Source organism: Mustela nivalis (genome assembly GCF_964662115.1).
Source record: "Mustela nivalis genome assembly, chromosome: 16".
Lineage (NCBI taxonomy): Eukaryota > Metazoa > Chordata > Mammalia > Carnivora > Mustelidae > Mustela > Mustela nivalis.
In genome coordinates this window covers 53,464,719-53,536,807 of record NC_139035.1, presented here as the reverse complement: position 1 = coordinate 53,536,807, position 72,089 = coordinate 53,464,719, and positions in this window count along the sequence as shown.

The window sequence follows — 72,089 nt, the reverse complement described above, 5'->3', positions numbered from 1 at the left end:
ATTTAGGGATTTCAGTACAAACTTGATGTTTTCAGCTTCTGTGCATTTAAATTCAGAGCGACTTAAAATAGCTCACTTTTGAAACTACTCTTTGTCAAATATTCTTTAGCGTGAATGTGCTTCTGATCATTTCTGGAGAGCAGGGTTTGACAGACAGACTGCACATCCAGAGGGCTCAAGGCTAAAGGGAGAATAAGACCAGGGCAAAGAGAGAGGTTACAGGGCAGTCTGAGGCACTGTGTCTGACATAGTGATTTGTCCTGGGGTCAGTCTTGAATGAAAACCTCTGGACCCCACTGAGAGGCGTCCATAGGAATAAACAAAAGGTTAGACAGACAATCTTGTAGCCAAATACCATATTTTTCTACTTACATCAATGTGATGCTTGAAAGGTCACCTCGATCTATATAAAACTAGAACTTATTGGCTATCATTAAGTTAAATGAGACATTCTCGGCCCAAGTTTAGGCAATCCCAAATCCCAAATTCTAAATTCTTCAGTTCAATCCAAGGCTTCATACTTTTCATCTTTAAAAGTTGTAAGTATGTATTAGTTTATCTTTGAACTTGTATATTTTAGTTAATGTTTTAACATTGGGGTAGAGAGAATTGATGAAGAAATACTAAAAAGTTTTGCGAAATTAAAAGCAAAAAAGGTTATGGTTAATGTAGACAGACTGACCTGGAAGGGTGCATTATCACAATGTCTTATGCGTGGATGGCTCAATCTGGATACGTATGAAGATTTTAATTAATGAGATCATCATTAAAGAACAGTATCTCCACCTACTCCCATTCTCTGCTAACAGATGTTACAACCTGAGCTTTAGTTTGCCATTGTCCCTAATGTTTTAAATGTTGTTTCTAAAAAAAAAGTGGAAGGGAAAACATTTCTTTGAAGATCCATTAGCTTTAAAGTTATTTCCCCATATCCACCTGCTAAAGCCAACATCTCTTATTCTGGAGAGCATCCCTGGAAGGGCTATTTTTTCGCTCATATTTTGGGCCATGGAAATGACTTGCAGGATGTATGGAGACCAAAGTATGTAATTGGGCTATTCTGTGCATTCATTAAGTTCTTTTTGTATAAGGCAGTTTTTGAGTTTATGTTCAGTAATTTTTACTATAGCACAACAACAACAAAAAACTAATATACCAAACCTGAGATCTAGAAAATTATGGTTTTTTTTTCTTTTTTCTTTTTTTTTTTTTTTTAAGGTTGAGAATATTCTTATCTAATATTCTCTCAGAAATGGTTGGTGAATATCAGTAAAGGGAAATGTGGTGATGAGTAACTGCGTACTAAATTTGGTTAAAGTGGTTTCTTTTTTAAATGTTTCAGATAAGACTCTGTCTTTATTTTGTGTGATTGTAAAATTATTCTTTTTTCACACCCCAGTTTTCTGGCTAATTCATATCACTCATCTAACTTCATTTACCATATATGTGGATGACAACCCATGAGAAAAATGTAAAGAAGGAACATGTAGTTTAAAATAGCATCAAGCTAATGGTTCCTAAATTATTGGATTGATTGATTGATTCATTCATTCATTTATTCAGGAGGCAAATATTTATTGAAGACTTACTCTTGGCCAGTTTCTGATTTATGTTTTGGAGATGGTGCTAAAAACAAGACAGAAAAAAAATTTCTCCTCAGTGGATCTTATACTGTAGCAGGAGAGACAGAGAGCAAACAAATTAGTATGTAAGTCCTAAATTTCCATTAAAATATCATGGAACCAGAGAAGAAGAACAATGAAAACTCATAACATAGAATGCTAACACTTCAGGGAAACAAGTTTTGGGAGAAATTTTATTAAGTTGAAAGTAGATAGAAAAATAGAAAACAGATTGTTCTTTTCTGTGTTTCACCTCAAGAAACAGCAAGCTTGAGTGCCTATACTGAGACAGTTAAGACATTTCCTGCTTGTCCCATGCTATTTGTCCCTAAGCCCAAAGACTGACCCCATGATCTCCCAACCAGTGATCTGTGCAGACACCTTCTCACTGGCTCAGTGATGTTTCCACAAAATTCAACTTCCAGTGACTGTGACTCTTCTGGACTAATTTGTTGTGCAGAATCAAGGTACTAAAGGTATTTTTTCAATAACTTGAGGACATGTAAATAAAAAACAAAATTAGCACAAAACTATATATTAACATTATATTGTGTATGTGACAAGAACAAAACAAAAAAATCTGTAAATATTCCAATCCTCCCGCCTTTCCTCCTTTCTAAGGAGGAAGAAGAACCTTTCATCCCCCGGCTGTTAGGAGGCTTTTTTTTGGCGTGTGTTGGTTTGGAAAATGGATGATGATAAAAACCTAGAAAAGATCGGAGTATTTGATTATAGGTTAGTATGTTGCAAGTAAGAGAGAGTAGCTTAAATACTTCCTCTCTCATTTCACAGTTCAGAGGTTAGTGACCCATAGCTTTCCAGGTGCTTGCCAGGTGCCTTCTGACTCAGACTCTCAGGTATCTGCAACTATCCACACCAACTCTCAGCTCATGAGGGAAAAAACAGGACCAGAAGGGTAAGCACAAAATTGTTTTCAGAGGTAGAACCAGGAAGTGGCGTCATCACGTCAGCTCATACCCTCTTGGTTAGAATTTTGTCACATGTCCACACAAAGCTGCAAGGAGTCTAGCACTGGACACTCTTATCTGTGTGGTTATACACCAAGCTAAAACCTGGGAGTTCTATTACTGAAGACAGAATGGATACATGGCAGGGAACAACTAGCAGTCTGTACCTTAATCCAGCCAGGATATAAGGTTACCCTAATACCCATCTGGAGTCTTTTTACCACACACAGAACCCACATCATTACCTCCACAGATAACGATGAAAGCCATATCCAGTTACTACTTTTAAAGCACCAACCTCTCCGTTGGTTCTTTCTATTAAGTCAGTATGTGTTTCCTGGTGTTTTGGTGACCTATAAACCAATAGATACATTGTCTGCTTCTTCTCTAATACACATTAAACAATAATGGAGAAAGACCTAGATAACTTCAGTTAAAAAAAATCTCATTCAGAAAAGCAAATAAAGGGAACACAGAGCAGTCACTTGCCCAGAGCAATAATCAAATCCTGCTGAGCAAGTTTTGGCATTGCAAAATGTGCTTGGTTAGTTCTTGTTCTGGTGTCCAGGGGAACCCCTTTGCCCATTTGCTTCTCTGGTCCCATTGTCCTTTTTTTTTTTTTTTAAATGACCACATTTGAAGTGTACATTGGAAAGTGTGCTGTCCTTGAGGTCTACACAATCTGTACAGTTTGGGAGAACAGGAGTGGTTCAGGAGTCACACAATTACAGGCATTTTAAACCAGGTTGTGCTTTCCCTGGCAATAAAAAACCCTCCATAACTTGTAGGTGAATTTAATTAGTTTTCCAGTCAGTTCCATGTGAAAAGGAGCCATCAGTGCAAATTGTTTCTAGATATAGGAGCTTTTTTTTTTAGTGTTAATTTTTAATTATACTAAGTACTGTGTTAATGTTATAATTGTCATTATAATTTATAATGTAATTTATAGTTGAGTGTTTTTAGACTTATGATGTTATTGAATTGTATTTTTATTCTGTTTTTAAAGTGAACTTATTTGAGAGGCACCTTGGTGGCTTGGTTGGTTAAATGTTTGACTCTTTTTTTCCCTAAAGATATATTTATTTGAGAGAGAGAAAAAGAGAGAGCACAAGAAGGGGGAGGGGCAGAGGGAGAAGGAGAGAGAGAATCTCAAGCAGACTCCATGCTAGGCACAGTCCAATTGGGGCTGGATTTCACAACCCTGAGATCATGCCTTGAGCCTGAAACTAAGACCTGGACATTTAACCAACTGAACCATCCAGGGGCCCCAAGTGTCTCACTCTTGATTTCGCCTCAGTCATGATTCTGGGGTGCTGAGATCAAGCCCTGCCTTGGGCTCCTTGCTGGGTGTGGAGCTTGCTTGAGATTTCCTCTCCCTCTCCCTTTGTCTCTTTCTCTCTCTCTCGAAAAAGAATAATAATAAAAAATAAAAATAAATTAAAGTGGACTTATTTGAGTAATAGCCTTGCAGAACAGGATCCTTGCCCAGGCTGCAATTTTTCTTTTTTTTTTTCTTTTCCCCTTTTAACTTTACTGAGATGTAATTGACATAGAACACTGAGTAAACTTGAGCTGTATTCATGTTGATTTGACACACTTATATATTGTAAAATGATTCTATAGTAATACTTAATACTCCCTCACCTCATACAATTCCCATTTATTTTCTGTGGTGAGACCATGCATGATCTACTCTCTTAGCAACTTTAAAGTATCCAATATTGTATTGTTAATAATCATCACCAAACTATATATTAGATCTCCAGAACTTATTTATCTTATAACTGGAAGTCTGGATCCTTTGGTCAATATTTTGCTATCTCTCCTGAGGTATAGTTCTTAAACCTAAAGTCTCTCATTTATTGGTCCTATGGTCAGTTTTATCATCTCTCTAGCACCTTAATTGGGTTTCCTTTTATCCATATAAAGAACTAGGCTTGGGCTTTCATTCTTTGCTCTGATGGCATATGTTTTGCTTTTCACCTTATCACAACCATCTTCCAATGAACAACAGTCTGTGTCCTCACCCACTGCTAAGCCAGTACCTTCTACTCTAGGGTTTGTGAGAGCAGCAGACCACTTCCAGTACAAATGATTGGATTGGCCTGAATATAAAGTTTTAAATATAAAGACCTTAAATATAACAGCTTAAGATGAACTTTTCCTTTCTGAAATAAATAGTTCAGAAGATGGTAATTTAGAACTCTTAGAGCAATTATTCCTTCTTTTACATGGAGTTTTCATTTTGAGGATCAACGAAACATTGACTTCTAGACAGAGGGAAAAGGAAAAGGACAGTGGAGGATGTACTCATTCCTTTTCAGGAGTGTGACCAGAAGAAGGACATCTGCTCCCATCTCATTAGCTGTAATTGAGCCACAGGACCCCTCAGTGCTACCAGGAACATGCAAAATGAGGTTCTTAAGTGGGTAGTAATGTGGCTATTAGCTAAAGGATGGGAATTCTGTCGCTAAAGAAAGTGGAGGTGAAACTTGGTGGAAATCTGGACCATACCCAGTCTTGATAAAGTACAATCCTGAGTTATCATGAATAGAAATTACACCAAAACGTTACTAGTTTTATTACTAGTGGGGGAATCATGTATTATTTTCTTTATATTCTTTACACTTTATTTAGACTTTATCAACTTATTTATTTTCTCTCTCTACTTTTTAGGTGTTACAATGGTCATTCAACACTTGAGTAATTAATTTTTTTTTTAAAAACTCAATGAACTAAATCCCACAACCAAGCATTGTAAGTGATATTATATTATAGTAAGAGTTGTCTGTAGATTTAATGTTTAAGGTAAGACTTCAAAGAACTGATAAACCCTGGCAGAGGCAGAATTGAAGATATGTGAGAATAGAAAGAGAGATCTTGTTTGCCAATGATGAAATTGCTTTTTTCCTCTTGAGAAATGGTAGATTTTAGAGTCAAGCTGAGAGAGAAGGAGAGAAAGAGAAAGAGTCAACCACATAAAATGTTAAAAGTTTAAGCTTTGTAATCTGGAGAAAAGGGTTTTGCTGACTTTGCATAAATTAAGTAATATTATTACACATTAAGTAAATATATTGCTGTTATTGTAGTAAGAAACATTTGATTGTTTCCAGAAATGATAAAAGAGGACAATTCCAGCTCAGCTATGCTCCATGAAAATAATTACAACAGGAAAGTATGTAAAATAATAATGGCATAGGTTCTTGATTTGAAATTGTCAAAAAACTTGTATTAGTGACAAAAAGAACTCAATGAGTGCACAAGAAAATATGTCTTGGTTTTAAACACTTGAAAAACTCCACTTGTATGTATACTATGAAGGTATTATTAAAAAAAACATTCAGATGATGCTAAGGGATCTTAAAAAACAGTACTTGGGCATTCTCAGAGGCTTATCTCTTTTTCTAGATAGAATCTTAACAATGTTAACCCTCTAAAGAAAACTAAACAGTGATTTTAAAAGGAACATTTTTAGCCTTGAGAAATGTGGCTAAATTTTCTTTTTGGTAACTGGCAATGATAATGCATTCTTACTATGTTAAACACCCAGAGGGGAAAAATATTGAACATCCTATGGGAGTTATGGCATAAAATGTTGGGTTGAACTGAATGGTCCAGCTGTGTGCAGTACAGGTAGAAAGGTAACCCTCTTTGTATCAGGAACAGAGATGTGGAGACACAACTATGCTGTTTTTAATGAGCTGAGATCTCATTACCATCGGTATTTTTTTTTTTTTCTTTCAAGGTTCTATCTGAGAAAAAGAACACAATTATTTTATGTGGGACCAGGTATCTGCTCTTGCATCAGTTAGTTATAGCCAGAGGGACAGGACCATGGACAGCGGCAGGCTTCCTGTGTGAGGCTTCCCCAAGAAGGGGGATCCTTGAGAGTGAAACACGGAATGGTGTGTTAGTTCTCTCCTAAAATGGAAAGGAGGCTCATATTGCCAATCCTGTGAGTTAAATGTCCTTTCAGTAAGATTTGCAAGATAATTAAGAATGACTACTAAATACTATAAGTGAAAATATATAAATTTCTAGCAAATCATTTCTAGAACCTTTTTCTCTGCTGTTTTTCTAATACAGAATGCGCAATATAAGAGAGAAATGAGAATGCCTTACCTGATTCATTTAATTTGTCGTATTGGTCTGATGGTTAAGAATGATGGCCAGGAACAAAAGAGGAGAATATTGATAAATTTAGGTATTTTCATATTTGGTCAGGAAAGGATTATTTTTAGTGAGTAGACAAAATCAGTAAAAATTACAGAGATTTTGTTACAATTAATTCCTTGCCTATTTCTTAAGTTAGAATAAATGAAATTCTTGTCTGGTACCTGTATAAGCCAGTTATAGCATTTAGAATGTCACTTAGGTAATGGAAAATTTCCATTTATATAAAATCTTTATATCCTGCTGAAGAAACTTGAAAATGTCAATTTCATGCAGTACAACTGGGGAAAATCTGTCTAGGGCACAACACCTCAACTGTCACATAGCGATTATAACTTATCTGTGTAAATAGTAACGAAAACTTTGCAGAGATGTATTGTCTATTAAGACAGCCAGTCCTTAGGCATGGGGCTGTACCATCCCTGGATTGTAGGTGCACTTGGATAGATGAAATTCCTGTGATGCATGTTGACATCGGGGTCAGTGGAATTATATTATAGTGACAAGATTTTTAAGAAGACATTAAGATGATGCAGGATGTTCAAACATTGTTTTCATAAATTTTTCCTTCTTCTACCACATACCTCAGTCACAGGGGAACAGAGTGCATTAAATGTAGTAACCTCAAAAACATTTGCAAAAGCAATTGTAAACAGAAAACAACAGAAAAGGAAAAACATAGAAGGAACTGTCATTAGACAATATCCCATCTCTCAAGTGAGACTGTCGTGTTACAATGAAATAGGAAGAAAGGAATGTTGAGGGGCTCCCCTAAGGATAAATTCTTTCTTTCATTACTCTGTGTAATATGTAAATGTATATTGTTATACTAAGTTCTGAAAAGCAACTTATGAGCCGTGTCATTGTATCACATGGCAGGTAGCTGTACTTTGTCTGCACTTTGCTCCTCAAGGGAAGAATTATAATATCAAATTAAGATCTTCGTTTCAATGGTAACAACCTTTCTCTTCTTTGGGTTTAATTGGGGATGCTTCCAAATATGGTAGTTACCTTGGCAAATAAGAAGCAGGAGTGTTACATTCATATATTTTTTCTTTTTTAAAAAAAGACTTTATTTATTTGGCAGAGAAAGAGAGCGCAAGCAGGGGGAGCAGCAGGCTTTCCTCTGAGCAAGGAGCCCAATGACGATGTGAGACTCCATCCCAGGACTCTGGGATTAGCATCTGAAGGCAGATGCTTATCTGACTGAGCCACCCAGGTACCCCTATTTTTTCAAAGCATGTACGTAGGGATGTGCAAATATGAAATAATTCTTGGATTGACATAAAAATACTATAGTCAATATCATAAGAATTTTGAAAAATCTGTCAGGCTCTAGCATAAATGAATACTAATTAGTTTATTATTTTTAATAATATTAATTTATTAAATTTATTTTCTATATTAATATAAATATTAATGTATTAAATATATTAGTTTTGATTATACATATATGCATGTTTTCCTACATAGAGAACTACAGGCTCTCTCTTCTGCTCTTTGGAAGATTTATGTGTGATTCAAGGGAAAAGGGTATCTTTGTTGAAATACATCTTGTATTTATTTGTCTGAAAATAATATCTGGTTCAAAGTAATGAAATTGTTATTGGAGCCCAAAGAGGGGATATATTAAGCTTTAAGAAAAGCAACTGGTAGAAGTTAAGTGGCCTCCCCAGCATCCCAGAACTAGGAAAGAGTATGTGAAGCATTTGCCGTTAGGTCACTCTGGCGCTAAAACCTACTGAAATGAAAGATTCATAAGTGTAAGAACAGAGCCTGTAGTGTTCAGCATTCCACCCCCATGACCCATCACAGTGTCAGTGCTCAGAAAATAAAAAATGACTAAATACGTAGTCTAAACTCTAATTGAGTTTAAATAATCCAATTGGAACAAGCTGACAAAAGTATCCAAAAGGAAATTTAGAAATGACCAGCTTTTGAAATTTGGTTGATTGCCGCAGGAGAATTTTGGATAACAGGCAGAGGGTAGAAAGGAATATGCTCATTTCCAGGATAGTTATAAAAATAGTGAGAACTGACCAAGGCATTCATGGAATGGGGTGTTGTGTGAATATCAGCTATATATTTCCACTTCAAATGGCTTGATCTATCCATGTCTGACTTATAAAAAACTATCAGCTACTGCTTTTCAGGAACACATGACCTATTGACAATGTCCAACATGTTGAGAAGGTGAGATGGGCAGTGTTTATATTATTCTGTTTTCCATACTTGGAAGTCCCTTTCTTGAGGGCATAGGATCTCTCCCAGGGAGATGATACAGGTGTTTCATTGGCCCTGTACCTTTCACACTTATCCTTATCCCAAGTTCTTGACCTGATTATTTCCTTAACATGCTGCTCAACCATATATGTCTCAGATTGAATATATATATATATATTTTTTTTTTCTGGATTTCTATTTGAGCCATCTAGTACCACAGTACCTTACATACATTAATTTTTCTATCCCTTCCTGTGCGCTTTACCCTTTTCCTTAAAATCTAATTCAATAATTGATACCTGTCTACTAGCGCATATACCTCCCACATACTTACTGACTGCTTGTATTCATTTGGAACATCTTGAACAGATATTTCATTTACCCATTGCAACAATTTTCTATGTTACCTAGTTCTACCCTAATTCAACTATTTGTTTGAATAAGACTAAAACTGGCCATGTTTTGGGGTTCTATGTGTAAACATTCATTATCAACATTTGCAGCTGGGGCATCTCATTCATTGCCCATCCCAATTACAATGATGGCGTCAAATAGCCTCTCTACCCTTAATTTCTTTTTTAGGAAATTGGCTGTGTCCTGTGAAATCTGAGATCCAAGAATAACTTCATGTGGAAAACAAGTATTAACAGCTATTGAAAAACTCCTGCCTTAATGTTTAACCAAATAAGATGTTTTATTAGGATCTGTATCTTTATAGCTTCCTTTTAACAGCTGTAATAAACTCTTTCAAAGCAATATGCTACGAGAGATCAAAGAGCTATGCTCAATTAGAGTCGTTCCTTATTAGCCATAGTCAGAAAAGAAGTAGGAAATAAATCAAAGTGTGTCCGATATGTCCTTTAGTGGACTAAGAGATATTGTGTCACTGTGAAGCGTTGCTTTAAACCCAATTAAAAGGCCTGTAAGCCCTGAAGCTCCCTCGGCCGTGGAAGTGGACCTGCTATGGAGATCAGGTCTGGGGTTCTGATATCAATGCCCCCATGAGCCCTTGCTAAGAATTGAGAGCTCAGAGATGAAAAGCACATCCACAAAGTCCTAGAACACAGCCAGTTTACTGTCACCGAAGAGATGTACAGCATAAGTTGACTGTCGTGATTTCAGCTTGAACAAAATAGCAGCAGGTTTCTAAGCAGCTGTTGTATATCAGGTGAAGCGGGGTTATCCAATGCAGGAAGGACAGAATATGATTTAAACGGTGATTCACTGAAAACAAGCTCGCATCACATGGCCTGGTGTGAAACCATGGCAGCCAAGCGGTGTGATACATGGCCTCGGGAGGTCGAGTGAATTTCTTTAGAAGGGCTCTAGAAACCATGTTCAGTGTGTCACTGTTCTCTCTTCAACCCTGGATCTGGGGTCCGGTCATCTCTGACCGTGAGCACTCTTGCAGAAGTACGTCCAGACACTGTGTTTATTACTTTTTTCCCTTACACGTAACTGTGTATCTACCTCTCATTCTCTCCCTGTGTCTATCATCCTTTCTCACAACACATCTATGAATTAATTATATCATGATTTACAGTGAAAGAACTGAGTGCTGGTAAGTTAAGGAACTTTCTCAAAGAGAAGCTGTAATAAGCAGAGGTGATGGAGGGACACCTGGATGGCTCAGTGGGTTAAAGCCTCTGACTTCAGCACAGGTCATGATCTCAGGGTCCTGGGATCAAGCCCTGGCATCCAGCTATCTGCTCAGGGGGAAGCCTGCTTCCACACACCCCGCCTCTCTGCCTACTGGTGATCTCTGTCTGTCAAATAAATAAATAAAATCTTTAAAAAAAAAAAAAAAAGCAGAGGTGATTGGTTTCTATTCCCATGCGAAAAGCTTCTCAACTGCTCTACCCCATATCCTGATAAGCAAAGATGATTACTCTCTATTTGAGCCAAATCTATGACTTCACCATTTTTAATTACCACTTGCCTCTCTTATGTTTCCATAGGTATGACCACCCTGGGGTTTGACTTGATGAAGACAGAGTCAAATTTAACTTGCAGATTCCTAGGGAAGTTTCCTTTTCCATGAAATGTCAACTGTGAGCAGGAGAGGAAACATGAAAAGTCTCCAACTCATTTTAGCCACGTAAGGATTTCCAGAAGGCTATCTGTGCTAGGTCCTCTTCCATATTATAATACTCTTTCTGGTTTCCTCTTAGTTCAGCCCTTCCACTTCCATAATAAACAAAGAGAACTTTCGTCATGAAAGACAGAGTGAAAAAGCTTCTGCTCTGTTTCGATGTTCTCATCTGCATCTTGTGAGCATTTCTGCTTTTCCACTATCCATCAATTTGCTCTATAGAAGCATCCCAGATTTATCTGGATACTTTTGATACTTTAACATCAAGGATAACACTTAAATTATTTTCCAGAATGCATCAGAATGACAAGGGCCTAACATTTACATAAATCTCACATAGCAGAAGTATGATGAAGGATTCACGTTCTAGCATTTTACATTAATCAAGAATGGATGTTATAAAATATTTTAATACTAAAAGGTTTACAGAATACCTTCATGTAATCCTTTTCATAGACATTACTCATGAAATGAGAATAGCTCTAACACATCTAAGAAGGAGTGGTATGCAAACCAAACCAGAGAGGTAGTTTAGATTGTCTAAGTGTAAAGAAAATGAACAATGTCAGAGTAAATGTGCTTAAGTTAAAAAGGAGAGGCAAGTAGCCACAAGCTCAAACAAATGAGCCTCTCCATGGTCCAATAAAATTCTATCTGTGGGCACAATCTTGAAAAATTTTCTTGCATCTATAAATTGTCTTATTTTCATTTTTTTTCTTTTCAGTCACCTTAACTTGGGAATATCCTTCTTTTGCAAGCCATGCAAAAGCACATAGCCTTCCAAATTTGATCCACTCTCCACATTTAGCTGTTGACTATTACAGAGTCAAGTTTGTGTCTCTTCTGTTTCCTTCTGCCTCCATCAAACATCTCTGGATTTTGTTAACCAACATCTAAATACTCTGTCTTAAGCTACTTCTCATCTGAATTTCTCAGTTTAACCCATTTATATCCATGTGATCTGACTTAACAGTTTTATGAACATGTGTCATTTTTATCCAGTTCTTCATATATTTGTAAAGATAAGGGGCTATCTTTATACTTTTCTTTTAAATATTTTATTTATTTATTTGTCAGAGAGAGATCATAAGTAGGCAGAGAGGCAGGCAGAGAGAGAGGAGGAAGCAGGCTCCCCGCTGAGCAGAGAACCCAATGCGGGGCTCAATCCCAGAGCTCTGAGATCATGACCCGAGCTGAAGGCAGAGGTCCAACCCACTGAGCCACCCAGGTGCCCTATACTTATTTTTTAAATCTTCTAAGGTGCATAACATTAATGTCTAAGGAAGCCACTTAAGTGACTTATAAAAGCCAACCGAGTGAGAGAGGGACAGTTTTAAGTGCTCCTTCCTCCCTCGAGCTATACTGCAGAGGGAGACCATCCAGGCATCAGGCAGCAGAAGTGGAGCCTAGGCAAAGGCTGTGCTTCCTGAAGACCTCATTTTGACAAGAGGGCAAAAGCACCATTGCTCTTTTTACCAAAACAAAAATACACAGACTCTTTCTCAGTGGTGGCCTCTGTGGCCCAATCTGAAGGGCATGAGGAGAGAAAATTGCTCTCAGCAGTTCCATCACAGGTAATATGCTGTTTCTGTAAGACGTTGTCCTTTCCTTAGTCCTTTGATCCTCAAAAAGAGGTGTTTCACAAACACCTGGGGAGCTGATATTTATTTATTGATCAACATGGAATGTAAATAACATCAATATAAGAAAAAATATGAAAATCATTGTTGTAGACTAGTGGTTCATAACTTTGATTGCACATTGGAATCATATGGGGAGTGCTAAAACAAAACAAAACAAAACAAAACAGAAACAAAAACAAAAAACCCAGCATTTAGGCTACACTGGTGAGCAATTAAACCAGACTTTCTGGAAGGGGTACCCTCTTATGCAGTCAGCTTTCCCACTCTCCACAGCTGATGCTACTGTGTAGCCAAGTTTGAGAACCCCTACCTTACACCTTCTTGTAAAATGCACTCCTTAGGCAGGAAAGGTAACAAATGAAATTACTTTTATTTTGATCTAATGAATTAATCACACTGGTATCCAGGAGGGGAAGGATCAAAAAATAAATGGCGTGTCCTGAGGTAGCAGTCAGTAAAATATGGATGAAAACAGAGACATGGCTGGGAGGGAGGTATGAGATAAGTTAACTATGCCTCTTATAAATACTCTTCTGAGTTAGTTACTCAGGACTTCTCTGAAAACCAAGAACAAATAACATTGACATAACTAAATAAGCCCTCCTGTGGTATATTATTTATACTTGTGTTTTTTTTTTTTTTTTTTTTTTTAATTGGAGCTTTGACATTGACTGAATGGTCACTAGCTATTTCCGGGAAGATCTTGGCTCACGCAAAACTCTTGGAGACTCTACATAGCTCCAAATTACAACCTTCACAGTCACGGTGGACGTGACTTCACAACAGTTCTACTCTCAAACATAACTAGCCAATCCTAAACCTGCTGGGCCTGCCTTGTCCATTGCTTCTCTTGGATACAATGAAGGTCCCGATCCACATGGGTTTTCCTCCTCTGACTCATTTTAGATTTAGTGCTTTTCTTGAGTGCTGATGTGTGGCTGCTGTGTTCTCCCCAGGGAAACTGTGACTATAACACAACTGTAAAACTCTGCTTTTTCTCTCTTCATCTGCTTCTGGCCTCACAAAACCGAAGTCAAGGTAATGTGGTTAAAACAGGGAAGTAGTGGAGTTTGAGAAAACGGTACCAATGCAGATGTAAATCCCTGTGCTACAGAAAAACCTTCCAGAGTCATGAAAGTCTCCCTCCTCCAAGGGACAGTTTCTGGATTAAGATGTCCTTGTATTACTACCACAAGCCTGTTCTTCTTAGAACCACCTAAAATTTTGTTTTGCTTTAGAAAAATGCATTTCCAGACAGCTACTATCTGCTTGTTAAATTCAGATTTTAAGGTTTTATATTTTCCTTCTTACAGGTGAAAACGTGACGTCAGAATGTAGATGGGGTAACAGGGCTTTTTCTTTTCTTTTCTTTTTTTAAGGTTTTATTTATTTATTTGACAGAGAGACAGATCACAAGTAGGCAGAGAGGCAGGCAGAGAGAGAGAGAGAGAGGAGGAAGCAGGCTCCCTGCTGAGCAGAGAGCCCGATGCTGGGCTCCATCCCAGGACCCTGGGATCATGACCTGAGCTGAAGGCAGAGGCTTTAAACCACTGAGCCACCCAGGTGCCCCAGGGATAGTTTTTCTTAATGGGAACTAACACATCATTGATTAAAATTTATTGCTGTTTTACTTTGATAAGTTTTTAGGAGCCTATTATTCCTTTGTTGTTTCACTCTGAATGCTTTTTTCTTTCTGGTTTATTGTGACTATTCTTTTTTCTGCTGGTAGTTTGGATGTTATGTCTTAGGGCAAAGAGTAAACAACTCAAAAAAAGGTTTTGAGAAATGGTTCATACAAACACATTAGTTGCCTTGGATTTTTAACCGTTGTCTTCAAGTGGACCTGCATTTTATATAGAAAGTCTAGAGAATTATAATGATGATAAACTTGAATGTGAAATATCTTCTACTTTTTTGGACTAAGTTTTTTTTTTTTTTTTACAATATTATAGAAGATGATACACTGCCACAAGTTATACTTTTCTGGCTATTGTGGGATTTTATTATAATAAAGTGTACAGGGGGTGCCTGAGTGCTCAGTGTCTGACTTTTGGTTTTGGCTCAGGTCATGAGCTCCTGGGTGGTGGGATCACATCGGGCTCTACACTCAGCAGGGAGTCTGCTTGAGATTCTCTCCCTCTGCCCCTCCACTGTCAATCTCTCTCTTTCTCTACAATAAATAAATAAATAAATCTTAAGAAAATAAAGCATATGGTAAGTCCAGGAAATAATATCAATAGCTAACATTTATTGAATACTCACCATCTGCTTGCAGTGATTTTAAAGTCTTTATATGGTTTAATTAATTGAATGCAAATGTTATTATTTTAAAGTGGGTAAAACAGAAACAAAAGCATTTAAAGTGGCTTTCCAAAGTCAACCCTTACTTAGAACTTCAGGAATTGAAGCCTGTTAATTTGGCGCCAGTGCTCAAACTTTCAAGCATTCCAGAGTACTTCCTCCTGGTATAAGTAGTTAACAGTGATTATAATATCAACATCTGATTTCATAAAACAAGCAAAAATCCTTCAGTTAAGAAAAAAAATTAAATGTTTTTGGTTCATATTATCCATATCACAGGATAAGGGCTGAAATTTCCTTTTTGTTACTACAGACAGCATAAAGCATATAAGATACTGCTTTTTGTTTTTTGTTTGTTTGTTTTTTTAAACATTTTACATATGTATGAGAGACAGAGAGAGAACACAGAGGGAGAGTAAGAGGGAGGAGCGGACTTCCTGCTAAACAGGAAGCCCAGTGCAGGGCTCAATCCGAGGACCCTGGGATCATGCCCTGAGCCAAAGGCAGATACTTCACTGATGGAGCCACTCAGGCATCCCTATTGCTTTTTGAACATAACAAAACTTGAATTATTTTGTATGCTAATGAGGCATATAATTCGCAGTAAGTAATGGGAGGCTGTACATTTCTTTATGAATTCTGAACAAAATGAGTGTGTGTTTAGGATACTTTGACTTTTCTAGGTAACTTAATTCTCTATTTTTTGACTTTGTTAGAAAAATCTCAGCAAATGCTTTTTTGGCTTTGGCAAGAGGCAGACTAAAGAAATCATCTTTAGAAATCCAGAACTTGGAATCTTACACTGGGACATTTTATCGTGTCAATGCAGAACACTGAATTATAAACTGGTAAGACTAGAAATTAGAAACTGTTCTTATTATGTTATAACGTAACCTTGAAATACATTACTATCAGAAACTGAAGTCCATGAGTTAACAGTGACATGGACCAGGAAGAAGTTAATACTGGGGACGGGAATCCTATTCAGGTCTCAATTACTTGAATTATGATGTAAAACTTTCCATGTATATCAATTACAGCAAGAAAAAAAAAAAACTTTAACAAAAGAAATGGGGTGAAATATATTAAGAGTAATGTTAAAAATGATCACATTTTATCATGAGGGATATCAAGAAGACCATAAGCTTCTATTATAGCCACTTTTTGTTATGCAGTTTGTTTTGAATGCAGTGATTAATTTTGAGAGGCTCGTTGACACCAGGAAGTACACTAGAAAATCCTCTGCTTTGATACAAAATTACTCTTAATTTTATCTTATTACAATTGGGAAATTTTCTGTGCAAGACTAATTGCTATGTTAATAGAGCGAAATCGTTTGGGTTGTCAGTTTGACATTCTTTGTAAATTTTCTTTTCAATTTCTGATAAGGAGGATTCAATGTCAGTATCTACTTGAAACCATGACTCTATTTCTTTTCTTGCAATATTTGAGCAGACCCAATAACTGTGTCATAAACATTTTATTGAACTGAGGCCTGACAAGATCTTTTTTTTTTTTTTATTATTGGCTGTTAACATTCTTGTCATATTTAATGATTCACCTGGGAGTTGGCTTTCAGTCAGAGTTCACTCTTATGTGTGTCTACCTTTCAACCTTGATGCAAAACTAATGACTTCTTATTATCTCGGTCATAAATGAATCTTCAAAAGACATTAGGGACTTTTGTAAGCCTGTTAAGGGTTTCTAGAGAGGTAGGTATTAACTGTGCAGTTTGTTCTATTGAGTTTAATGGCTTAAAGCATTATTTTAATAGCACATGCCATTTTGCTAAAAAAAAAAAATTCAGAATTCTTTTTTCTTTCAGTAGTATTCAAAGTGTGATAATTCATATTATGGGAACATCTTTATTTGTAGGTTAAGTTCTGGGCTTCAAGGCAGCATTTTGAAAAGATCCTCATTGTTCTCAGAGCTGCAAATATGCAGGAGGAAATCCCTGCTCAGTGAGATATATTTTATGATATGTGTATCTTTGTTCTTTGTAACTTCAAAGCTTTAAATAAGCATTATTGGTTTATCCTATGTTTAACTAAAAGAGTTATATTTTCCCCAAGATCATGATGTTATGTAATTACGTAGATTAAATATAAAACTTGCATGGGAATGACATGCACCAGCTTATTTGAAAATTGTTCTGAAACAAAATGTACAAAATATTAACATCTATTAAATCTAACCATGGATACATGGTTAAGTTGTGGTCTGTTTATTAGGAAAATGAAGATAAAATTAAATGAAGATACGAAGTTATAGATTTTGACTTAAATTTCTTCCTTCACCTTTATTCTTCTCTGCTTTCCTTAATACTTGTGTATACCATAATTTTTATCACTTTTTTCTAATTATTTCCTATTGATCATTTAATTCATCTTCCTAAAAAAAGTATCTTTCTACTTCTCATGTATCTCATAATCATTCTTATAATTTGGGACAATTCATTATGTTTTTAAAATTTTATTTTAATGTAGCTGAGAGCAAATCCAAATCTCAAATAAATTATTTAAAAATTTTATTTCTCCACTTAAAATTTTACCTGGAGTCAAGTTTTTACGGTGCCCATCTCATCAAAATGTTCAATTACCTATCATGTTTGAGGCTACTATTTCTTCTTACTCATACCTGTCATCACCTATAATTTATTGTAGTTCATAAATGTACACATAAGCAGGTCTGATTACTGGCAAGGGATACATTGGTAGAGAAGATTACCTTCATGTCCTTTCCGTAACTTTATGGAATTTTATCTTAATGACAATTACTCAGTGCCTCATTCCAATTGGTTTGACTTTCATTGCCAATCCTGACCTGCTTTCATCGGGCTGCAGCTGAGCATGGAATCCGTGAAATAACTCTCAACAGCAAAATCAGGTATTTGAGTCATGCCTGGTATTATTCTATATGCGGGAATTGTAACTGACTTGAAGATTTTTCCCCGGCCCCCAGAATCTGACAATCCTTTCTATTTGTAACAAGGGCACTCACTGCTCTTTCCTCCATGTCTACAACCCTCTTCAGATTTTCCCTGTAGGTTACATAGTTTTTGACCCCCCACCGTTAGGTGACTAGAGGAAGTCAAATCTTACGAGAGTCCTGGGAGTTTTAAAGGTGTATTCTCCTTCCTGGGAAAAGATCTGTCTTTGAGGAGATAGGTTTAAGATCCGAGTTATATACTGTGGAAGGGAATTTAAGGGTCAAGGTCTGAAAGGATCAGCCAGTTTACCTCACACAAGCTAGGGGAACTCTACCCTGACAGTTATGCATGGGTACTTAGACTGAGTACTGATCCCAATTCCGATCCTTGGTGTTGGCTCACGGGAGGAAGCCCTTTCCCACATTCTGTTTCTTGGTCACTGATTCAGATGCTTCTTTGGCTCCAGAGCCACTCTCAAACTAGTACCAAAAAGGGTTATAGGGTTTTCAATTTCCAAAAATAAGAACATTTTGTGCTGCTAGTCCCTCTCCCCCAGATTCTTCTCTAAATCCACTTTCCATTACTCTGTCTTGGCTGAACATCAGTCGTCTCGTGAAGTTTTTCCTATTAGGTATAAAATTTTAAGAAATAGGCTTTTTATCTTATACTTGTAAGAAGTTACATAAGGTTGCCATTGGTTAAAGCAATCACTCCAATAAGAAGTCTTTCCATTTGAGGTGGGATTAGTTCCAAAAGGTATTTCCATAGCAGTTTTTCAAGCCTCGGTGCTAGGTCTAGGCGATAGTTTTGTTCAAAAAGGACTTCTGATATTTCCCAAGATATATAACCAAGATATTCTGTAACTTACAGGAAATTTAAGTTATGTTCTAGATCTGGTATTGAGCACCTACCAAGTGCAAAGGACTTAAGCACTGGGATGTAGAAGCAAACAGAGTAGGTTCACTTTATGTATTCAGTATACTTATGTTCAGAGCAACTCTACTACATACTAGTTGTGAGACTCTGGGAAAATTACTTAATCTATCAGATTTCTCATCTGTAAAAAAGAAAAAAGTAATCCTAATACCTGCTCTATCAAATTCACAGGTTGTTTTGTGAACCATGTGTTAACATGTCTGAAAGTGCTTTGTGACTATAATGTGCTAAACTCTAAGTATTCATGTATATATATTTTTAAAAATTTTATTTTTAAGTAATCTCCACACCCAAAGTGGGGCTCAAACTCACAACCCTGAGATCGAGTCACAGGCTCCACTGTCTGAGCCAGCCGGTAGTAATACATTTAAAAAAAAATTAGAGTAAACACTTTCTCAGAAAACACTAGGAAATTTACTAAGAAAGAAAGTTTACTAAGAAAGAAAGAAAACACTAGGAAATTTACTAAGAAAGAAAGAAAAATGCTTTATGTGGACACAGAGTAAGTAATGAAGAGCCCCTCCTGTTTTTACCTACCTATTTCTAAAATATAGCTTGGACATCACTGTTAAAAATACTCCTTACTACTGGGGCAACTGTCTGGCTCAGTCATTAGAGCATGTGACACTTGATTTCAGGGAAGTCCTATACTGGGTATAGAGCTTACTTAAAAAAAAAATTTCTTACGATTGTTGTATATAAATCATTATTAATTAAGAATGTGCTCCCAGAATTGAATGGACTAAGCACCAAGAACAAATTCACAGCTGATGGAGACAAAGTTAGCAGAAATGCTCAAATCATTAACCAATGTAAAAATTCAGATTTTATTAAAAGAAATTTTCTAAGCTAGATTAAAGGAATTTGATAGCATTTATGTAACAAGATATCTCAAGATTTATGTAGAATGCTTGCTTTTCCTGGTTTTTGCCATAAGATATGACAAACTTTAATGATCCCCACCCCTTTGTCCAGGGATGACTTAATGTTTATTGCATAGTTTATCTGAGAGTTATGAATGACACAAGAAGGTGACTAGATAAACATCAAACAGTTGATGAAGATAACTTTAATTACCTCACTAGGGGGTTTGAACTAGTTAATTATGGGATTTTTTTTTCTAAGTAAACTTTACATATTAAGATGACTAGTTGATCTCAGAGGAATTTAAAAATAACTTGTATGAAAGGCACAAACAGTGGCAATTTGGGAATGTAAATGAAATTGCAAAACAGATAGGTTTCGTTTTGGACTCTTTTGTTTTCTCCTTTTTATAAATAACCTGCCATTTGTATCCAAGGGCATATCTATTCATCCTTGTGTGGGTGGCATAATTACACAGAATACTTCAAGTAAAAAATCTTTATATAAATGTTAGATAACAATCAAAACTTGATGTCACCTACAGTCAGAGTCTGATGAATATACTTGTATTAAATGTCAAAAATAGGCTATAATGTTCTATTTAGGATAGAACATTATAGGATTTAATAAAGTAAAATAATTACGCTTATAATTAAGAGCACAGATATTCCTCATTCTTTGTCTTTTTACTGGATAACTAATTTGCGTGACACTTAAAAGTCGTGGAAAACAAGTTTGGAAGGTTTCCTCCTCTCTCCCATTGGGGTCATAAAATAAATGGGTGCTGTCTGCAAAGAATATTAGAAAGAAATAATGTCTTTCATACCTATGAGATTTCACATGCCCAGTGCTTATCTTCACGACTATGTTATTGAAAATATAGTCCTCTTTCTGGAGAAATGTCTTGTTTTTCATCTTCCTAAACTCAGATGCTAAATTTCTTTTAAGTCTCTGATCAAGAAAGTCATCCATATTTACCACATCCATATCTTATTGCTTGATACTATGGTAGGCACCATAAAAGACTCAAAAATTATAGGACAGTTTTTGCCCTAAAAAGTTCTGTGAGGAAAGGAATCCCATCTTGCACTTGTCTGAACTAGTATTTATCTAATATGTTTTGATTTGACCTGACATGGAAATGAGATGTAATAATGTATCAGTGCCAGATATAATGCTGAGTTTTATGATAAGATGTACTAGAAATTGCTTTATGTATTAGAAATTGTGTTGATGAGATTATATCTATATTTATATATTTCTTATTTTTTTAATACAGAAGCAATGCATATTCTTTTGCAAACATCATGAAATTAAAAAAGAGTGTAAAAATAGGAAAAATCCAATTTCAGTATATAATTACAATCATTGATAACAGATGCCAACATTTTGGTAAATCTTCTTATATTTTTCTATGCACAGGTTAAAAATACTATGTAATTATATAAAATTTTGCTTTTATAAAATATTGCTTTTCCAATTAATGTGCTATGTAAATATTTTTCACATTTTTTGCCTCTTATAATCACTAATTCTTTAAATCAAATGATCCTCACTGTTTTGGGGAAATTTACTATGTGTCAGCCTCTAATATCTAGGCCTGGTCTGTGTACTAAAAGAGCTTATAGACATAGCTAGTAGATAGATAAGTAAGTTAGCAATTTCAATCCAGAAGGATAGGTTATAAGGAGACTAAATATATTTCAACACTTAATTTTATTTTTTGAAAAGATTTTATTTATTTATTTGAGAAAGAGAGAGAGTGTACAGGTGTGGGGGATGGGCAGAGGGAGAGGGAGAAGCAGACTCCCTGCTGAGCAGGGAGCCAGCCCTGTGTGGGACTCCACCCCAGGACTCTGGGATCAGGACCTGAGCAGAAGGCGGAAGCTTAATCAGCTAAGCCAACCAGGTGCCCTCAACATTTACTTTAAAGTCAACATACTGACTCTTGAATGTCACGAAGTATCTGTAATTATCCACCATTTCTGATGTTTTGTCATACCTAGTATATTGTGGTCCGTCGGCTAGTCTTAGTGGCTTTTATTAAGTCATGTCACCTCCAACCACCTCAGTTTGGGGATATCTTTTGGTCTTCTATTTTATTGGGTTTAGCTTCTTAGAAATGTCTTAAACTGATTAGATTAGGCTGGATACAGTTTTTTTCAGATGGAAGGATATTTGAGTCTTGAGAATGTTAGTGGCAACCACTTGGTATAAGTGTTGGTAGTCAGTTGATTGTTGGTAGTCAGTATGTAAGTGTTTAGACTATTTTAGAAAGTTTGATAAACTATTCCTATGTAGGATATTGGATATCCCATGTCCACGAATTTCCTACAGAAGCTATACTTATTAGTTTATCTCATCATGAACGAAGATGGGGTGATTGTAGGAATGTACTATAGGTTATAGTATCTACCATTTTTTGAGTCCCTAGCATGTGACAGTATATTTTCTCAATCTGTCTCTATGAAAAACCTAATCTGTTAAGGATTTATCCTTACACACGTGAGGAAACTGAGGTTCTAAAAGTATTAAGTAAATTGCATAAGATCATAAAGGTAGTGGAAGTGGCTTTTCTGCCTGATTCTATAATCTATAAGTTGGTGTATTTCATAAATTCTAGAATTCTTACCCATTATCTCTTGAAATATTGCCTCCGACACATTATTTTTTTTTTCCCTGAGGTTCAGTTAAACATACACTAGGACTTTTCATTATTTAGTGTATGTCTCTTATCCTCTGTTTTATAGTTCTCCCTCCCCACCCTGCCAATTCCTAAAACTTGTTTCTACTCTGCTATTATTATTTTTTTTCTGTTGCCGCCTCTGTCCAATGTTTTTTAAGACATTGGTTGGCTATTTCTAGAAGTCACTTCTGTTTCTTTTTCAGATCAGCTGTCACTTGATTTAGGATTTTTTGTTACCTATAGACAATTCCAAACTTTTCATTTATTTAAACAGAATAAGATGGTCGTTCTATAATGTTTGATAATCTCAGTATCTAAAGTTTGTATGAGTCTGTTTCTAATCTGCATTTTTGTATTTATTCTTGTTGATGATGCCTTGGGTGCATGGCTCTCCTTAAATGTGGTGATATTTGCTGTAGAGAAAATGTTTGTGCGGATTCTTCAAAGCAGACAATGAAAGTACATCCCGGGGAAGGCTTGAATGTGCTTCTACCAGAAACCTGGGAACAATCCAAGACAGAAGCCCTCTTAAAGCAAGTTTAGAGTTTCTGCTTCCCTGGCTCACTAAGTCTTGTCTACCTCAGCTGCATATTCTTCTGTAGTGCGCTGTGCTTGACATTTTATCAAGGGAAGTTTGTGTGTGTTTCATTTCCATTAGTTCTCCATGCTGTTTTCAGAGCCGGTCAGATGTCTCTACCCTACCATGCACCAGAATTGTGCGAGTGGTGGTGCAGGATACCTGTCCTGGTTTGCTTTTCTTCAGATGGTGTAGATTTGGGGGTATTTCCGCTTCCTGTGAGACAATAGCTTCTCACCTACAATGGAAAATGAGTCCACCCTGGACCATAGCCTGAATTTGCTAGATGGACAGATGGATACGCCATGGACAGAAGCAGTGTTAGTGCTGTGATATATTACTCACTGCTCTGGATTTAGGTTTCATTTCTCAGAATTTGGCTGTGTAGTATTCTAATACATTTTCAGCTCTTCTATGCTCTAATATTCATACAAAATGTATTTTTATGTAGTACATTTGCTGTTTTCACATAATGTAGCTCTTCATACAAGAAAAGAAATTGTCCTACTGGCCTGGTCTCCAAGGCTGGGACTCGTAATTGATTTGCCCTTAGGTTACAGTGAATATCCCATTATTTTCCTTTAACACTGCACGCCACCCACTATAACAGTTGGATATTTTTTACTGATAAATCCACATGTTCTTCTTGTAAGTCAATTAAAAACAAAAATCTACAAGAAGTTGGTAAGATTGTGTTCTCAAGCAAACCCAGTTAAAACTTAGTGTTCAAACTCTTTACAATTTGTACAGAAAATGAGGTTTCACACTTGAAAATTTAAGACTGCAATGTGTTCTAACCTTTCAGGACCTTGCATTCCTTTTAAATCACAAGATGCAAGAATTTATTAGAGTTTGATGTGCAAGTGATGGCGTGCTTAATATGTTATATGAGTATGGTGTCCTCTAATGCTCCCTGGACCAACATAAAAACAAAGAGTTGCATCTCATTGGAGCCGTTGAAACACAAAAAATTTTAATAAATAAGAATTATGGTGCAATAAAATTCATCATTATGTGAGGAATTGGGATAGCACTAAATGTCTTTGGTAACTCATATTATTCTTTTGCTCTTCCTGTTTCTCTTCTATTCCACCATTGTAATGAATTCTTTAGATATTTCTTAGGGGGATTCTAAAATCTAAACTACCCTCAAATCCCCTTTTCTCTAGAACTATTCCAGGGTTGAATTTTTAAGATTATTTCCCTTTTTTTCTTCTTTTTTGGCAATAGAACACTTACACATTCTACCTTCTACCTAGATTTCACATTATACAGAAATTGACAAGTCGCTTTTCTGGTTCTGAGCTTGCTTCTTTTTCTATGTATTCTGCAGCAGACGCTGTCAGGGCTCCGTCCGCAGTCCCGTGGCAATTAACATTGCCATGCACTTTGGTGCTTCTTCTGAATGGTAGAATATGGACTCTCTCTGAGGATACTCTCTGGCCCTATGAGCCTGAGCTTTCCTGAACCAGCCTGGAAGTGCCAAGGAGTTCCTACCACCCAGAATCAGCACTTAACCAATGACTGTTGGAAATTGGTGGATAAATTCTCCTGCTTTCTTACTGCTTAGACATGATAGCTGAGTTTTGTCTTCTACACTGGCTCTTGGATCTTATCACAGGGATTGAGCTGCACTAGTCCATGGTACTAACTTGCTTAACGATGGACTCTATTTCCGACTTCCGTGTCTTCCCTTTCTCACTTTCCCTTCATCTCCCCAAGTTTCCTGGGATCATCTCCAAATAAACTACTTATACCTAAGTCCTTGAAATAGGGTCAGGTCTGGGGGAACCTAAATAAAGATCTATATTTAAACCCCTTTCAAACCACAGTATTGAAAAGGCATTGATTAACTAAAAAAAAAAAAAATGCAATCTAATGCTGAATTTATCTTTAGCTTTCCTGCATCATTAGAGAGTTCACAAATATTCAAATTCAAGTATCTTATATTTAGGAAAAACTAATAGAAAATAAGTCTACTGAATGTTTGTTTAACTTATTTAAATTTGAAGAATGACGTGGGAAAAGCAACTATTAGTCATAAGATAACAGATAATACTGTGGGACTCATGTATTATATATATATATCTCACAACATCTCTATTAGATTGGAACTATTATCACATTTTCATTGAAGAAAGGGAGGGACTAATGGCTAAATAGCTTATCTAAGGTTAGAGTCTGTAAGTGTTAGAGATGGGTTTGTAATCAAGAATACCCACCTCAGAGGCTGCAGCGCTTAAACACCATAATCTGGATTATTAGGGGACAATTTTATTTCCTTAAGGTAAACCACTCATGCTTTGGAAGTTTCTATAAATATTCTTTAATTCCGATCCAATACAAGTGAATCTGAGAACACACCATTGTTTCCATAGACAAGCTGGGTGAGAAGTAATCATATGAGCTGTGAACCAGACCCTTTTGTTGTCTGTATACAAAGACACAAATGTTGGGAGACTGAAGTTGATATTAGAATTCTTGGGTTTTGGCTCCACTTGTCTCTTTCTTGAAACTAAGGTCTTGCCTTGGAAATATTCCTTTGATTTGATTTAATCAATCAGTACATTCGGGGTTCTTTGATTATAAAAAAAAAAAAAATGTATACACAACTTTTTCCCCTCTGGTTCTACTCCGAATGGAAGTGATCCTAAGACATTTATGACTGCCATCAGTTCAACAGCATCAGTGAAAGACTTTGTATATTCATCTTGGGGAGAGTGCTGTCTTACTTCATAATGCCATTTTTAACTTCAAGATCACAGATTTTTAAAGGCAGTGTACCCATTCCTCAAAGCTTTATGTATTATACACTTTATGGATATGTAGTTCCATGTGATACAGTATCATTTATGGGAAAATTATCTTTAAAAACACGGCTAATTCATTAGCTATAACCTAGTGGCTATTACATATATAAGCCCTAATACAAAGAGAACACTTGGCCAAACAGAATGGACGCTACCATGTTAAGAGTGTCAGGGTCTGCTGACGGTGCTAGCCAGATGCCCAGGGCTACCACTTTAGATGTAGATGCATAAATGATATGTAAAACCATTTTAGATGATGTATAAAACCATAAAGAACAGAACACAGAGCTTAAATGAAACTTCGAAACCAGGCGATTTGTTTCAAATATAAAACAAAACCAGAACAAATGAACAAAAAGCCCCAAAGCCCCCAAACTGCTAAACAAGCCAGAATCTATGAGTTTTTGCCTGGAAATATTGCAAAGGAGTAAATAAAAGTCTACACTTTGATATGGTCTTGAGGGTCATGGTGAGAATTTTTCTAAGCGAGATGGGCTGCTGCTAGGGAATATGAACAATAGTAAAACATAGCTTCATTTGTTTTCTAACAGAATGGCTCTGGGTGCTGGGTTAGAATTAGATTATAGGGAGTATGACAGAGTCAGAAGATCATTTGGAAGACTGGACAATAATCTACCTGAGAGATAAGGTGGCTTGGACTAGGGTAGTAGCAGTAGGGGTGGTAAGAAGTTCATTTCTGGTCATATTTTGTAGTTGGATGAAACAAGACTTGCTGATACAGTGGATGGAGGACGTAGAAGCAAGAAGAGTCAAGGATGGTAACATGGTTTGGAGTCTGGGCACAGACGGAAGGTGGAGCTGCTATCAGCAGAGATCAAGGCTCCAGGAAAAAGTGGATTTGGGGGCACAGAGATAGGAGCTCAGTTTCTGGCTGTGTTGAATTTGAGATGCTTTCTATAGAATACTGAGAAATTCTAGAACACTATGCTCAGGTGCCTGGGTGGCTTAGTTGATTAGGCGACAATCTTCAGCTCAGGTCATGATCCCGGAGTCCCGGATTGAGTCCCGCATTGGGCTCCCTGCTCCTCGGGGAGTCTTCTTCTCCCTCTGACCCTCCCCCCTCTTGTGCTCTCTCACTCTCTCTCTCTCAAATAAATACATTAAAAAGGGCGGTGCCTGGGTGGCTCAGTGGGTTAAAGCCACTGCCTTCGGCTCAGGTCATGATCTCAGGGTCCTGGGATGGAGCCCTGCATCGGGCTCTCTGCTCAGCGGGGAGTCTGCTTCCCGCCTCTCTGCCTGCCTCTCTGCCTGCTTGTGATCTCTCTCTCTCTCTCTCTGTCAAATAAATAAATAAATCTTTAAAAAAAATCTTAAAAAAAAAAAAAAGAAAATTATTCTCGAATACACTCATGAACTGGCACTCGCAGATGCTATAACCCTGGTGGCAGTGGGTGTTTTTGTTTTGTTTTGTTTGGTGGGTTGTTTTGTTTGTTTGTTAAGCTAACCCCTTTTTCTCTTATCTTGTTCTTAAAAAGTTTTGAATGAAGAGTCCTTAGCTCTCCCATAGGCTATCTTCTGAGGGTTTTTTTGTTGTTGTTTTTGATTTTGGTGAAGACGAGTCAAATTAAATATGAAAATCTCTCCAGTCTCTCTATGAGATAATCTAATCCATTTTTTTTCCTTAGGCTTCTCTAGCACCGCCAGCAACAACAACAAAGTTACCCTTATTTGAATTCCCTTGGCTGGTATTTATTCTACATCCATCACTTGATCTAAAATCAATGCTCATGTCTCTAGTCACCTGCTCAGAGAGGCTATTCATTAATTTTTAACAGGTGAAATCTAACTTGTTCTCATTACGAATGGATGAGTGGAGGCTTACATTGCTGTTCAAGTTTTTTTTTTTTTTTTTCCCCCTTTCTCTCACAGACAGCCGTCCTGGCATGTTTAAAAAGAAAATGTGCCAAATGAAACTTAAGCTTCTCATTTCTGGCATGCTTAAAGCCCAGCATGTAAATGCGGCCCCTGAGAGAAGTGAAGACAAGCTTACAAACAGATGTTTTCACAGGTAAACCATTGATTTTTAACCTTGAGGAGATAATAAAGCAATGTCAGCTTCTCTTTATCAGCAGGAGAGGGAAGTCATCTATCACCCCCAGGGGCTTATGATGCTTATAAATGAATGGTGGTGGCAATGTCAGCGTGACATTTTTGATACTGTGAAGCCTTAGATCTCTTTGAGGTTGAGATCTTCTATGGAGAGACCCAACTAAGGGCAGCATATGTATAGAGCTCTTCTCTAGTGGTGGATACTAATGGATCGGTCTGCATATTCCCCACACTATCTTCCAAACTGACACTGGCCAGGGTAAATCCTCTAGTTCTCAAGTCAGAGTGCCAATTTCAGACTTTTCCCAAAGTACTTAAAATGGGCAAATCTTAAAAGAGTTCTTAAAAAAAATCCTGCATATATGCATGTGTGTGTGCACACACACACTTTCAAAAATGATCAGGAAATACTAATAAACAAACAAAAGCAATAGCAAAGTGAAAGCACCTCAGAAGTCGCACCCCGGGGAAAGTATTATCCATTGTGCACATTACTCTACTCTGAGGTCTTAGTATGTGTTTGTGTCTTTAAAAAACAGTCAGCATGCATACACCCTTTCACATCTCCTTTGGTTAAGATTATATTATTTGCATATTTCCACATAAATAAATATTCATTTACAAGCTTGGTGTTTTTTGGCTGCACAAGAGCTTACTGTGTAGGTCAATTATAATTTACTTAACCAAGTTTGTTGCAGGAGTTAGATTTATTCTAATTTTTATCTGTTTTAAATAATGTCATGGTGAATGTTTTCAACATGCATATGTATGCATATATGTGTTAGTTATTGTGATTTATGTTCTTTTCCTAGATTTTATTAAAATATAAATGTAACTTAACCCCCCCAAATTGTACATTATCATAAGTATACAGCTCAAGAGGTTTCCACCAAGTGAATTTGGCTGTGTCGCCAGAGTATGGCGAGAAAAAAAGGCACTCGCCTAATTCCAGGAGCTCTCTTGTACTTTTCTAGTGACCACTCCTTCTCCAAGGAAAATACTAGCTTAATTTCTGACATCATAGGTACGCTTTGCCTGAGTCATACTTTAGATTCTCTTTTATATCTGGCCACTTTCCCCTAAGTAGCAGGTCTATGCTTGGGGGTTGCTGCTATTGGGCTTCTTCATCCCTTGGCATCTCACAAAGTCTGAAGGATTTTTACAAGATAAAGGCAGAGGCTCATGACTAAGGTCAATGTTAGAGATCAACAAGCCATATGGGGTTGTTGGTGTTTAGGGAAATCACTTGCGGGTCCCTTCCTCAGCTCTGGTGGGAGCTTCCCCACTGCCAGTGCCGGTTGTCAGCCAACTCAGCAGAGCTGTGCTCAGGCCAACGTAGTTACAAGCTCCAGTAAGAAAAAAAATAGTCCATTTCCCTCTCTCCACCGCATACCACACTTCCAAGAGTCTGACCTATCTTACTGAGCACTTTATTCAATCTAAATTTAAATAGAACTTTTCACCACTTCCCAAGAGAGAAACAACGATGAACTAGATGAGAACGAGAGGAAGTGGAAGAAGGTAATGCTCCATATCATTTGGTTAATCTATTCTTGTTTATTAATTTATTACATGGAACAGTAAGTTTAATGGGTTTAACTTTGAAGTGGAAAAGAAGCCTCTATAGTATACGTTCAAAAAATGCCATAATGACTTTAGGAAGATCTAGGACAAGGAATGCATTTAATATTTTAGGTCATTTTTCAAGGCCTGCTTTAACCTGAGCCTTCAGATTTATCATTTTACATCAGCTAAAATAAACTACCACCATAAGAAACCATGTATTATTAAAAATCAGAACAGTTTCCTATATTTATTAGTTTAAGTCATAAAATTGCTATTAGAAATAGCATACAGATGAGTTTGATATCCATAAAATCATTGAAACATAACATGACATTTACTACCTGTGGTACATAATTATACTCACATGCTCTTAGATGCATTTATTTCTGTCACTGAATAATTATTTTCAGCAAGTTGTGCTGCATTTTCAGAAGTAGAATTTTAATTTCCTCGTTCCTTGAATACTTCCAGTATTGAGAGATGTAATTTCAAGAAAAGATTCTTCATGGGGAAATGTCTTCTTAGAGTACCCATCATTTTTTGTTATTTGGACTTTTCAGTAATCTTATTCCTTTTTTTGTGGTTTTGCTCTGAAATCTACCAAACTGTACAATGGTGATGAATTACAGATGTGTTGACCTATTGATATATTTACTATGGCCTGCAAACTTTTAATGTAATTGCTATAAACCTCAAAGTCACACGTATTGGAAGCAAATGTTTAAAATACTACTTTTATAATTCATGTCTGTCTTTTGCATTATTCTTTGTGTTGTCTCCTCACTCACCATATAGGCATATGTGTATTTGTAACATGAACAGTTTTGAGTCTTTTAAATGCACAGGGTATATACTTTGATGTAAGTTTGCTGAGCTATATTTTTAGTAACACAGTGAGGACGGTGTAAGTGAGGGTACCTATAAGCTAATGAGTGAGCCTAGCCAGCTCCTCAGTAATCAGATCCAATGTGGCTTCATAATTCTCTGCTTCTCATCACCTATATACATTATAGGGAAAATTATATAATCCAATTTGGAAATTCAAAAAAATTCTTATCTCCACCATGAGACGTTCACTGCATTTTATAACATTCAGATATCCACCTGTTTTAACTGAGGAAAAGTACACATCTGAGGCTAGCAGGAGAATGTAGATTTAATAGAAAACATATTTATAAACACCCAAGTCAGAGTAGCCTTCTTCTGGATAATTTATGTTGTGGAATACTGCTTTTCTGGGCAAAGACTTCTCCATCTATAAAAAGGTAGAGAATTTTTGAATATATAATAGGCATAGCTTATCCAAAACTTCTTACTGAAATCTATGCCTCAAAAATTGTCAGACAAAAATTTATTTAGAGGAAAATAACCTGCAGCTAGCAAATGGGAAAAGGACAGATAGGAGTTAAAATCTTTGCAGAAGTTCTATTTTTTTTTAAGTGCCCTCATGCATGCAACAGAGGTTGTAGGAGAAAAGTCTTTTTGGTTAGACATCCTGTTGTCTTAGCTTCATGCCCTCAAAAGCACTGTTTCAGGTCTCCAGTATTTTTTATAGTATCTCTTATTTGCATTATGACAAGATGTTTTGAAGTATTAATTGGTGTGCGGATTTCAGGGTTACCCTGTAAAATGGATAGACAATGGCTAAGGCTGGGGAAAGTGAAGGGAAGTATCACAGGGACGGGGAATGAATTGGAGAAAGTGGAATTTCAGGGGTCTTTCGTCAGTGACAACTAGCAACCTATGCATCAGTGCTGCGTGGTCTTCTTCCTACCATCTGATGAGGCAAACTGCCCACACATTTCCCGGGAGAAGTGATGCTTGAGTTGCCCCCAGATTTTACTCACCCCCTGACCTACCTCCGTGAATTATTCAGGTTATATATCTGACTCTCTAGGAACAGAAAGCCCTAGATATTGTTAAGATACTAGTAAAGTGAAGGGAAAGTGGCTGCACCAGATCAATGTAGGATGAAATGAAATCAACTCAAACTTCAGCAAGATAAGAGAGGGAGGAAAATGCATCTCCTCTATGACTGTCATTTTCATAACATAACACACAAAATGATAACTATTACTCTAGACCAAGCCAACGGAGGTCAAGTACATTGTGAAGTAATTCCACTTTGTCACTTTGTTTGTTACATAGTAACAAATATTCCCTTCCTGTTTTTGGCAATATTAATTTTCAAACATTGTACATTTCTCTTATTTGACACTGTATGGTAACTTTTCGGAATGATTTGGAAGAAATACTTCAGTGATAACATCTTGAGAATCTCAGCCGCATAGATTATACAATCTATTCTTTGAAATGGATGATATCATTTAAGAATTTCTATATATCAAAACAGGAGCCACACAGCAATAAAATTCAAGCACATTGTGAGTGAAAAACAAAGAGCAAGTGCTTTGTAAATATATTCAGGAAATATTGCTAAGATTTCATAGCTTTAATATTTAATGAACTCACATAAGCCAGTAAGAAAAATACTAAAATTCTAATAGCTGATCACCAAACAAGCTCTCCATAGAACAGAAAAAATTGGATATCTATGTATCTATGTATCTGTCTATCTGAGATTGATCAAGAGAGATTATTATAGGATTAGGCCATGCAATTATGGGGGCTGAGAAGTTCCATGTTGTGCTGTCCGCAAGATGGAAAGCCAGGAAAGCCAGCAGTATAATCTAACCCAAATCCAAAGGCCTGACAACAAGGACTGCCAAAGTTTCAAGACAGAAGAAGATGGTTGTTCTAACTCAAGCAAAGTCCAAATTTGCTCTCCTTTACCTTTTTGTTCTATTCAGAACCAACAGATTGGATGATGTCTACATGCATTGATGAGGGCCATCTTCTTTATTCAGTCTACCAATTCAGACACTAATCTGTCTTGGAAACACCCTCACAGACACATCCAGAAATAATGTTTCACCAGTGATCTTGGCATCCCTTAGCCCAGTTAAGCTGATATGTAAAATGAACCATGACAAACACTTAAAAGGTCTTAAATTATTTTATTTAAATATAACATAACATAATATAGTATAACTAAAGTAATATAAATGTAGTATACTATAGGTTATAAATAAAATATTATTTCAAACTATAAACTATATATAAAACTATATATGTATTCTTTTAAATTATTAACTACACATATAGTTCAAAATAATAATGTAGTTTATAACAGTGTTATTACTTCATCTGGCTAAATTCTAAAGATGAAAAAGTTCAGCTAGTGTTATAGCATAGATAGGGTTACATTAAATAAAGTCGTTTTGCAAAATGTTAATCTAGCATTGTATTTAAGTAGGTGAGCTGTGGATGATTTTTTTCTTTCAACTCTTATCTTTAAAATCTTTTTTGTGTGAATTTTATTTTTATAATAAGTGTACTTTTTTATTAATAAATAGGAAACTACTTTATTCCAAAAAAGATTAGTTGGGCTTCAAGAAATATTAAAAGCCATGTTGCTACACTACAAGAGAAAAATACATAAGTATAAAAAAGAATAAAATTATATTGGTATAAAGAATTATATTGGTATAGTATGATATCACACAGCTACTGTTTTAAATAATGAAGCATAAGCATAAAATGTAAATTGTAAAAACAAATGACATAATCTTGCATGTGATGATTTCAATTCTTGATCTTCTATCTCTGAGCATTTTTTTATTATTATACCATTTAACTTCAAATTTATTTTCTAGAATACAGGGATTGTCTGTGCTTCTTTATTTGTAGAAACTGAATATTTCTTTTAACATTTTACTTCTGTTTCTCGTACTTATTTTTGTAGGAAGGAAAATGTTTTGCATTTGTATATTGTAAAAATGTAATGATGTAATCTGAGAAGCTGCACGTTAACAATGTGGATATAAACCATGCCTTAACAATGTGGATATAAACCATGCCTTCAAGGATTAGGATGGAAGTGAGAAGTCCACAAGAACAAGGGTGGCATCGATAAGAGAAGTAAATGAAGAGTAAAACAACAATAACAACAACAAGTAAATGAAAAGTGAAGACTTGTTTGAACTGTCCCATTTCATTCATTTTGTTATATGCTCTTTGCATTACAGGAAAGGATGTTATTGCTATTTTTCTTAAACTAATGGGAATAAAGATTGTAGTAGGTATTTTGAAGGTTTATCAGGGTTTGTATGGGTGTGCACATGCTTATGAATTTATATTTGTGTTCCCTTGGTATTTGACTTGTCTGTTAAATGCATTATTTCCTCTGATTTTCTCTGAAGAGGCTATTTCTTTTTAAGCTCAGATTAAACCAATTAGACTAATGGCTTAAAAGATATCCTTGTGCTCTACCTAAGTTAAAGCTTGAAATATTCCTTATCACACTGGAACAGTATCAGGTTATATACCCAAATGAAATACTGGGTAAGACTTCTAAATGACGTGTCCTTATTGAAAGCACTTTCATCTCCTGCAAATGTATGTGCTCTGATCTTACGGATTTGTGGATGAATTAAAGCTATACCAATTACCCTTTGTAACACTGGGGCTCTTAGCTTCTCTATGTATAACCCTTCATTAGAAGGGGAGCAAAACTCTGGCTTTAGACTCTCCCTGAGAGGAACTTGAAATTTGATGGCTGATTCAGTGAAATGTACACCTCCACAGGGGTTCAAGAAGGGTTTAACCAATGCTTATTATGTGATAAACACTGGGGCTCTATCATGAATAAAATTTAGTTTCCACCTAGAGACATGTATAATTTCAGCCAAATTATTCTAATATTGGAGTATATTCAGCAAGTCTTGAGAAATAGCCTGGACTGCCAAGAGGGAGCCATTTAGTTGAGCCAGAGACTTCTACTTGAGGTCAGTGGGGAAAGGACCTTCACCTCAAGGGTGAGCATTATAGATAGTTTCTCTGCCTACTTTGTGATGAATTAATTTCAAAACTGATTGAAATACTTTTCTGTTGTGTCACTTTCTTGAGTAAAGGCTTTATTCTGGTTGATATGATATGGCACAACTTGGGTTTCTTATCTTCTTTAGAGACTCTTCTCTTTTCTTGGCATTAAGTGAGGATTGTCATGTAAGTGTCACTGTGAGTATGAAGGGATTTCAAAATTCGTGTTATCTGGGAAAGTGTAACTTGGAGTCTGGAGTATATTTAGGAGGAGGAAGAAAAGATTTCTCTCTCATTTTGCAGAAATGATCTTGGGATCTCTAATTATCGTTGATGCAATAGGAAGATTGTTCTTGCTTCACATTACGTTATTTTCCAACTTTTTAAATGGTCGTGAACACCTTATTGTTCCTGGTGGAACTGGACACTTCTAATCAAGTGTATTATCACCATTACAATTTAAAGTAAATCCTTCAAATGGAATTTATCACGATGATGTACCATGCTCCTTTGAAATAGGAACCCACTAAATCCCTTCTATTTTGAATCAATTGGAATTTTACTTTGAGGAAAGCAAAAGAATTTTGCATGCTCAGAAAGCATGTGCGGCAAAACAAAAATGCTTTAGACAAGATTCAAAGGGTTATTTCTCATTATTTTTGGCATCCCTCTTTCCACTGAAACAAGTCATAGGCATATCTACAGTTGATCAGTCGGCAGATCAGCAATTCTATTAAGATGAAAACTAACCTTGAAAATGTTTAGAAGGAGAAAGTTGTCCTTTGATTTATTATGCCATTTTATGCTTGGGCCATTATTTCCCTTTTAGCTATTCAGGCTATGTTAAGTGGAAACATCTAGCATTTTTTAATAAAGTGCTTCATTCAAACCAAATATTAACCAGAAGCATTTTAGAAGAGCCTTCTGATTAAAGTAAATGAAATAAAGATCATCCAGTTCCGTTCAATAATAGAGAGCGAGGCATAGCGAACAGAACACAGCAACATTCTTGTGATGACAAACTATACTGTCATTTCTTCTGCGTGCCAGCTGAAGTCTGGGTGTTTTCTTCAGAAATTACAGGGACATTGGCTTTTTAGTAGGTGGCAAAGCATTCAAGCTATCTTGTATCTTAATAAAAGTTCCTATGAGTGATATGTGCCTCATTTGTATAGTGAGGTAAAGTTATTTTGAAAATAATTATTTGTTTTTGCCCAAAGTCAGGACCAATAGCTATTTGATATAATTTAAGCTTTGCTGTTTAGTCAGAAGTTTATATTTACATTTCCTTGAATTTCAAAATACTTATTTTCATCAATTTTTCTGTTTGCATCTCTCAGATCCCATAATCTACCTTCCTCACTACCTTCTTATATAGCTTGTAAATGGTGATTCTTAAATTCTTTTGGATCTATAGTTTTATAAAGAAAGATGCAAAATTCCTGGAAGGGTTTCTTAGGAAGGAAGACATAGAAGTTAAAAGGAGAAACTGATAATATTAGATACACTTTGGCACAGAATTATCTTAAAGTTACAATAGTTTTCCATTAAACTTTAATTTTGGATGTTCCATTGACTAACTCAAATATAATATTTAATTTGGTTCTTGATTCAAATAGACTTAACTTGTATAAACAATGGTACTTTAGAAATTTTATATCTGTAATATTAAAATTATAGCTGGATTTTTTTAAAAAAGTGCTTTATTTATTTGTAAAGTTTTTATTTAAATTACAACTACCTAACATACAATGTAATATTAATTTCAGGTGTACAATATGGTGATTCAACACTTTCATACACCAAAAGGGGGTGGGGGGCAGAATGGGTGAAATATGTGATGGAGATTAAGGAGTGCATTTGTTGTGATGAGCACCAGGTAGTGTATGGAAATGTTAAATCGTTATTTATTATTTTTAATTTGAGTATAGTTGACACACAATGTTATATTAGTTTCAAGTGTACAATAGTGATTTGAAAACACTAATTGGAAGTGATATATGCACCCTTATGTTTACTGCAGTATTATTTATAATAGCCATGATACGGAAGCATCCCAAGTATTCACTGATAAATAAATGGATAAAAAAGATGTGGTATGGGAGGCCTGGGTGGCTCAGTCAGTTAAGTATCTGACTTTGGCTCAGGTTGTGATCTCAGGGTCCTGGGATCGAGCCCCACACTGGGCTCCCTGCTCCTCAGGAAGCCTGCTTCTCCCTCTCCCTCTCCTTCTCCCTCTCCCTGCCACTCCTCTTGCTTTTGCTCTCTCTCTTTCTGTCAAATAAATAAAATCTTAAAGAAAAAGAAGATGTCATAAGAGAGAGATGAATATTACATTGCTCTAAAAAAGGATGGGATTTGCCATTTACAACAACAAGAAAGGACCTAGACTATACTATACTAAGTGAAATGAATCAGTCAAAGGAGACAACTGGATTCCTATTACTATCTACCTTATAGTGAATATATTGAATGTAGTGTTTTTTGGTTAATAAAGTAATTGTTTCAGAGTTTCTTAGACCTTTTAGAAATTGAAGTTTCTTATTACATTGAATTATTTACCTTAAGAACTATTAAGAAAAACTGTTGGGTGAAACAAAGAGAAAAAGTGCAGATTGCATAGACCTATTAGAAAGATGAAGAGAATTTCAAAATAGAAGAGAATTTGCTAAGACTGAGTATAAGTGGTTGATCTCAGAAACCATGCCATTGCGATGGGAAAATGTATGAAGATATAATAATGGATAATAAACCAGACCAAATTTTAAATTATATTTTCATCATTTATGAAATGACAATCAACTTAAAACTGCCACTTCATTGATATAACCTATAATAATGCCTTGGCTTAACCAAATAATTGGAAAGGAATAGAATTTGTTGCTGTTGAGGTAATATAGGATGAAACATATTGGTTGAATTCATAAATTGTTTAACTATTAACATATTTTACTTTATTTGGTATTGTGATTTATATATTTTAGAGTATTGTACATAATATTTTATAAATATAATGATTTCATGGTCTTATATCTCTGAGATTAGTAGATTTCTCCCATTCTGTAGGTTGCCTTTTAGCTTTGTTTTGACTGTTTCCTTTGCTGTGCAAAAGCTTTTTTTTTTTGAGGTCCCAACAGTTTATGTATGTATTTATTTATTTTTTAAAAAGATTTTTAAAAAAGATTTTATTTATTGATTGATAGACAGAGATCACAAGTAGGCAGAGAGGCAGGCAGAGAGAGGTTGAGGGGGAAGCAGACTCCTTGCTGAGCAGAGAGCTCGATGTGGGGCTCGATCCCAGGACTGTGGGATCATGACCTGAGCTGAAGGCAGAGGCTTTAACCCACTGAGCCACCCAGGCACCCCCGAATAGTTTTTTTGTTTTGTTTTGTTTCCCTTGCCTTTGGAGATGTGTCTAGCAAGAAATTGCTATAGCCAAGGTCATAGAGGTTACTACCTATGTTGTCCTCTAGGAGTTTGATGGATTCTTGTCTCACATTTATGTCTTTCCTCCATTTTGAGTCTATTTTTGTGTATGATGCACAGATATGGTTCAGTTTCATTCTTCTACATGTGGCTGTCCAATTTTCTCAACACCATCGTCAACTGTTAATTTTTTAACACCTTAGAAATAAGAATAAGCAAAACAAATTCTTAAAATTCTAATTTTCAATAAATGAAACAGTAGTATTATGACAATTCCTAGGATATACCGATCCAGTAATATCCATTAATGTTATTGAAGGTGGGAAAAAATATTACAGTTCTGATGACTGTAAACTAAAATCAGAGCTTTCTTTCACTCATAGATGAGTATTTTTATCTCCTTGTTTGGTAGAACATAGAACTGGAGGAGTGAATTAGTATTCTGTGACATTTGTAACTGGAATGAACTTCTGTTAGAATAAAAGAGAACAGGTAACTGATAACGTAAAATAGTCATCTCCTTCATAATCCCACTACTACATCTATCTATTCATTTCTATGTCATTTAAATCTGTATAACTAGCTAGTTAGCTAGCTATTTGTTATCAATTTATCTACTTTAAAATCTATATTCATATACAGTATAAATAAAAGACTTTTCCACAAAACTATCTCCATGTGTGCTTTGTGTATACACACATCATTTTGATATAACAGATATAGCTTTTATATTTTCACTTTATTCAGTTATTTCCACAGCAAAATGAAACACTATATAACTTTCAGGTAACTGTAATTAGCAATTAACTTTTCCACTTGCATTTAATCTTTTTAGCATCTCTCAAAATCAGTAAAATATTGCAGTTTAGTTTCAGAACCCAATACCAGATTAAGATGGAAAAATCTAGATGCAAATGAAAGGAGCTAAGAAAACAAATCCATTACAATTTAAAATGTTGAAGGCTATTAATAAATTTTCTTAATGGTAGAGTAGTAGAATGCTAAATATAAAACCTTGTTTACTTCATACACACCATTGAATACAACATTCAGAAACAATCTAAAAATCACCTCCTATCAGACAAATCTTTAAATATATGTGTGAATGGAATATCAAAAAAATGTAAACATCAATACTCTACCTTTGTGACGATAGTCTCCTGAAATTTCTCCTTGTTCGGCTTTTAAATTTACCTTTCTTTCCTTTTTTGAAAAAAAAAAATCTATAGTGGCATTTTTCCTTTAAATGAAAAATCACTTGACACAAGCAGAATTGTCAAAGAATGTCATATATTGAGAAATGCAGTGACAAATGAGGAAGGTCTGAGTCACTTACAAAGTGCTGTGCAGACCATTCGTTCAGGGTAACAAGCACTAAACTGAAGAGGAGAGTGGTTGGTGGAAATAGGTCAAAACAACCCAGTGAAGCGTAGTCATTATATGTCAAAATGACCAGTAGATATGTTTACACTCTTAATGGGTGGCCTGCTTATTATCAGAGATTTGGTGTTGATAATCCTCAAATTAGGTAATTTAATTTTGTCAGATGCTTTGGTTTGGTTTTGCTTCTGCTTAATTTCAACAGAGTGCTATCAGAATGAAGACCTTTTTAATTTATTTTAAATTTGTAATACTGCTCCAAATTGCTCTAGAAATACAGTGCCAATTCAAAGAATATGTGCTTGCATCTTCCATGAAGCATAATTAGTAAAATTTAAAAAAAATCAATTGTGCATAAAATTTAAACCTTTGAAAATAAGACCGCAAAAAATTCAAAGTAAACAGTTTTCTAACTCAAAGAATGTTAAGATATGATAGCAATATGAGATACTATTTAGGATATTAGTCTATATTAATTGTAAGCTAAGTTCAATTGACGGGGAGGGGTAGGGGAGGTGAGGGCATGGGAGCCAGCCAAGACAGGTGGAGGTTTTCACTTAAACATAAGACATTAAATTATTATTCATGAGTGGACTTTGTTATCCCAGGCTATACAAAATGGTAAATTTTCAGGCAAAATAAAGCATATTTTTCATAAAATCGAATACCCTTTTGGGAGGAGATATTTTGGGATATACATGTTTCATGTGTTTTTTAGAGAGAATGATTTTATTATCACCAAGCTCAAGGTGAAAACAACTGGAAGAGGTGCTGAAGAAGAAGCAGCAAACTGTGCGTAAGGATTTGTTGTATCTTTAGTGGAATATAATATGAATTTTTATAAACCTGCTTCTTCTTTTCATCATATTTCTCTTGTTTCTCAGTAGTATGGCTATTATATTTAATAAAATACCTACTCTTATTGGGACTTTTTTCAGGCATGTGGGAAAAGGGTGCCCAAAGACTTAGGATTTTTTTTTTTTTTTTGCAATTTATGATTGCATGAATGAAAAATAGACTTAGTCCCGTTGGAATATAGAGGTCAGCTATCACCAAATTTCTCATTGATCTAGCCTCCTATATAATACCTGGTCTTGGGGAAAGTTTACAATTTTCCAGGTATAGATATTTTAGTCCCATAGTGATTTACTCTAGCTACATCTAGTTTTCCAAAATGTTCTTCAGGTAACTGTGTTATGAAAACTCTCACACGTGTCCTTCCATTTTTATGCCATGTGCAAAAAAAACCCACTCTCATCCTTTCTGCTTGCATGTGATAAAAAATCTGACATTCATATCCCGATAACTTACCCATATTGCAAAATTCCCATTCACGTGCTGTCAAACATTTTTTACAGACAAAAAGGAATTCATGGATTTTTCTATGAATTGCCATCACTTCTCCTCCAAGCCCTTTAGCCCTGAAGGATTCTAGCAGCATGTGAAAGCCACACAATCAAAATTCCTTTTTCCCATCCCTGGTCCTATTAACCCTATACAAAACATTGGTGCTTCCTAAGGAATATTGTCCTCCATCTAATTGCTGTCAGTCACCTTGCCTCACAGCATTAGTTTCAGTTTCAGGGAATCTTCTTTTCAACAAGTGAGGTCAATTAAGCAACCTAAATAAGCTCAGATATATCTACAATTGAATTTTTCCCATCCCAAGAGTGGATGTAATTTCTCAAAATACTAGGCAGCCATGAAGATTGCTTAAACCAAAATTTCTAGCCTGTTTCTTAACTATAGTCGCATCCAGTCAATTTATCTCGTGCTTCATAAGCCCGTACAGTCTTTTTCTGAAGGCTTCAAGTTCCAATAATTAATCTCTTCTATACTATGACTCAGATAACAGAGCGGTATCCATAGCTTGTAACGGAAAGAGGGGATATTCTGATAATTCCCAAAGCTTAGACCAGAAGCATCAGAAACAGTCTTGTTTGTAGTTCTCTTTGATAGAAGTTACATAACTATGAATTCAGTTTCTTTAAAAGATGTTGGACTATGCAGGTTATTTATTTTCTTGTGTAGGATAGGGTAGTTTGGTCCATCCAAGTTGTGCCCAAATTGTGTCCAATTTGTTCATTTCCTCTAAATTTTTAAATTTATGAGCATAGTAGGTATGTAATGTTCCTTTATTAAATTTCTAAAGCCCATGTGTCTGTTAGTTAATTGTTCCTGTTCCACTCCTGGTGTAAGTAATTCATTTTCTTTCTCTCTCATTAGTTGACCAGTCTAGATAGGGGCATATTAATTAAATTGCTTTTTCAAAGACCAGCTTTAGACTTCATTGATTTTCTGTTTTTAATTTCATCAATGTCTGCTATTATTTTTATTATTTCTTTCTTTATGCATAAGTTGAGTTTTTAATTTGCTTCTTTTCCTAGTTTTCTAAAGGAAAAACTCGGGTTCCTGCTTCCACACCTTTACTTTTAGCAGAAATACTGATGATGCAATATCCTCTTTTCATACTGCCTTAGCTCCATTCCCTCCAATGATGATAGATTTTCAGTTCACTTCAGACAGGCAACCCATAAAAGACCTTAGGAGTTAATAGTGTTGCTGACTTCCATTGACAGTTTTTTTTTTTTTTTTTTAATTAACTTCTGGGACTAAATATTTGAACACTTTCCACATATCTTTCTGTTCTCAATTTCTGGTTTAATTTTGTTCCAGTCATAACATAGGAACATATAAATATGTGAACATAATATTTTATGGATATAACATTATGATCAAAGTACATTGTACAGTATCCTTTGATATTTGTTAATGTTTTTGAAATGTACAAACTATGGTATGTCTTAATGATTGCTCCACATGGACTTGAAAACAATTCTTGTTATTGTTGGGGGAAAGGTTCTTTAAATGTCAATTTGATCATAAAGTCTGATGGTGTTGTTCAGGTCTTCTGGGTCCGTATTGACTATCTGTCTATTTGTGCTACCAATTACTGACAGCAGAGTGGGAAAGTTTCCAACTTTGAATGTGAATTTGTCTATTTCTCCTCACAGTCCTTTAAGTTTTTGGTTCAGATATTTTGAAGCACTTTTCAATTTTCTACATTTCTTTTTAAAAAAGATTTTATTTATTTATTTGTCAGAGAGAGAGAGAGGATATGCACAAGCAGGGGGAGCAACCGGCAAAGGGGGAAACAGGCTCCCTGCTGAACAGGGATCATGACCTGATCTGAAGGCAGATGCTTAACCTACTCAGCCACCCAGGCATCCCTCAATTTTCTGTATATTGAGTTGGAGCTCTTTAGGTTCCTCTTGAAAGTTTACCCACAAAAAAGATTTTAAAATCCTTATGTAAAGATAAGATTTAATAAGTGTACAGTCAACAAATGCTTACTGAGCACTTCTTTGTGGGAGGTATATTCAGGAGGCAGAAGTGAGTAAAATAAATGATATCATTGGGGTTTGGGACTCGTATTCTCAATGGGAAGGGGGTAACAGAAAAAAAACAATGAAAATAATATGTACACAAATTTTATGGTATTTTAAATATTGCTAAATGCTATGAGAAAAGGAGAAAATAGAGGAGACTAGAGATCAGTGGTGTCATTAAGGTATGTTCTGATTTAAAATAAGATCAGGAAAAGTGCAATGGAGAAGGTATACGTTGAAGATTTTATTGATTTATTTGACAGAGATCACAAGTAGGCAGAGAGGCAGGCAGGGGTGGGGGGAACAGGCTCCCCGCTTGAGCAGAGAGCATGATATTGGGCTCGATCCCAGGACCCTGGAATCATGACCCAAGCTGAAGGCCAAGGCTATAACCCACTAAGCCATGCAGGCACCTGAGAAGGTATACTTTGATCAGAACCTTGAAGAAGAAAAAGAATTTCACCCTATAAAAATCTGGATGGACAGAGAGTATTTCTAGGACATGAAAATAACCAACATAAAAGGTACAAGGCAGGGGCTAAGCCTAGCTTGTGTGAGAGAGCAAGGTGGCCAGTGTGACTGCTTAGAGTGGGTGAGGGGAAGAGAATGGGGAATGAGAGGTGTCAGAAGTGTGGAGATCATGAGTGTTCTGGTATAAATTGGGGTTTCAGAGGGAAATGTGGAGGCATGGTAGGGTGTTGGGTATAGGAGTAATATGATCTGACTTTCATTTTATAAAAGCATTACTCTAGCTTCTGTGTTGGGAATAGACTGGGGTATTGAGCATGAATGGCATAATCAAATTGTCATGCCATTTAATAAGGGTGACCTTTAGAGAAGATTTCTCCTTTGAGTCCAATTCAGAGTTCTTTTTCCCTTCCAGTAAAATTGTATTTAATTGTCAAAAATGAAGCATAGCTTTATTCTACAATTAATGGGACTTAAAATGCTAAACTACAAATCACAGTGGCTTAAACTATACGCCAGTAAAATCTGAAAAATATTCTGAGATATTTCATATGATCAACTTCTTTGTGATGTCCCTGCTTTGCCATTAATCACATGCATTTGGAGTGTCCTGGAAGAAATATATACTTAATTTATAATATTTTTTATCCTGTTTAAATTTCTTTAATTTAAACAGAAAAAGAAATTTATAGAATAAATTTCTATAGAATAAAAGAAATTTAAAAATTTCTTTAATTTATATTTCCTATATTTCTTACTCAACCAGACAGTTTTTAACCTTAAGTACTTAAGGTTATTATTCTATAGTTTGAAGAAAAAAGAGTAACAGATATGATTTTATAAACTGAACATTCTGCTACCCATTTCCCCATCTTAGTTCTCAAAGTAGACTCATTGCGTGTAAGATTTACTCTAATTCAAACTTTCCATTTCACTCATTTGCCTAACTCGTCCACGTGGTGGTATTATTAACAAAAAACTGTTCTAATTGTGCTTGTTGCTGGGTCAGATCAAAAGTCAGAGTGACAAATATTTTAACAACGATACTGATAAACTACACAGAGGTTTTTATTAGTCTATTTTCATATGTTCAATGATACTGTTTTAAAGAAAATCCCATCTCAATAATTAATCAGATCAAAACATCAATTCAATTTTGGTTGAATCCTTAGGAATATATTTTAATTGGTTAGTATCTTTCTTTCCTACTGCCCTTCACTCCTATCCCCAAATAAAATTAAAAAATGCAGGTGTATCCACCACTTTACTCACTTCTAAATCCTGAATGCCAAGAGTGACTGATTAACAGGCTGTCAGTTTTGTTATTTTTGTTGAATGATGTGTGAAGAGTCATAACACAGTATTTGAGACAATTTTTCCTATCCTCTAGATGTACAAATCTTTCCTTGAACTCTCTACCTAGATTCAATATGTCTATAACTGAACACATTTTTCTCACACTTTTGGAGCTTGTCAGAAACCTTTGGATTCTTCAAGCTAGAAATTTGGAGGTCGTCTTTGGCTCATTCTTCTCCTTTACTCCCTGCATGCAACCATTCACGGAATGGAATAAACTTCTACATCTTGATTACCTTTCGAACCCTTTTTATTTTTTTGCATTTCTATTATCATCACCACAATCGAAATCACCACCTCCTTTCCCAACACCTGCAATAAATAGCCTTTGAAATGCCTCCCTTGGCTGCAAGCTAACTCAATCTTTATTTTCTGCAGTCTGAGAAATTACTCCTGAATTCAGATCTACACCTCACTTCCTCGTTTCAATCATTTTGGTGGTTGTCCGTTGTTCTTAAGATAAGGGCAGAATTTCATATAATGGCCTATAAAGTCATGCCTGATCTAGACTCACATTTAATCATTTCAGTCCATATCCTGCTTCAGTCTTTGTCTTCCAGCCAGGTTATTTCTTCCAGGTTCGAAGACAGATGGTGGACGTTCCGCAACTGGTGCCTGTTTCAGTTCTGGGAGGGAGGAGGGACCCCATACTCCCCTTACCTCCACCTACTTTTCTCGTGCCCCTCCCACAACTTCTCTTTTAGCTGAATCCTATTCACTTTTCAGATCTCAGCTTAAACGTGTTGTTTGTATTTGCACTACTTTTTCTTTTTTATTTTTGTTTTACTTCACAGAGGAGATTTTTTTTTTTAATTTTCTTTCTTTCTTTTTTTCTTTCTTTCTTTCTTTCTTTCTTTTTTTTTTTTTTAAGATTTTATGTATTTATTTGACAGAGAGAAATCACAAGTAGATGGAGAGGCAGGCAGAGAGAGAGAGAGGGAAGCAGGCTCCCCTCCCAGCAGAGAGCCCGATGCGGGACTCGATCCCGGGACCCTGAGATAATGACCTGAGCCGAAGGCAGTGGCTTAACCCACTGAGCCACCCAGGCGCTCCTTTAAATTTTCTTTTTATTAATTTCTTTATCCTCACATCCACAGTACTATGTACTTTCCTATGCCACATTCTTTACTTCTTCTTCTTCTTTTTTAAGATTTTATTTTTTAAAGTAATCTCTACCCCCAACATGAAGCTTGAACCTACACCCCAAGATCAAGAGTTGCAAGCTCCTGGACTGAGCAGATAGGTGCCCCTTTACTTCTTTGGTTTTCAATCTGTATTTTCTGCCTACTACATGGTAAGCACCAAGAGTTTATGAGTAATGTCTGTTCTGTTTCATGATTGAACTCAGCTCTCCACACAGTGTCTGGGACTCACTGTGCAATCAGTATTTGTTGAATGAATGAATGGATAAATTTCAAATGAACTTTTTGAATATAGTGGAATTTTTATCAAGTAAGCTTCAAATAATATAAAACCTACTCATCCTATGATGGTGATGATTTAAATTAAGCAACATACATTTCCGTCACAAATTCTTATAATAAATTTGACTGCATTTTATATTAAATGTCTAATCTGAATAAATAATACAATAACATAATTAACATTCCATTTAAAAGAGATTTAAGCTACTCTAATTAGATATCATTTGTTTTTTGGGAAAAATGAGTTTTCCCTGTGAAGTATCCTGTTTTTAATTGGGAAATAATAACTCCATATATAAAAATATCTCTAAGGACAATTTATTGATCCTTTTATAAGTTTTGGTGTTTTAAAAATTGTTTTAAAGTGTCTTTTCTTCACCATTTGATATTTGACAATTATTTTGGTTTGGATATTAAAAATTTTGGTGCATGAGTTTGGATTTTTATTTATAACCTAAGGCACTAAGGCAAAAATACATGGGTAGTAGCAGAGGAAAATGGAGTTAAAGAATTGCAGAAAATGACAAATAATCATACTTTAGCAATTAAAAATATTTTAATAGCTATACCTAAGGCAGAATATCATATGTAAGTGTTCGTATCTTAAACAGGATTCATAACATGCATTTATACTTTTTGTTTTGTTACGATGCCACTGGTTTTTGTAATATGGAACAGATACCTAAATTCCAATATCATTAATATATGCCAAGGGCTACTCCTTTATCTGACACTATTCATCACATTCTAATTAATCATCAAGGAAGAAACCAACTATTTGTTTTCAGATATGGACCAATAACTCTTGGGAAAATTAAATCATCTTTCAGAAGCATTTCATTCCTTGGTACTAATAATTCAGTGCAAATGAATTTTCAGAACAACAGTCAGATCATATTATATAATTTTCTTTAAGATTCCTCATCTCATGTATTAAAATTTCATTCTGCATTTGAAATCTGCTTCTTTTCCCCAAAGTCATTGGCAGTATTGTGCTAAGTAGCAAAAGGCCATTCACGAAGTATAATATGAGCTTCCACGGAAGCTAGAAAATGAAAAAGAACATTTTATTTTGCTTGTAAAAGCAAGACTGAATAGTGGGTCACTGTGAACAAGAAAGGGAAATGCAGGATATTCTCATTTTTTGGTAACATTTAATCTCATTCTAACCTTTGTCTCTGCACTATTGTACTTGATAACATTTCAGTGGCCCAATTTGCTAGGGTAATTTATAATTCTCTTACATGTTTATCACCGTACATAAACAGAAAAGTGTAAAGGACCAAAAAAAAAAAAAAAAAAAAAAAACCAAACAAACCTTCAAGGCCCAATTACACGTGTTATTATTTTAGATTCATGATTTCACTTTTGATGAGAATGAGTTGTTATAAATACATGTGATACTAAAACCTGAGTCATCAAGGCACTTACCCATCAACCCCATTGTGATTCTCATCCCCCTTAGTAGCCAACAACCATTCCCATGCTCCACGGTCTCCCAGTTTATATCTTTTCCTTGGCATGGAGAAGATAAAGGGGCCACTTTAATGATTCTGCCTTTCACCACAGCAATTTAGGGGCATCATCTCATTTTCTATTTTTAAAAGAGACAATGATCTTTGTTGTTTTATTGCTATTATTTTAAAAAGTCATTGGTAACATTTTTGAGTGTGTACGTCTTACTATACACAACTGGACTTACCACCATATAAGTACAAATAAGGTAACATCAACATACTAATTCTTAATGCTTTAAAATTTCACTTGTTGTAAAGTAGGACCTCAGATTCCCCAACTCTATCCTCTCTGGTATTTCTCCTCTGCCTTTATTACTAGCATATTATAAAATACAATAATCATTTTTCATATATATTTTCCTCTTCATATGATCTGTGTCATATAATGGTACTTTTTGCTTTCTGGGATTTTAATGATCTTCAACATGTTAGTATTGGTGAGAGGTATTAGTGACACATTAACCAGTTTCTATCTACTCAGTAATCCAGAATGTTCTATATTGGGAAAGTATAAAATACCAATTCTCTTACACAAGAATAACAGAAAAGTATTAAGAATTTTTATGCAGAATGGGTGTATAAGAAATGAGAAAATATTAATTCATGAAATTTTATGCTAAGCTAATTAAAGATATTCTGTGTGTTGGAGTTTTTATCTGGGAAAGAGTAAAGCCATACTAGAGATAGAATATTCATCAAGCAGATAGTACTAGAGGAATTGGCAAATAACTACTATCCTCAATCATGGCCATAAAGGATCAGTACATTTCTTAAGTAGATTTAGCTTTAGTTTCTTTCAGGACCAGCATGGAAGCAGGGGTTGGATGTTCTGGGGTTACATGTACCTCAAAGATGTGAGTATCTTTTGATAAATCAGCAGCCCCAGCTGTTGCAATGGGTGTTATTCCACAACTGAGTGCTGTCAACTGAGACCTCACCTTGGTCCGGAGGCTCCCTTGACATAGAAGTTGAGACTTGGCAATGACCAACATGTGGGATGAATCTGGATAAGAATGCCTCCTTCTACCTTTATGGGTTTTGTGTTAGTACTCAAAAGCTCTATAAAAGATCATGTAAGAATGTTCCAGCACCTAGAATATCTGGGGACAAAGGAATGGTCCATGAACATTTGTTAAATGAATGACTAAAACTCAAAAAAACTCGAAGTTGGACTTTATCTTTCTTTAAAAATTAATCTTTAGTAGTAGAATTTTTTGAATAGTTTGATTTCCTGATACTGAGTCTGTGATTACTATCCTTATGTAACACTTAGTTCCTGTAGGATCCAACATTAAGAGCATCAGCCCTGGCACAATTCCTTATTACAGAACTTTGTTTTCATAGTCTTTTTAAAAGGTTACAACTGTGAATACACAGAAAAAAATCATGCTGTACAAGAATTTTTAAAAATTTTTTTTTTACTTTTGGGTAGATGATAAAGTGGCTTTGTGTTTATTTATACAATGATCTTATGTCTTTTATTTTAGCTAATCTGACTTTTTGTCCTCTAACTGCAGTTGTTTGAAATAATCTGAAGCCTGCTGACATTTTAAAAATATTACAGATAGAATGAGAAAAAAATAGAAATTATAAATGTCTGCTCTTTTAGTATCATCTATGTTCTAAATTTCTCTCATTGGATGTCAGGCACTAAATATTTTCTGATTATCCTTTTTGTCTACATTACATAATTTTTGTGTATTCTTTGCATGACTTTTCTAATTTTTTCCCCTTGAATGTCTATGTCAATTCATTTTGTATTTACAAAATGCCCTATTGACATGTCTATTTTTATGGTTATTTTCTTGGCTTTTAGACTTCTGTAGAGTTTAAATTTAATAACTGTGCCCCTACCAACTAACCAAAGCTAAATTATGTTTCTCCGTGCTAGAATTAGAAAAAATATTTATTGACTGCAGGCAAGTAATAATAAATTAGAGAACTCAGTACAAATTTATGATGGCTCTTGGAACAAATTTCTATTATTGGGATTTGGAGTGTTATAATTTAAAATTTTATTTAATATTTATAAAAATTTATAGATAGTATATTTAATGGTGGTAAGCTGCACACTTTCTGCCTAAGATCAGGAACAAGGCAAAGAAATCTTCTCTCACAACTGCTATTCAACATTGTACTGGACCCCATTACTAGAATAGAAGATAAGAAAAAGAAATTAAAGTACACAGATTGAAAAGGAAGCAATAAAGCTGTCTTCATTCATCCATATTGAATATCCCAAGAACTCAACAAAAAACTCATGAACTTATCTAGCAAGGTCACAGGATTAATGGACAAAAGTCAGTTGTTGTTGCTGTTTTAATATACCAGCAAATAACAATTGAGATTTGAAAATTTGAAAATAATGTCATTTAAAAATAGCACTAAAACAAGAGAAATGCTTGGATATAACATTAACAAAATGTGCACAGGAGCTATATGCCAGGCACTATAAAACTCTGATGAAACAAATCAAAGTTCTAAATAAATGGAGAGATATTCCATGTTCATGGTTAAGAATATTCAGTACTGTTAAGATTTCAATTCTACTCAATGTGATCTATAGATTCAATATAATTCCATTAAAAATTTCAACAAGTTACTTGGTAGATATTGACAAATTCTAAAGTTTATAGGTAAAACCAGAAGACCTAGAATTGTCAATCCGGTATTGAAGAGGAAAAAAAAAAATGAGGACTCACACTACCCAATTTCAGTAGTTAACAGCAAGGTACAATAATCCAGGCAGTATTGTATTAGTGAAAGAATAGACACACAGATCAATGGAAAAGAACAGACAATTAGATAGAACCATATAGATATACTCAACACATCTTTGGCAAAGGTACAAAGTCAATCCAATCCAATGGGAAAGTATGATCTTTTCAACAAATTATGTGGGAACATTTTATGTCCACACACAAAACAACGAACCCCTATAAATGGATTAAATATAGACCTTATACCATTTACACGATTTAATTCAAAATAGATCATAAAAAACTAATTGTAAAAAGCAATACAGTAAAATTTTTAGATGAAAATATCTGATCAAAATTATCTTGAATTTGTTGATGAGTTTTTAGAAGGAATACCTAAAATTCAATCAATTAGAGAAAAAATGGAGAAGTTGAACTTAGTAAAATTTAGAAAAGACAAGTCAGAGGCTGGGACAAAATATTTGCAAAACACATGCCTGGTAGAGGATTTGTACCTAAACCTACAAAGAGCTCTTAAAATTCAACAGTTAGAAAACAAACTATGCAATTAAAAAGTAGCCAGAGAATCTGAATACATACTTCACCAAAAAAGATATATAGATGCCAAATAAACACATGAAGAGATGCCCAACATCATTTGTCAATAGGACAGTACAATTTAAAACATCGAGATACCATAGCACACACATTAGAATCCAAAAAGCTGATAATATCAAGTGATGGAAAGGATGAAGAGTAACAGGAACCCTCATCCATTGCTGGTGGGAATGCAAAGTGGTACAGTTACTGTCGGAGAGTTGGGCAGTTTCATACAAGGCTGAAGATAGACTTATCATGAAATCCAGCAAACACACCCCTAGCTATTTACCCAACTGATCTGAAAACTTATATACCTTCAAAAACGTGCACGTGAGTGTTTATAACAGCTTTATTCATAATTGCCAAAAACTGGAAGCAACCAACATATTCGTCAGTAGGTGAATGCATACTGGAATTGAACAATTAAGCAAATACAGGGTGGCTGTTCAGAGCCAGGTATGTTAGTGTTGGAGTCCAAGTTTATAGATAAGCAAGGGGAAGAAGTTAGAATGTTCCATGTGTTAATGGATTAGAGTTGGAGACATCAGTATGTACTCACGTTTAACTTAATTAATTTGGACACAGATTGTTACATGTAGAAATATATACAGACATGTTAGTATACACCCATATCATTACTACTCTCTCAGAGGAGGACACCTGGAAGAAATGACACTCTAGTAGCAAAAAGCACACTAGGACCCAGGTCTTTGTTCCTGATCTTTCTAAAACAAATAAATAAATCTCCTTAAAGAGATGTATGATTGTAGGGCTGTTATGAAAATATGCAAAACGACTGAACTTTGAGCATAATGTAGTGCCATAAAGTAAGGAAGGTCACCAACACACACACCACACACAGACACACACACACACACACACACACACACACGACAGTGGTATTCTAAAGTGATGCAGAAGCAGAAGCCAATTGAAATATCACCCAATAGCCAAAGCAGAACAATATGAGCAATAAAGATTAAGTAGTATTGGACTATAACTCAAAGTATGAAATGCATATCTCTGGGTCTATACTGATATAAATAAATGATTGAAGGAATGAATATTGTAAATAAATAAGGAGAAAAGACAAATCATTCGCATGTTAGAATTCTAAATAATTTACATAAATACTCCATTCGCGAAGCATACTCTCCACGAATTAAGTGTTGACTGTACCTATGGACTTTCCTTCAAGGAATACATATAGTAAAGGCAGAAACAAGATGAATTTTGGAGTAGATAAATCTCACAAACCACTTCAGCCAGGTGACCAAAGTCAAAATCAGCCGTAATAAGTCATGTTAGTAGTATGTACCCCGATACAGTTTGATGAAAAATGTATTTTACATCTCCAAAATCTAGTCTAATCAGGAGAAAAACATCAGACAAATCCCAAATGAGAGACCTTTTACCAAATACCATATCCCTCTAAACTATCAAGGTCACCAAAGACAAGGAAAGCTGGATAATTGTTACAACCAAGAAAAGCCCAAGGACACAATAACTAACTGTAATATGGCATCACAGATGGGATCACGAAATAAGAAAAAGGACTCAGATAAAAATTAAAGAAATCAGAATAAAGTATGAACTTTAGTTAATAGATGCCTTTGATTTTTTTTCTCTCAAGTATATATTACAGACTATTTGAAAAATTTTGTAAAGTTCTTATATTCCATAATTTTACATTTCAGTAGCTTCTGTATTAAATCCATCTCAATCATTTAAAAAATATGGCATAAAATGTTACAGTTTGGGGCTGTAGAGAAAGGAAAGTGCAAGCCTTTTCAGCTTTCTGTTATAGAATCAGTTTTGACATCTTGTTTACACAGCAAACAATGGGGCAAAAATACTTATGACTCTTTCCTGAATGGTCTAAGCCAAGAAGTAATTTAATCCATATGTTTTTCACAAATGGTTCATCAATTATTGATTAGGCTTAATGAGTATGCTAATAAGCAGAACTCAAGTGGCTTCTTTAGCCCTTCTGTGCTTTCCAGGTCCTCATAAATTTTTGAAATGGTAGCTGCTGGAAATAGATTATGGATTGGTGCCAAGAAGCCATAATGCAGACCACATATGGTGTTCAAGGGCTGATGTTTGTCCTTTCGGGCTAGTATCAAAAATGCACTTTGCGTGACATTTGTTATCAATGTAAATTAATTTATAAAGTATCCCCTTGTGTACTTGCTACACATATTGTTTCCTCTTCACAGGAGATATTAAAATATGGATTTTGCTCATTTTAAAGGTTACATTGCAAAGGATCAAATTCAAACCATGTCATCCTTAGAGACAGATACAGTAATGGAGACCTAGATTTTGAATGGAAACATCTGTAGATTGGCCTTGCTGGAAGAAACTTTACTCTCAAAGTCCTGAAAATAATTTGCTGACCCTGACTCACTTACTTTCACTCTCTAAATGACATTGCATGTAGTAATCTATCCTTTTTAACATGTTAATGCGTTCTGATTATTATTTCATCAGAAAAAGAGAGTTAAAGTGCCATTGCTTTCTTGGATGGATAAAGAGCTACACAAAATATGGTAAAAGCATAATTAAAGTATAATTTTTGCTTGAGACAATGATCTACAAACTGTTATATTTACATATAATCAACCTTCGATAACGTGATCTGGAAATAATATGAATAAAAAGCCATAAAACAGTTTATTAGAGACAATTACTTGAACTTTGCTTCAGATATTTCAAAATAGCATCCTAGTTGACTAAATTCTCTCTGAATGGATATTATAATGATGGTTTATTAAAATTATTGCAAATACATTGAAAAATTTTTATTTAATATTATAGATGCCCTTATTGTACTACAAAGGATAGAACTCTTCTGATTGTAACTTCAATTTGTTCTTAGGGTAGTTGCTCAAAAATCCAGTGAGTTAAGAAAGATGTATAATGACATCTAGCTATAGTGATATTGTTCATCAGAATATCAAATTGTAGGGGTTCTTGGGTGGCTCAGTCATTAAACGTCTGCCTTCGGCTCAGGTCATGATCCCAAAGTCCTGGGCTGGAGCCCCACATTGGGCTCCCTGCTCCATGGGAAGGCTGCTTCTCCTTCTCGCGCTTCCCCGTTTGCATCCCTCTTTCATTGTCTCTCTCCCTCTGTCAAATAAATAAATAAAATCTTAAAAAAAAAAAAAAGAAAAAGGGGCGCCTAGGTGGCTCAGTGGGTTAAGCCTCTGCCTTCAGCTCAGGTCATGGTCTCAGGGTCCTGGGATCGAGCCCTGCATCAGGCTCTCTGCTCGTCAGGGAGCCTGCATCTCCCTCTCTCTCTGCCTGCCTCTCTGCCTACTTTTGATCTCTATCTGTCAAACAAATAAATAAAATCTTTAAAAAAAATAGAAAAAGAATATCAAATCCTTTGTTTTAGGATTCAAAGAAGGTTGAATGTATCTTCACTGTTGACTATACTTTTAACAACCTTCATAAAGAAAGCAACCCAATAAAATAGATTCTGAAATAAAACAATTGGTTTTATTTTATTGGTGTTTTTTTCCCCTGTGACTATGATCTTTACTATTTCTAGGTTTTTATGCATCAAAATGTTAATTTCTTTCAGATAACTTTAATTTTGGTAACACCCTTTATGCTTTCGTTTTGAACTTTAGTAAAATGATAAAATGTCTAGTTATTTATTTGACCCTGTTTCCTAAAGCTCAGGCTGTTATTGTTGACATGAGTATCATATCAAAGCCATGATAAAAGAATAAAACCCTAAGAAGCAGATAAAAGAATAGAAGGGACAATTATCCAAGTACAGTATTTTAAAATGGTAAGTAAAAAGTTGGTCAGCTATTTAGGTATTTCATAAAACAGGGATAAATTATAATTCACACAAACCACTGAAACAAAGTGTTTATTCAGGTATTTTGTCCCTTTGTCAATACACCTTAAATTAAATGGTCTTTATTAACTTATCCTGATGTTTATTCTTTTTACTACCTTCTTTTGTTGAAAAAATTCAAAGCTAAATCAAACCAATACTCTAACCCACTTCAAAAAATTATAACCATCAGAAAGATCATAGTTTTAAAAATGGTGTGGGATGTATGTATTTAATATTAGTAGGTAGGCCTCCTGGAGAAAGAGATTTCATGATTAAATGATGACAGTTAAAATTGGGACTGAGAGCTAGTATGCTTTTTAACTTGATGCTGTTTGTGATGTTATGGCCCTCTGTCCAGGCTGATTGATTTCTAAAAGTTATCAGTTTTAGTTTAAAGATATTTTATTTTCAAACTCATTAGTTCTTTTACCGCCAGAAAAATCTAACTTTACCAGAAAACCACAAATAATCATAGAAATAAATAGCAGGATCCTAATTTACATTTAACCTTTGTTTTAAATGATTAATGGATGCTATTTATGTAAACTCTTTCTACAATGCACCATGAAATGAAATTTAAATTGCAGATTTTACAGTGGTGTATTTTAACTAGTGACCCTTTCCCCACAAAGAAAAATAAAAGAAAACCAATTACATTTGTAATAAAGATGCTAATGCATTTCTTGTTTTAAATTTATTTAAGTTGTGATTGTGTAAGAAACTTTTATTTCTAATGAACTAGGAATAGATGCTCTGTTCCGTGGAACTTCCTAAGAGAGAAATGACTTGGTTTCTTCTCCACTCTCAACTCCATCACCTTCCCTCTCTGGACCAGGTACTATAGGAGTCAGCAAGTAGACTGGTGTGAATCAGGCCTGGGGTATTTTGTGGATGCAGACTGAGGGAGAGGTGTGAGATTCCTGTTGAGTGGATCAGTCACTGGAAAACCTGCACACACTGTCAGCTTGTTCTAGTGGGGGATCAGAATACATAGGGTACTCTGGGAAGAATTCTATTCACAGAGTTCTCTCTATGAAGACCTCTCAGTAGGGAGGTTGAGTCCACTATTGAGGACATCTGGTCTTTCTGGTTCCAAGCATCCAAAGAGTAGCTATTAAGTTGGACAATTTCCACTACTTTCCAAGACTGTAGGAAAACAGTAATGGGGAATGCAAAGCTGGCCAGCTCCTTCTCCAAGGAAAAGCTGGCCAGCTTCGTTCTCCAAGCGAAGAGTATAACAGAAAATAGTTTTCCTAATATCACTCACAGATCCACTAAAACTTAGAACACAAAGAAATGACAGAACACATCAAGGAAGGGAGACAAGAAGAGATGCAGAATATGAAGAGAATTCAATCAAAGAAAGTCAGTGGAAGGAACAGAGCAACTTAAATGTAAAGATATTATAAGAGCAATTTCTAAAATCAGACAAAATAAAAGAGAGAATCACCGGGGTATAGTTGGTGATTTGGGAAAACAAGAAGACAACTCTTCTCAAATCACAGAACAAAAATACAAAGTGTAAAAATCACTAGAGTCATAGATTCTTGTGATTGGTATGAGAGTCAGAAAAAGAAACAGATGCCAGAGAGCAAAGGATGAAGAATATTTATTTGAACTGACAAAGGCTAAATCAGCAGATCTTTTTCATATCTACCTAAGATATCATTCACCTGTATAGATAAGTGCAAAATGTATATTGATAAAGCAGAATTGAGAGGGAATATTACCCATAGAGGCTATCTGACTCAAACCAAATAATAAGCCAACCACAAAAAAGCTACAGAATGAGAAAACATAAAGTTGATGGAGTGAGAGGATATGTGTGTATCTAAGAAAAATGATAATTAATGGGACAAAAAAATTTAGTTGCATAAAATCAGGGTTTGCATTACTCTAATATCAATTAAAAACAATAGTCTTCAGTCAATCCACTGGTTTTGTAAGCAAAATGTGCAACTAGAAAATGGGATAAGTGTAAATGTAAGGAACCATCAATAGATGTCTTTCCGATTTGAAGTGAGTCAGCAGAAAAGATAAGAGCTGCAAATTCCCTATCTAGAGATATAGATATATGATAAAATAAGAAACATACATTACTTTATAATAATAAAGGTTTTACCAACACCCATCATCTATTTGATCACAAAGATAATTAAGCCCATTTAATAAGTAGAGATATTAAGGCCTGCATCCTGTGATCATAGTCTAATAAAGACTAGGAAAAATAAAATTGGGAAGTTTGCCAAAAATGAAATCCTATTTGGAAATTAAGAAATGATCCCTCGCTAATATCACATCAAGGAAAAATAATCTGTCAAACTGTATAATTTTTAGATAAAGCATGCATATAAAAATCTGTGAGACACAGCGAAATGGGGAGACACTAAAGCTACGTATCTTTATTATTAAGAAAGTTCATTCTTTAGTGTCCACTGGAAGAAATTTAATCTGATGTTCACTCTGGTGTAGATTATGACAAAATGTCCAAAAGCATGTAGGAAAAGGAAGTTAATAAATATACAAGTTGAAATCAATAAGAAAGAAAACTAAGAAATAGAAGAATGCATAAATCCAAAACGGTTCCTGTAAAAATATCAAATTATTGTTAAGTAAATTTTGGGCACCTGGGTGGCTCAATCCATTATGCATCTGCCTTCATTTCCACTCAGGATCCTGGAGTCCTGGGTTTGAGTCCAGCTTCAGGCTCCCTGCTCATCAGGGAGTCTGCTTTTCCCTCTGCCTCTTCCCTTGCTCATGCTCTCTCCGCCCCCCATGTCAAATAAATTTTTAAAATATTTTTAAAAAACAGTTAAGGAAAATTTTAGTCTTAAACTAAAGAAGAGTCAAAATGTACAAAATTAGTCATGAAATGCGAATAGGCACTGATAAAAAAGAAATTAAACGAATACTAGGTACAACTCTTTGACAAAGCTGAAGCCCTTGAAGTGTTGCTAATATGCCCAAGGACAGTACTTCATCCCCTTCTGACCGCAAGTGTCCTGACTGTCCTGGGAGATGAAATTACAGTTAGTCTGCATGGATAGATGTTTCAAAGGCTGGGTGGGACAAGGGTGAGGTGTGGCAGGGGAGGGGACAAAATCTCCAACGTCTGTAGGGCTAGTGCTGTCCAACCTTCTAGAGGACAAGGTTGCTGTCCTCATGATGGGCTGTGACAAGGCAATAATTTTGAGATATTATAACTTCCCAGGAGGAAAAAATGCTACAAAAGGTGTTCCTTTATATTAGTAAACAGAACAATAAAATTAGCTGCCAGAGGTATGTGCTCCTATTATCCCTGTAACTCTGTGTGTTGTCATTCTTATCCTAATTTATTTTCAACCCTCTCTATTTTATTAATTCATTTACCTATTCCTTACTGAGACCGATTCTTACGAATGTTAGCCAATCATATTCCAACTCCAATTGAGTTTCGCAAACTACACTTGGTAAAAGTGGTCTTCACTAGGAAAACTGATACTTGCCTCTGTTGTCCATAATAACTCACACTGATGAGGAAGATGATACATTTAAATGATAGGCACCCCCAGTGATAACATAAGTTAGACTTTAAGATTTTATTTATTTATTTCAGAGAAAGAGAGAGAGCGCCCAGGTGTGCCTGAGTGGAGGGAGGGGCAAAAGGAGAAAAATCTTCAGCAGACTCCCTGCTGAATGTGGATCCTTAGGCTTGGCTGGATCTCAGCACCCTGAGATCATGACCTGAACTAAAGTCAAGAGTGGGAAGATTAACCAACTAAGCCACCCAGAGCTCCAATTTTAAGATTTTATATATATATTTATATTTTGTATGTATACATATGTATATACAAAATGTATACATTTGTATGACTTATAATCACTGTGTAATTCAGATTAGAGACATATAATTATATATATATATAATACATATGCATGTAGTATAGATAAATTACATATTATATATATATTGCTAATCTGAATTATAACAACTGAGTGTTCTTGGGGGAATAAGACATCAAAAAATTATCTGCAGGTTTAACAGTTTGTGGAAAGCTAAAAGTCATATATTAGAAGTAATAATCTACCTATATAAATAAAAACAATTTTATCTTAAAATTATATTTAAAGGGGTGCCTGGGTCGCTCAGTCAATTAAGTGTCCAACTCTTGGTTTCAGCTTACGTCATTTATCTCAGGGTTGTGAGATCCAGCCCCTTGTAGGACTGAGCACTCAGCATGGAGTCTGCTTGAGATTTTCTGTCCCTCTGCTCCTCCCCTCCTCAATAAATAGAGAAAATCCTTAAAAGAATTATATTTACGACGTGAAGTTAAAAACACATTGCTATTTTGACTATTTTGTTTAGAACATTCATAGATCACTAATAGTTTACTGAGGATGATATAAAAATACTGAATTAGCTTCAGTTTCTCTGGCAACTAGCACATTTTCTCAGTCCTTATCAACCCCTCTGATATAGATTAAGCATTAAATAAATCCCCACTACATGCCATTTCCCGAGTGCAGTCTATATGTCCCTCGGGACCCTTCATGCACCTTTCTTGTGGTCTCTGCAGACACTTCTATTGTATCACTGAATCACAAGTAATTAAAGTTGTCTTTTCTCATATCTTTATCTCTAGCAATTAAGAGTGTATGAGACAAAAGTAAGGACTTTCAGTGAATGTGAGGCAAATAAAAAACTATGACCTGCAAGTGTCATATTGAGTAAATTCAGTGAACAATTTCTCTGACAATTTAACTTAGAAAAAAAACAACAACCAAAAAACCTTGGTATGTGTCTTATTAGCTGATGACATGTTAAGCTAAATTTTCCTGATACCGTTGCTCAAAAATTGTATTCAGTCTTACGGTCAGACTAATTAGAAGAGTCTTGAACAATTCTCCTTCCATTATTTCAGGGACTTTGGGCTTAGGGATTTTTCCATTCATTTAATTTACTATCTTTACATTCAAATGGAATGTTGTTAAATGACATAAATTCATTTTTTAAAAGAAATCAGAAAGCCTTATTAGAATTCTGTTTATATGTTATTTTTCCTTGGATTTGCAGAATGTTTCACACATTTGAAAATGATGTGCTTTGGTATCTTGTATACATGGCCAAAAAGATAACCTGTTTAACTGTGACCTGATACTAGGACCAACTTTTACAGATTTGAGGAGAGGTTGCATAAATTTCTCATCCTGACTCTGAGAAAAGGATCTTTCCCGCTTTAAACATTAACTTTATGCATTGTAAATTTCACAAAATTCCATAAGAAAAATTTTCACAACTGTGAAACAGAATGGAAGAATAGACTCAAGACATTGTATTTTCTGCTTTGCCCAGCAAAGCCAGAACCCTGATTTATGGAGGGGGAGGAGAAAAAAGAAAAAACAACTTGGCATAAACTGTAATAAAGAATCAGACTGGAGACCGATCAGCATTATCACTTTTCCAAGCAGATTCAGAGTTTGATGAAACAGAATCCAAACTGGAATTTTAATTCATTTCTCATGTTACAATTGAATTATATGTAACAGGAACCTTAGGTTGAGAAATTTACTATGCCATAAATGAGGAAATAATTCTTAGACGTTATAACTTCCTTGGAGGAAGAGTTGCTGCAAAGGTGTTCTTTTATATTAGTAAACATAATAATAAAATTAGCTGTGAAAGTACCTACCAGATGGATGTGCTCCTTTTATTTCTTTATGTATCATCACTATTGTTGTCCTAGCTTATTTCCAACCCTTCACATTTCTACTGATTCATTCTCACTTTTCCCCTACCAAGACTGAAAACCCTGGTTATCAAGCCTCTATCTTCAATACACACACACACACACACACACACACACACACAAACACACATTCACATACCCTTCACACAATTTACTCCCTATTGGTAAAACACACATTTGTTCATTTTTTAAAAAATCATCATATACATATTTCTCTGATGGCAATAATATCTAAACAGAGGAAACATTAGAGATCAGTGGGGAAATAACAGTTACTCTGTCAGTGGTCCGAGGATAACTCTTAATGCACATGGAAAGAAATTGTTCATTCTTCTTACATCTTACCAAAAAAAAAAAAAATTCAAATAAATTGATTTTAAATGTGGAGAACAAATCTTTAAGCCTTTCAGAAGAAAATATAAGAAAATATATTATGATCTTAGATGGGAAAGACTTTTTAAATTGCAAAAGACAAAAATTATAGGAAAACTCCAACTTCTATATAATATAATAGAACATTTTTCTTCATTAGAAGCTAGTATATTAAATGTAATGTGGTATCCTGGATTGAATCTTGGAATAGAAAAAGGATATTAAGTGAAAAACTAGGGGAAAAAACACAGTCTAGAGTTTAATTATTAGTAGTGTAACAATGCTGGTTTCTAGGTTGTGACACTCTACCAAATGTACCAGATATATGTACAAAGTTCAGAATATATGGGAGCACTCTGTACAATCTTTGTACGACTTAGGTAAATCTGAAATTGTTTAAAAGCATGATAGTATAAAACAAAAACCACAAAGTGGAATAAGGTCCTGTAAAATATGTACTACAAAATATCTTGTGTCCAGAGTATATAGGCAACTTTAATACTAATTTTTTAAAAGAAATCCAATGGAAAAATTAACTATAGTCTCCAAATGGAGGATACTTAATATTATGTTACATAATATTGAATCAAATTTCAAAAGAATACACAAAATATGAATATATATATATATAAAATTTTAAAGCATGTAAAACAACATTGCTTATGTAATAATCTTATGCAATAAAATAGTAAAGGCAAATGTAAAACAATAAAACTCAAATTTAAAGGTAAGGAAGAATACATAGGAGATTTCAAATACCATAGTAGAGATTTGTCTCCTGAAGTAGACAATATAAGCAAATCATACATTTTATTCAATTCACATATTACATAATACATATTAAAACATAAGCTTTAAACATTTGAAAACTATTATATGAAAGTATGAATAACATGTATAAACTTGAATTGTTCCTTAGACAATTTTCAAGATTGAGAATGCATTAAAAGTGATGGTAGATACATTGAGATACGACCTTACACCAGTTAGAATGGCCAAAATTAGGAGCAACTGGGTGGCTCAGTGGGTTAAAGCCTCTCCTTCGGCTCAGGTCATGATCCCAGGGTTCTGGGATCTGGCCCTGCATCTGGCTCTCTGCTCAGCAGGGAGCCTGCTTCCCCTCCTCTCTCTCTGCCTGCCTCTCTGCCTACTTGTGATCTCCATCTGTCAAATAAATAAATAAAAATCTTAAAAAAAAAAAGAATAGCCAAAATTAGCAAGACAGGAAACAACATGTGTTGGAGAGGATGTGGAGAAGGGGAACCCTCTTGCACTGTTGGTGGGAATGCAAGTTGGTGCAGCCACTTTGGAGAACAGTGTGGAGATTCCTTAAGAAATTAAAAATAGAGCTTCCCTATGACCCTGCCATTGCACTACTGGATATTTACCCCGAAGATACAGATATAGTGAAAAGAAGGGCCATCTGTACCCCAATTTTTATAGCAGAAATGGCCACGGTCGCCAAACTGTGGAAAGAACCAAGATGTCCTTCAACGGATGAGGAAGATGTGGTCCATATACACTATGGATTATTATGCCTCCTTCAGAAAGAATGGATACCCAACTTTTGTATCAACATGGATGGGACTGGAAGAGATTATGCTGAGTGAAATAAGTCAAGCAGAGAGATTCAAGTATCATATGGTTTCACTTATTTGTAGAGCATAACAAAAAACATAGAGGACATGGGGAGATGGAGAGGAGAAGGGAGTTGAGGGAAATCGGAAGGGGAGGTGAACCATGAGAGACTACGGACTCTGAGAAACAACCTGAGGGTTTTGAAGGGGCGGGGGGGTGGGAGGTTGGAGGAGCCAGGTGGTGGATATTAAGGAGGGCACGTATTGCATGGAGCACTAGGTGTGGTGCAAAAATAATGAATTCTGTTACGCTGAAAAGGAAAAAAAAAGTGATGGTAGATGTTGACATAATTAAAACGAAAACAAAACTTGTATACGGGAAAAGGCACCGTCTATGAAGTTAGTATATGGAATAATAAACAATAAACTTGAGACATTATTTACAGCATATATAATAGATAAACGTTAATAACACTAACTAATAAAATGGTCCTAGAAATGATTAACATTTTATATGTAAGAAGTAATGTCAAACTACACATTGAGTGGTCAATGAAGAAAAACAAGTTGTATCAGCTTTCTATTGCCATGATAACAAGTTACCATAAATGCAGTGGCTTAAAACAAGACAAATTTATCATCTTATACTTCTTGAGGTCAAAAGTCCAGTACAAGTTTCATTGCACCAAAATTGAACTGCTGGTAAGCTACCTTCTTTTTTGGAGGCTCCAGGGGAAAAAAAAAAGAAACTGTTTCTCTCTGTCTCTCTCTTTTTCCTTTTTTTTTTTTTTTTGAAAAATTTTTATTTATTTGACACAGAGAGAGAGAAATCACAAGTAGGCAGAGAGGCAGGCAGAGAGAGAGGAGAAAGCAGGCTCCCTGCTGAGCAGAGAGCCCGATGCGGGACTTGATCCCAGGACCCTGAGATCATGACCCGAGCCAAAGACAGAGCTTAACCCACTGAGCCACCCAGGGACCCCAAAGAACCTGTTTCTAATACAGCAGAACCCATTTCCTGCTCATTTTGGTTATTGGCAGAATTCAGTTCCTTTTTTTAAAAATTGAGGTCATTGTTTTCTTCCTGGCTGGAAGATAAGGGACATTTCAGCTTCAAGTGGCCACTAATCCTTGCCTCATGACTCCTTTCCTCCATCTCTGAAGCTACCAGTAGGGGGTCTTACTCCCATTTCATTTCTGTTATCCACTCTATTGCCTATTCCCCCAATTTTAAGGAGGCATGTGATTGGACTGAGCCATACTAGATAATTCATGATAATTTTCCCATCTCAAAGTTGTTAACTTTAAAAAATATCTGCTAAGTCCCATTTGTATCATAAAGTAATATATTCATAAATTCTAAGGATTTAGGAGTAGACATCTTGAAAAGTCATTTTTTTTCCCTACTGTATTGCCTTATATTAGATGGAAGAATTATGGAAACCTTTATATCCTTTGGGGGAAAAAAAACTTGCATTTTTAAAATTTGTTGTTGCTGTTGAGAAATCAGATATCTATGTGATCCTTTTAAAAAAATTTTTAATTATTTATTTCACAGAGAGAGCACGAACAGGTGGAGCAGCAGGCAGAGGGAGAGGAAAAAGCAATCCCCCCACCCCCGCTCCCACTGAGCTGGAAGCCCAATGTGGGGCTTGATTCCATGACCATGGGATCATGACCTAAGCCAAAGGCAGCCACTTAACCAACTGAGCCACCTGGGTGCTCCTATCTACTGCTTTCTGAAAAATTTAGTTCTTTTCTCCCTGTCTTTAACAATTTTAAAAGAAATGTTTCTGAAGTTCACAGTCCAGATATGCTAAAACAATGAACAATTAGACATTGAAATTAATGGAAAAAGTTTAATTTATATCAACACCTAAAACATAGTTATAAACATAACCACATACATTAAGTCTTCTTGGCTGAGAACTATAGAACACTAAGTGAAATCAAAGAAGACCCAAATAAACAGCTCTGGGAAAGGGAGTATTCTTGTATTTCTTAATACAAGAAATTTAATAGCAAGGCTGGAGGTTGGATCAATTGCCAATGCCAACGATTTAATCCACCAAGTCTATGTAAATACTCCATAAATAAACAAACAGACAAAAAACAGATGGGCGAGCTTCTGGGTTGGTGAACACATGGAGATTTGAGGAGAATGGTGTAACTGGTGAGAACGTAGACACTCTCAACTCTACACCCCTTCCCACAGATATTGCCTTAAGCATTTCTTCCATCTGGCTAATTCTGAGTTGCACCCTTTTACAATAAATTAGTAATCTAGTGAGTAAATGGGTTTCCTGAATTTCGTGAACTCTTACAGCAAATTAATCAAATCCAAGGGTGGAGTTATGGACTTGCAACTAATACCTGAAGTGGGAGAAGGTGGGTCTTGTAGGTCTGAATCCTTTACCTGTAGGATAGCATGGTATCTCTGGGTACATAGTGTCAAAATTGACTTGAATTCTCCTGCACGCTGCTGGCATCTGAGAATTGCTTGTTGGTATGGGGAAACCCCTTCAGCACATATATATTGGATTTGGGCCTAGGAACCTAAAAACTGTGTGAATTCAGTAGAATTTTAGTACTTCTGATATACTGGAGACTTTTTCAGTTTTGATTAAATACAGCATCAATTGCTTACTAGAGGTGGAGTACTGTTTTTCTTTCTGTTTTTTTGTTTTTGTTTTTGTCTTTAAAGAGAGAGAGAAAGAGAGAAGCAGAGACAGGAAGGGCAGAGGGAGAGGATGAGAGACTCCCAAGAAGGCTCCATGCCCAGCGCCGTGAGCCCTACAGAGGGCTCAGTCTCAGGTCCCTGAGATCACGACCCGAGTCTCTTCTTTTGAAGATATGGACACTGACCTGACTGAGGTACCCAGGCACTCTGAGTACTGTCTTTTAATAGAGAGAGGATAACTGAGATTGATCATGTAAGTGAACACAGTGTATTTGCTTTAGCCTGAACATGATGTGCCAGAAAAGTAATCACTTGCACTAGAATTTTTCATACCCAAGGCATTAAGATGTGATTAAAAACAACTATTTCTTTCAATTATTTATTTGTAATTTGCTATACCACATTAAAGTTTATTTATTAGAGATATACATAATTTTCTGCACTCTCTGATATATTCGATGATAAGTTACAGCCAAAAGGTAAGTGCCTTTGTTTTTAATTCATCTAAAAACCAATTGATTTTTTTTTCAAAACTTTAATACAATTTGCAATATAAATATAATAAGAATATTAAAATCAGGAAGAGATATTTTGGAACCGACAATGATGAAAAGGAAACAGTAGCTTTGGATCATGTTTATGGAACATAAACTCTATTCTAACAATATTGCTTAACAGCAGCACCAAAATGAGTATCTTGCTTTTACTACAACTGATTCAGTATCATACTATCAGTTAACATTTTTATCTAGAACAGTGTTATTTGTAATGCTATTGTTATTGACTCTTTTCTCCTTTATCTATGTAAAAGTAGGGAAAGACTATATATTTTTCTTTGATCTTTACTTGGAAAAGAATTTTATATAACTAAGATTTTTCAGAGTTTAGGACATGAGGCACATTTGTTTGTCTAGTTCAAATAAACACCCTCACGAAGTTTTCTCATCTTTGAAAATTACAGAACAGTGTACAAGTCATGAGTTCAAAAAAATGGTCATGCATGCAGGTCAAGAAATTCAATAGCAAGAACACACTGTAGGTCACCCTCTTGTCTCCTCCCAACCCTCACTCCTTCTGAACCCTGTAAGTCTGACCACGTATATGATTAGTTTTTAGAACGTTTGGAATTTATATGAATGAAATTGTTCAGAATGTATCCTTTTGTGTCTGGTTTCTTTCCTTCAGCATATGCCCATTTGATACATTCGTGGTACTACGTGGTACAGCAGTCCATTTATTTTCACTTCTGCTTAGTATTCTATTGTATGGTTACAATATATTCATTCAATATACAGCTGGTAGATATTTGAGTTGTTTCCAAGTAAGTATTACTATTTATAAAACTGCTGTGTACATTTTTGTACATTTTGTATGCTCTTGTTTGGGTAGATATTTAGGAGTGGATTTACTGGCTAATGGATGGGCTATGTATGTTTTCAATTTTGGCAGATAGTACAAAAACGGTTTTCAAAAGTGACTGTACAAATTGACCTTTCCAACAGGAATGTGTAAGAGATCTTACTTTTGTCCTAAATATCCTTGGCAATAACAGCTGTCAGCCCTTTTAACTTTAGCCATTTTGTGTATTTGATTATTGGTTCATTATTATTAAATTTTTTATTCTTTTCCCTGATAACTTAGGTGATTAGACACTCTTTCACATATTTATGGGCCAAATGGATATTATTCATAAGCTCTACCATGCTATCTTTAAGATCAATTGGCAGGGCAGGTATGATTCTGTTTCTGACTTCTCCATTTTTTCCATATTTCTGTGTGTCCATATTTGGAATCAAGCATCCAGTAGAACAATTTCCCTTTGTTCTTTTTCTTCAGGATTTTCCTGGCTTTTCCCAGCCTTTACCTTTCCAAATGCATTTTAGAAATTATCTGTTCTGTGCATTGATTTTATATCCTGACACTTTACTGAATTCCTGTATAAGTTCTAGCAGTTTTGGAGTGGAGTCTTTTGGGTTTTCCACATATAGTATCATATCATCTGCGAAGAGTGTTTATAGCAGCAATGTCCACAATAGCCAAACTATGGAAAGAACCTAGATGTCCATCAACAGATGAATGGATCAAGAAGATGTGGTATATATACACAATGGAATACTATACAGCCATCAAAAGAAATGAAATCTTGCCATTTGCGACAACATGGATGGAACTAGAGCGTATCATGCTTAGCGAAATAAGTCAAGCAGAGAAAGACAACTATCATATGATCTCCCTGATATGAGGAAGTGGTGATGCAACATGGGGGCTTAAGTGGGTAGGAGAAGAATAAATGAAACAAGATGGGATTGGGAGGGAGACAAACCATAAGTGACTCTTAATCCCACAAAACAAACTGAGGGTTGCTGGGGGGAGGGGGTTTGGGAGAAGGGGGTGGGATTATGGACATTGGGGAGGGTATGTGCTTTGGTGAGTGCTGTGAAGTGTGTAAACCTGGTGATTCACAGACCTATACCCTGGGGATAAAAATATATGTTTATAAAAAATAAAAAATTAAAAAAAAAAGAAATTATCTGTTCTGAAAATTTATTCTCAGATTATTGTTCAGATTATATTGAATCTAAAGCTCCATTTAGAAACTGAATTTTCAAACCTATAAACATAATATATACTTCTGTTTGTTTAGGTCATCTTCAATTCTACTGACAGTATTTATTATTTTTACTATAGATGCCTTTTATAACTTTTACATGATTTATCCTTTAATATTTGATGTTTCTTGATGCTATTATAGATTATTATAGGTGCTATTATAGATTATGTATTATGGAGTACATATGGAATATATTCCATATGTATTTCAAAACACATAATCTATAATAACATCTATAATAATAAATAATTATAATCACGTATATATATGCAATTATTTATATAATTATTTGTATATACATTTTAAAATATAAATAATACATATGAAATATACATGCATTTACACCTATATATTCCATATGTATATGTCCCCAAATCTCCATGTGTTCATGTATATATATGTACACACACACACACACATATACATATATACACACATACATACATATATATATGTAAGGAGAATGATTTAATTTTAAATCATGTCAATAGTTTTATACTTGTTTACATACATAGTCTTGTTTTCTGCAAAAAATGACAATTGTATCTGTTTCTAATCCTTGAATCTTATTAATTTCCTTGCCCTTTTACACTAAAAGCTGCATTACAGTATTACATTGAAAACATGATAATAGATATCTTGAACTCTCTTGATCTCATGGGAAAACTTTCAATATTTCATACTCAAGTATGAAGTTTGGTAGATACTCTTAGTCAAAAGTTTACTTCTACTATTATTGTCCTTAAAATATTTAACTCAAGGAATTTGTGTTAAATTATATCAATGGTCTTTTTACACATATTGAGATGATTGTTTCATTTTTTCCTTTATCTTATTGACATGATGAGTTATAATTAATTTTTGATTTTTGAATGATAGCTGAGATTTAATTCCTGGAACAAATCCAACTTGATTTTGATGTACTTTTTAAAAATAAAAACAAATGCAACTTTATTAATTTTATTAATATTTTATTTGGGATTTTAGCAACTATGTTCATGGGAAACATTGGTTTGAAATTTTTCTTTGTTGAAATATCCTTGCCAAGTTTTGGTATCAAGGTTGTGCCAATTTCATAAAAAGATCTATGAAGTGAGTGTCCTCTTTCATTCTCTAAATAAATATTTGGAAAATTAATGTTATTTGTTCCCTAAAAGTCTAGAATCATTTACCAGTAAAGCCATTTAGACCTGGATCTTTCCTTGCAATTTAAATACTGACTTCACTTTTATGGGAAAATTATTCTTTGGTATAGGATATTCTTTTATAGGGCATTATCCACACTTCCTATTTCATCATGTTTTAGCTTTAGTAAGTTGAGTCTTTGTAGATATTTGTCCATTTTATAAAATATTTTAACTTTGTGGATAAAATTAATTTTACAATATCCTTTTGTAAATCTTATATCTGTTATATACAGATGTCTTCCTTTTCATTCCTGATTTTGAAAAGTTTTGTCTTCTTATTTCTTTGTAGACAGTTGCAGTGATTTATCAACCTTATTAGAGTTTTCAAACTATCATCTTTGGCTTAGTTCATTTTGTTTGTTGTATGTTTTCTACTTTGACTTATTTTCTCGTGAATTTCTTTTTCCCACGTTCTTTGGTTTTAATTTTCTATTATTTAATTTCTACTAATTTCTATTATTATCTTGCAATTTGAAATGCATGTCTAGATTTTTGATTTTGAGCTTTTAAAAAATATATATAATTTTAATGCTTTAAAGTACCCTCTAAGTTTGGTATATTTAAGTTGAACAAAATTTTTTATATATGTTAATCTTCTGTTGGTATTGTACATCCTTTTTTTTCTTCTGTGTGCTCTGATTTGTATATTTTTATTGACCTACTTTCCACCGTACTAACCCCTGTGACAAGCGTGAGATGGTAAGACTCCCTAACAAAACTGATGATTTGCTTGCTTAAATTTTGTGGACTTTCAAGTCCTTACATTAATTAGATGTACTTTTAATGAGATTGCTGTCATGTCATAGGTTTTTATCAATACCTTCCCACGAATAGACTTCTTCTTTACTATTGTAATGTTCAAAATGAGAGTGAAAAACTGTAAAACTTGAACATTTCACGAAGATATATGTTATAGTGCTCAAGCTCAATATGAGAAAATGACATTAAATTTCATAATGGGTTTATTTTTAGTGGAAAATAAAATGGAATATTCAAGCAAGTACGATGTGGTACTTTAAAGTGAACACAGAATATTTCTGCAAATTGTTTTTCCATTACGATTCTGACAGATTTTTTAAAAATTCACTCCAGTGCTTCAGTATTGCAGTTGCTGATACAATTATGCACACATTGACTTAACTGAATACTTGGGATGATGGGTAAAACCCATTTCAGATGCAGGTGCGATTTTATGACTCAAAGACTTAAATAAAAGCTCTAAAAGTATTTTTCACAGAACATGACTTGATTTTACAATCTTTGCACACAGGATTCTTTCAATATAATCAACAATAGTTTTGTTTGTGAACAGGATACGTGGTTAGTGAAGTTTTTCAAGCCATATAATGACTTTTTTTGTGTACAGGTTGTTGAAGCCATAGCTCTGGCTTTCCTCATTTCTTTACCAGAAATAGGCAGTAGGGGATTCAATGTCTATAAATTCATTTGGATCTTTGCAATTTGCATTTAGATTTTTAGATGGGTTTTTATCTATTTATATTGTTTTTGTATTATATTTACATTATATATATTTAAAACATCATGCTCATTGAGGGGGCAGAAATTTATTCACAGATAATTTGCATGTATAAGAGAAATAAAACACATTGAATCAAGGCATCACAGAATTCTTCAGTATTTTTCCTTTAACAAATCGAGATTGTTGTGACACAGAAAAACTGGCTTTAATAACTTAGCTGAAAATCTAATGTTTTCATATTATTAACATGTCATTTTCAAAATTCACATAGGGAGGCAGAGTGATGGTACAAAATTCTGTGTAATTCCAATAAGCTGCATTTGGCTTCTTTACATTGTAATTTTGATTTTTGTTCCTTTTTTTCTAAATTTAATTTCTTTTGTATGTACATAGTCTGTAGGAATCCTTGCATGACATGTAATACTTATATTATACTTGTTTAATCATAATTGATACATTTCTACCATGTGGTAGAGAATTTGTTTTATTTTGTTTTTGTTTTTCTTTGTTTCCCCTGAGGGGAAGAAAAGTTTTCTTTAATTGAGAATCAAGATACAATTAAATGTTTAAGTTGAATAAAATTGACACTGACTGGATTGAAGTATGACTGAATTTGTAATCGGTTTTGCTATTTCTATGTTATATGAAAGAGCACTGCATGAAATCTAGACAAAGTGGATGAGATAGGCTACTTGCCCTTCAGCCTAAGTCAGAATGTCTGCCAGGTCAGGGGAAGGAGAGCCTGGAAGGGCATAGAAAATGTATGACATCTTAAGTGACTATGAATTAACCTACAACCAAATTAATGCTCTTTTCCTTGTCAGAAGGGGATTTTCCTGTATTTGCCCTTTCGGGGACATATATATAAAATGGAATTTGGAAGAATACTAACCACCCGAGAGGTATTCTCCACTGTAGGACAGAGATGGTTCATGAAATCTCACCGCATTTGGATTAGAGTTACAACAGCTAACATTTCTTATACTCTCTACAAGGCCTAGGACTTTTCTTAACACTTTACACATATTAGTTGGATTAGTTGCCAACAAGCCTGTAATGAGAGTCCTATTAATATCCTTATTTAATGGATGAGTAAAATGGGACATAGAGTAGTTGACTAATTTGTCAACTTGCTTGTCTAGTCATACCTGGGTGATATGTCCTTCAAGAATATGGATCTTTTGGTTTAGGAGACAAGAGCTCCACAGATGCAAAATTTAGGATTTTATTCCTTCCCTACATTTTTCCTCTGATCCTATATACATAACTGCAAATACCTTAGAAAAAGTAGTCTTCTAGACCACCCCTTCTTGGAAGGCTCTAGGCTTGGAATCTATTCATTCCTAGTTTCCCTGGTGTCTTCTGGCTAACTGTTTCACACCTGGTTGCTTCCTTTCAGCCATTTTTCTGCTTGATTTTGTCAGAGGGTCATGGTGCTCTTTGCTCTTGATTGACAAGCTTCTTTTGTCAGTATCTCGGCTTCACAAACTGCTTTCCAGTTGTGCAGGTTGGATAGAGAATGATGATAAGCCAAAAATGAAAAAGAAAAAGAATGAAGACTTTTTGAACTAGACACATTGGTAACGTTAAATAAAAAAGCACTGAGGTGAATAAATTGGAAGCATAAGAGAATTGCCCTACTTGAAATGTATGGCTCTAGATCGGGATTAGTTTGGGGTGATAATATAATCCAGAACAGATTTAGGAGACAACAAATCAATTGGGATTAGCATATAAGGACTACACTATGGCATCCTAAGAGTAGACATTGGTATAACAGTTAATATTAGTTAGCATTTAGATTTAAAGAAGTTAAGGGACTAGATATTAAATTCTTTAAAGAATGGCAAGAATTTGGGAGTGCCTGTGTGGTTCAGTCATTAAGTGTCTGTCTTTGACTCGGGTCATGATCCCAGGGTCCTGTGTTCAAGCCCCATATCAGGCTCCCTGCTCTGCGGGAAGCCTGCTTTTCCCTCTCCCACTCCCCCTGCTTGTGTTACTGT